The sequence below is a fragment of the Pinus tabuliformis genome, chromosome X (assembly GCF_031772625.1).
Source record: "Pinus tabuliformis cultivar Carrire ecotype Pingquan chromosome X, CPIR1, whole genome shotgun sequence".
NCBI classification, from domain to species: domain Eukaryota; kingdom Viridiplantae; phylum Streptophyta; class Pinopsida; order Pinales; family Pinaceae; genus Pinus; species Pinus tabuliformis.
Window position 1 is genome coordinate 126199741 of NC_142308.1, and position 72089 is coordinate 126271829.

The following is a 72089-nucleotide window of genomic DNA, read 5'->3' on the forward strand; positions in this document are numbered from 1 at the left end:
TTTATTAATAGGTTTCTTTTATGTTATGTGCAGATTCCATTGTCAAAGCACTTTATTATGCATCAAAATCAACAAACAAGTGAAAGGAAAAAGTTGTGTAAGCATCAAAAAAAGTGGTATGACAATCCAAATAAATATTTGGGTTTGATTATTGATGGTATGGACAGAATAAAACACTTCTACCACATTTTGTCCACACAACAAAAAGTTTACAGGAGGAAAATTTTATTCAGTTTCACTTGGTCGGTTATATGGTCTTAAATGGGAAAATGTGGCCATGGGTTTAATTCACAACTCCAAATATTAATAATGATGCATGTTGTCCTTTGTAGATAGTCTAGGCTAAGGGACTATGCCAAAGCATCTAAAGTAATGTTTTTTAATTTTGAATGGATGACCAATTCTTAAACTTTTAAATAAATGTAAATCCTAAGTATTTCTAAGAGAACAGAAGGGTTGATTGTTCATTCTTAACAGAATTTAGGCTTTAAATTGTTTTAGAAAGCAAAATGTAAGATGATATATAATTCCTTAAATATTCAGGCTAAACATCTAATTGTTATATATAGAAAATGTGTAGAGAAGTTTTCTATAGTCAACTATACATGTCCAAGAGATGACAGAAGGCAACAACTTAAAATTTTAGAGGAATAAACTATGAAAGACAGTTTTAGTTAATTAATCTCTTTAAAAAATAATAACTTTCCAGGGGATTTCAGAGAGATTTACACTCAATCTATTCTTACCCAGATTTCTATGTTACCTTGAACATGTACAAAGAAAATAAAAATGACAACATAATTGAATAACCATAAGAACTCAAAGAGATACACAAACTGCTTAGAATGAATCCAAAATCCTTATATTAACTTCAGAAATAAATTAAAAAGTCACAATCATGTCCATTGGATCATCGCAAGGGTTCAACCCTTTCTTCTTTGAATTAAAAAATATTTATAGAGTTCGACTTTCAAACAACTCTTAACTGGAATTAAAATTTATTACAAAATATAATATTATCCAAAATATTTGGGATATTGCAAAAATAGAACAAAAATAATGTCTCTGAACTGACCTTGAAATTTTGTTGTCTGCTGCTAAAATTTTGATGTCTACTCCTACAATTTTATTGTTTGCTCTTGAAATTCTGCATTATGTTCCTATTCGATGAGCTCACACAGTTTATCCCATCTCTTTTCATCAGGGATAGAAAACTTTAACAATTTTCTATATGACTCATCGACTTCAGTATATTTTTCAAAAGTGGGCCTAGTTAGAAACAAATGCCTAATTTCATTCTGAATTAACAAATCATAACTTAAACTTCAATGAAGGCTTTCACAGTAATAATTCCTTTGATTTTGGTGAATTTGGTCTTGTCCACTGTTATATCATGTAACATTTGTTGATACTCTTCAAGTGGGATTAATTTACCACTTCTATCCTGTAAAGGTGGAAGTCCTTTCTTATGTAAAGCATTAAATTTCTTGTGCAATTTCTTGATTTGAACCTCCAAATCATGGAACTTGTTCTCAAGTTGTAGCATTAAATTTCCTGTGACATTTCTTAATCTGAACCTCCAAATTCTGGAACTTGTTCTCAAGTTTGATTATGGTACCTTTAGCTAGGGATGACATTTTCTACATATTAAATTGTGTGTGAATATTGTTCATGGAATCTTGCAGTTTAGAGGTTTCCATAGCTGAACTTGTCAATGTGGAATATATCATTTCACCAACCTGCTTATGCAGGTCAATTTGATCAATGTCATGAATTTTCTTGGTGTCAAAATAAAAATGGATGTTTTGTAGTCTTCTGCAATTTTAGGGGCTGGAGCTTTAGGTTCCAAGAAAGCTAATTGAAACTATCCCTTTCCAGTATCAAGTGCAGACATAAGTTTGTGTTGTGTAGTGGAAGATTACTTCCAAAATTTTGAATAAGTTGGTGGCCTTTAATGCTTCATTCTTCCTTTTAATTTTTATGTATCTAGCAAAAATATTTTGTTGTGTTGTATCATGAGAAACAGAAGACATAGGAGATTCTGTAATTTATTCAATCTCTGGAAAATAAGTGGTGGGAAAACCTTAAAGAACCATTGTGGCTTGCTCCTGTGAACTTTTGTCCTTTGAGGACTCCTGATTAGTATTTGTCTTCTTTCTCCTTTTAAAAATTGTGAAACATGTATCTTGAGTTTCTGAGTTTGTAGGAGACAGACTTTCTCTTGGTATTTTGGTTTTTTTTTCTTGAGGAACTGGAGTTTGTGAAGATATCTGACTAACAATTTGTTCCTCATTTTCCTGTATTGTATTCTCCTGCCATTCTTTTTTATTTGCATATTGTTCTATCTTTGGCTTGGTTGTATGTACATATGGAGTTGTTTTCTACTCAATTCTCAATTTTTAAATAATCCCTAAAGGATCATAGGACCAGGTAAAACTCAACTTGAATTTCATGTGCTTTAATAAATTATCTTCCCCCTTCATTGTTTCTCTGGTATTAACAATGAAAGGGCCAATCTGTGCCTTCAATTTGAATTGAACTTTATGTTTCCTGGATACAAAATGCAAATCATCCATGTTCATAATTTTCTTGATGTATTCCAAGGCAAAGATCATGATTGGCACAAATATTGGTAACATGTAGGGAGGAAGTTCACATCCATATATTTTTATCTCCGTATAATTCTGGTAGAGATACCAGTCTCCAATTTTGGCTTGCTCAATAAGGTACAGAATTATTCTGATTTCAGATGAAATCCTTGGTATAACATCATTACTGAGAAGACATAAAGACACATGCAAAAATGGGTTTACATAATCACTGAATGAATACCCTTCTATGTTCTTCTTATCAAGGAAGTCCAGTGAATGACTCACTGAGGCTTTCCTTATGTATCTAACTTCTGCAATGGGAACTTAAATCTATCTACTTGATTAAATAGAAGCAAATAATCAATAATTGATTGGTTTTTAAAATCACTTTCAACAGAAAAATTTAGAAACGAATCATGAATATTGTCTGCTTAGAACTGACTGTAGTTGAAAATCAATGAGGGCTTATTACCCATAGAGAACACTGATAAAAATCCTAATATTACTTCATCTTCCCACTAATCGGTAGGATAAACTAACAGACATGAAACCATGGATATGACTTGCCTTTACATTTATGGAAAAATTGAGGTGGAATAAGGCAGATTAGTCTTAGGGAACTCAAAATTCTCAGATAGGAATGACTCAAAGATACGGGCTTGTTGAGGAAATGTGAGTTTTTTATAGATCTCCATGAAGGAATCAGTAGAAAAAGGGTGCAGAGGAGCTGAGAGATTAATTTGTAGTTCTTGGAAGATAGATTCAAGAGTAATGGCATATAGAACTTCATTGTTTTGGGAAATTACTGGTCTCTGACTAGAAAGATACCTAAGATGACACCAGGTGACAAATTCTGGGAAGGTATGAGTTTGGGGAAAGACAAATTGGGGTAAAAAAGACTCCCAAATTCTCAATTCATCACTGTCATCTAAGAATTTATGGTTTTCCTAGTTGAGGATTTCATAAAGATAGAACTAACACTGGGTTTCTGAGATTTTATATTGCTTGTCGACCAGAGGGAGCTCATCTAAGTTAATTAGAGAGGGCAATGTAGGGCTTTCTACAACTAATTTTGACTTGCCTTTAGATGAAGACATCACGAACAAGAAATAACTAGCTAAGGTGGCAAATTACTAGGAAAATGATGACCATTGTTGTATGAATGATGGTTGCGCGATTGTGGAATTCATAATTGCACTCATGCTGCTGGGAGCTGAAATGGCGGAAGGGAGCATGCAGATTAGTGCTTGGTTTTTTAAAAGAGGGGATTCAAATGCATAATCATTTTTGGGTGCATATTATTAATTAATTTTAGACGTTGGTGCAAAGGATTAATGACAAAATGGTTATATGAACGTTTGGCGAGAGAATTTCAATGTTTAAACGACTACATAGTGGGAGCGAATAAGAAGGGGGACAATTGGCGCAGTGTGAACGTGCATGGGAATAGAGCGGGAAGGATAAAGCGATTTTCGAAGGGGTAGTAGGTGGTTTATGTTTTAAGAGAGGGGGGTCTCGAAGTTATTGTGAAGGTGCCACGTATTAATGGGTGGTTTATTGAAAATAGTGTTTTGGACCCCCCCGTTAAACTCCGAAAGTGCGGGGGGGGGTCTCGAACTCATCCTTCGTCCTTCATACGGGTGGGGATGATCTCCTCCATGGATTGCTAATCGCGCTTTATTACAAAGTGACAAAATGTCATATCATACTTTTATTTATAATAATAATATTAAAATAACCCTCCGACAAAATATACAAAGGATTAAAATTATAATAAGCATATAAAATAATGTGGCATTTTAATTTGCTCACGACTTTGGGATTTTATTGTATTTATTTTTTCATATATATATATATACATATATATATATATTTTCTCATTTTTTCCCTTTTTCAATTTTTGTTTATTTTTCTTATTTTTTCACTTCTTTCCTTCTTTTATTTTTTTGTATTTTTATTTTTTCAACATAAAATAAAAAATAAGGTAAAAATAAGTTACAACATTGGTTCAATCTAGGGACTGATTGCCCCTACAGGATTTAGAGAACTTGCAGATCCATGTGCTTTCTCCTCAAGCTATGGAGTCTTCACTGTGCAAATCACACTTTGACACTAGAATTTTAAAGAAAACTGGAAATTTACAATGAAGATGGTTGCAAGCATCTAATATTGAATATAGTGTTTGAGATATTTCCCATTGACTAGCAATGAATAATATTGTCCTTCCAGATTGCGCAGAATGAAAGTGTTGTTACCCTTTACTTTTGCAATGTTGAATGGTCCCATCCACAAATTATCAAAATTTTCATGCTTGCCTCTTTCCTCTTTTCTAGCATCCCATCTTAGAACTATATCACCTTGCCTAAAATATCTTTCTCTAGCTTTCTTGTCAAATAAACTTTTCATTGTGTTTTGATATTGACGAAGTTTGTGCTGAACTTCATCTGTGTCGTAGTTTAGCTCAATGATCTAATTGATTCTCCTTGAAAAATCATTAGCTTCCTCATATGATTCCTACAAAAATTTCATGACTGGAAATGCTTACTGTGTAGGAAAAATTGCTTCAGTTCCATATACAAGTTGGAAAGGGGACTTGCCAGTAAGTATTTTAGGTGATACTCAATTTGCCCAAACTACATATTTGAGATGATTATCCCAACTTCTTTTGTGATCTGCCAATACTTTCTTAACAACCTTAACCAGACTCTTATTTGATGATTCTGCTAACCCATTACCTTGTGGGTAATATGGTGTAGAATGATGCAATGAAACCTAATATTTTTGACAAAAATCAATAATTTAATGTTGTTGAAAGCTTGTGCATTGTTTGTAACTATTTGTTGTGGCCAAAATCTAGACAATATATTATCTTCAATGAATTTTATGACCATTGTATCTGTTGCATTTTTAACAGGGATTGCTTCTACCCTCTTCGTGAAGTAATCAGTGGCAGTTAATATCCATCTATATTGGTTGCTGGAAGTTGGAACTATTTCACCTATAAAATCTAATCCCTATTGTAAAAATGGAGCTTCAATTAAAATAGGAACCCGGGGAAGTGTTTCTAGTCTCTGTTTTCTAGCAAATATTTGACATGGGATACAACTTCTTACCTTTGCTTCAACCTGTGCAAACAATTTGGGCCAATAAAAACCTACTATGAGAATTCTGTATGCAGTTTCCTTCCAAGCATAATGTCCTCTACAAATGCCTTCATGAAATTGTTCAATGACTCATTCAGTTTTGTTGGAAATACTGAGAGGGGGGTGAATTAGTATTTTCTTTCAATTGTTATTATTACCAATTATATTCTTCACAATTTAATCAGAGAAACATATAAGAATAATTTTATTGAGTATAAAAGAATAAAACAATGTATGATAATTATTCTAAAGCACCGACTTGGTTTTGATGAGGCTCCGACCTCTAGGGCTTCGACCTTATCTTCACCAAGGCTCCAACCTTGAGTTTAGGGGCACCTACCCCAAGGACACCAATCATGTTTGTTTTTTCTTCTTTTAATTGAAAATTCAAAATGTACTTACTTGACTGACATAAATGAGATCACCTTACTCTGGTTGTTGATTTCAATGTTGAAGATCAGCTTCACTTGTCCTCTTACTTTACTTCACTTATTCCATCATTGCTTATGCCATTGTTGGCTGCTTACTGAGGTGGAGGAATATTCATTTCACTTACTCCATTAATGTGCTATCCAACAATGGCATTATTCCATTGTCTATGTCCATTGTTCATTGTTTATGTCCATTGTCCAGCTAAGGCACTATTCCACTGTCCACTATCTAGAAAGGAACCCGAGATATAGAAATCCGAGTTAGAAACCAAATCCTTTTATCAAAGAAGTAAGCTGATGGTCCACAATCTGAAGTTCTATCTCTTAATCTGACCCACAAATTTTTTACCACAATCAAGAATCCACAATTACGTTTGAAGGTTCATCATCAAACTACTGCATAGAAGTGTTCAGGTTAAGCCACAGTCACCGAGCCAGAGATCAGAGGTAAACAGGAGCCACAATCACCGTAATCTTCAGGTATCTGAGTCTGAGCACTATTTAGTGAATTAAAAGCCACACAGTAAGGGATTTGCACCACTGTTTAGTAAATTAAAAAACTACATTTCGATGCCTCCTCAATCTGAGCTTTTGTTCAGGTGTAGGACCTTGTTTATTTCAGTTCTTTTGAGGTCTGAGGTGCAGAAGAATAGCCCAGTCTGAAATTTATATTTCTATGCTCTTTTTAACCCTTAATAATTAGTGTTCACGAGATGTGAACCTCCTTCACTTGTTTTGTGATTGTATGTCCAAGTTTTGTATAAAAAATGAGGTCAAGCATCCTATATTTATAGTGATTTTTGTTTTCCAAATGAAGGGACATGCCCCCTACAGGCAGGCCGACATGAAGGACAAGGTAAGGTCGGATCTAGGACAGATTTATAACTTTAACTTTTAAAATTCATATATCCCAAACTGTTTGGAGTTTAGGGTTGAGTAATATCTCGTTGGAAAGGAAAAATTATGCACTTTAAGATGGTGAAGGTCTCATATTGAGAGGCTGCCTCTAAGATCGTGAAAAACATTTTTAATGTGACTGGTCATAAATTAATGCAGAATTGGAGGTAGGACGGAATGGTTTCATGGAGAATAAGGACATTTGAAAATTTAAAGCTTCATGGTGACATTTACTGGGAGAGCTCAACAATATATATATTTCATCAATGACAATTATTGACCAACAATCTCCCCCTTTGTTATTGATGGAAATATTTCTCCATTCTCTTCCCCTTTGTTATTGATGGAAATATTTCTCCATTCTCTCCCCTTTTGACATCAACGGAAAATTGGGTGCCCAAGTACTCCCCCTATCAAATTGTTTCCTTTGTCATGCTGCTACCCCTGACATGTCAATCCTACTCTTGTGAAGATGATTATGTAATGTGATGTAAGAGAAATAACCCCCATCTTTTGCCAAATATGTTCAAATGCTTCTCGTGGAAGAGGCTTTGTGAAGATATCTGTAATTTGTTCCTTTGTATTGATATACTCTAACTTGATGTTTTGTTCAGCCACCTGTTCACAGAGAAAATGATACTTGATTGGTATATGTTTGGTCTTTGAGTGCATCACTAGATTTTTGCTCAGACTGATAGCATTTATGTTATCACAATAGATGGTGATTGGTTGATTGGTATCTAAGTTGACATCCTTCAGAGCTTCATTCATCCATAATATTTGAGTACAACAATCTGCAGCAGCTATATACTCGGCTTCAGCTGTAGATAGTGATATGGATGTTTTTTTTTGCTGATCCAAGATACTAGATAATCTCCCAGGAAGAATGCATTTCCACTAGTACTTTTTTGATCATCGACACTTACGGCCCAATCAGCATCGGTGTATGAAATCACAGTAAGAGTTGAGCTCTTAGGGTACCAAAGTCCAAAATCAAGAGTTCCTTTCAAGTATCTAAGGATTCTTTTTATAGCCAACAAATGGGATTGTTTAGGAGCTAATTGAAATCTTCCCACCATTCCTATTGCTTTCATAATGTCAGGTCTCGTAGTAGTTAAGAATAGGAGGGCTCCAATTATTGACCTGTAATGAGTTGCATCTACTGGTAGAGAGTCATCATCTTTGCTTAATTTTCAATTTGTGGTCATAAGTGTGCTCATGGGTGCACAGTCTTCCATTCCATATTTTTTAAGCATGTCTTTAAGATATTTTGCTTGAGATATGAACATCCCTGTTGTGGTTTGAGATACTTGTAGTCCAAGGAAGTAAGATAATTCTCCTATCATTGACATTTCGAACTCTTTTGACATATTTTGAGCAAACTTATGGCTCGTCTCATCATTATTGCTAGCAAAAATTAGATCATAAACATAGACAAGAGTGACTAGTAACTTATCTTTATCCATCTTCATGTAGAGATTACTTCGTGCCACTCCCTTCTTGAATCCTTTTTGTTGTAGATAGTGATTCAATCTTGCGTACCAGGCTCTGGGAGCTTGTTTCAACCCATATAGTGCCTTTTTCAACTTACAAACAAAGTCTTTTCCTTCTGCTAGATTAAACCCTTCTGGCTGCTCCATGTAGACTTTTTCCTTGAGTTCCCCATTCAAAAATGTTGATTTTACGTCCATTTGATAGATTTTGAATCCTTTTGAGCAAGAAAATTCTAAAAACATCCTTATAGTTTCCATGCGAGCTACTGGTGCAAAGGTTTCCTCAAAGTCGATTCCTTCAATTTGTGAATAACCTTTACAGACAAGCCTTTCCTTATTTCTGATGATTTGTCCACCTTCATTCATTTTATTTTTGAACACCCACTTGGTTCCAATTATGTTTTTATCCTTTGGTCGAGGTACCAATGCCCATGTCTCATTCTTCACGATTTGAGACATTTCTTCTTCCATGGCTTTTCCCCAATGAGGATCCTTACTTGCTTGAGTAAATGTTTCTGGTTCTATCAGAGATAAGAGAGCAACATCATTTTTCCTTGGTGCACCTGTCATCCTTCTTCAGGTTTGCATCCCCTCATCTACATTGCCAATAATCTGCTCTTCCGGGTGACATTTTTTGAGGAACTTTACCTTTGAAGGGGTTTGAGATGGTTCTTTTCCCTTTTGTTTTTCTTGAACTTTTTCCTCTTTTTCAGGTTCTTCTTCATTTTCTTTAATGAGAGGGTCAACTTCATGATCTTCAATTTATTTTTCTGGAAGGTCTCCATCAATCTTCACATTAATGCTTTCCACTATTTTCCATAGTCGATTATTGTAACACTTGTAGGCTATTCTCCTTGTAGAATATCCAAGGAATATTCCTTCGTCAACCCGAGAATCAAATTTTCCTTGTGAGTCATCATTGACTTTTATGAAGCACTTGCTTCCAAAAATCTTGAAGTATTTTACTGAAGTAGGTCTTCATTTCCATAATTCATAGGGAGTCTTTTCATTATTTGGTCTTAGTTGAGTTTGATTCAAGGTATAAACAGTTGTCCCGACTGCTTCTCTCCAAAATTTTGGCTGCAAGACAGCCGCTAATAACATTGTTCTTGCCATTTATTGAACAGTTCAGTTTCTTCTTTCAACTACCTCATTCTGCTTGGGTGTTCTAGCAGCAGAGAGTTCTCTTTCGATTCCATGTACTTTACAGAATTCATAAAATTCTTTTGATGTGAATTCTCCCCCTCTATCCGTTCTAATACATTTAATCTTAGAATCATTTTCATTTTCTACAAGAGCTTTAAGATTCTTAAAACATTCAAATGCTTCAGATTTATATTTTATGAAATATACCCACATCATTCTAGTATAGTCATCAACAAATAAAGAAAAGTACCTTTCTCCTTGGAGCGTCGGAGTTCTAGTTGGTCCACATAAATCAGCATGAATGATCTCCACAGGTTTTGATGTAAAGAACTCCTTGGTCTTGTGGTTGATTCTAGTTTGCTTTCCATGTTGACATGGACCACATACACCTTGATTTGGCTTGAATAACTTTGGGATGTCTAGCACTACATTGATCTTGCTGATATTGATCAAGTTATCGAAACTTTTATGTCCCAGTCGTTTGTGCCACAGCCAAATTTCATTTGTTTGACTTAGATAACATTTATCTTCTTGAATTTTGTTCAAAATGTATACGTTATTTGATGTTCTAACTCCTTTTGCCACAAGTTCTCATGAGGAAGAGTTCCTTATTTCACAATCCTTAGTGCTAAAGACAACATTATGTTCTTGATCACGATTTGGCTAACACTCAAGAGATTGTGTTTGAGCCCATCTACCAGCAAATAATTTTGAGCCTTTCCTTTTCCATTAATAAGGGTAACAGTTCATTTTCCAACGATTTTAGCAGATCCACTTCCAAAGGATATATTTCATTCTTTTTTGTTCAATGAGACAAACTTCCTTTTGTCACCTGTCATATGTCTGGAGCACCCACTATCCACAAACCAATGATTTTCATCACTATGAGCACATAGGTCTAGGCCACATTTATCCGTGTTGGGATTCTCATTTTTTGCTTCTCTTCTTTTGAAGGGGAAATTTTGTTCATTATGTCCATTATCATTACATAATGGGCAAATTGGATCAAATTTGCCAAGGGATCAAAAGAGTTGTAGGTCTTGATTTGTCCTTGTCCTTTGAGACCATATGGTTTGTCTATTTGATTCTTCAATTTTGGTGTTTCATTCTTGTTTGGTCTAAAATGCGGATGCAAATTAGAGTTCCATTTACTATCAACCCAAGTAAGTAAACTTCAAGGATCATCAATATATATGGACTTAGAAACAACTAAACTAAACTAGGTGAAGAAATTCCAAAGCTCCCTTACAGGAGGTCTTTCATTGGAATCTCCAACACCTATTCAGTCATTTAACAAAATGAAATCTAAAGACATTGTGACAAGTGTAAGAAATATTAAAGCTCCCTTACAGGAGACTGTCCATTAATATTTCTAACATCTTAATCAATTAACTAAGAAATGAAGGCATTTAAACACAATTCAAATTGATTACAGGAAATATTAAAGCTCTCTTACAAGAGACTATTCATTTATATTTCTAGCATCAATATATTTAAACTAATGAAATTAAAAACATAAATGAAAGAAATCTTACTATACCAAAACAAGTATGCAAGTGAGGCAATGGGGGCCCTCCATAGCTCCGCAAGAACGCTTAGAAAGAAGTCAAATGTAGAAGAAAATCCAATCCACTTTATTTATCCTCAATTGCAAATTGCAATTACAAACTCCAAGTTCTACATTCCAAGAGTTCCTAAGCTCTACATTACAATGATTCTAAAATCTAAAATTACAAATGAAGGACTAAGTTTCTAAATTCTAAGAGTTAAGATTACAAATGAAGGAGATAACGCTCCTATTTATACAAAAGCTATGATAACAAACTTATAAATGTAGACCCACTATTCCCTCCTTTGACCCACATATTTCTCAACCAATGATGACACATAACCCTATCCTCCATGATCTCCTCCATGAGGTCCATGATCTTCTCAAATTCGAATTTGAACATAGAGCGCCACATAAAGATGCCTTGGAAGCTTCCTTTGTACCTACACATTCAACAAACTCATTCTAATTGTTAGGTATAAGTATATGGAGATTATTTTCTAAAGTTTAACCATGAATTCTCTTAAAAATACTAAGAATTAATAATGTTTTGGAAAACACAAAGGTAACCCATATAATGATGAAAGTGAAGTTGATGTGGTGACATGATGGTGGAATAGAGGTGAGAAAATGTGTGAATGGAGTGAAAGTGGATGTATTTTAAGGATAATTCTTAGGCCCAACATACCCCCAAACTGAAGGTATTGCATGTCCTCATGCAATCTATTACATTACTTTTGATACTTGAGTTTTGGCTTAAACTTTGCATGATATCATTTGCTTAAATTTTGCAAAATGTGTTTGTTGAATTGCAACTTGGTTGGTTCTTGTGTTTCAACCGTATTTTGTTTGTTGCATTCAAATTAAATGTATGATCTTTGCATAATGATCATGTGATTTTTATTGCAAAATATTTCGTTGGAATGCATCATGGTTGGTTCTTGTGTAACAACCATGATTGTGTTGGCATTCAATTATCTTTTAAATACTTTTTACAAAGCCATTTTCATGCTCATGATGATGTAATAGTAAATATATTTTGAAAGTATGTGGGTTTTAGAATGAGATATATGAATATGGAAAAATATGAAGGCAACAAAGCATGAATGTAAATGTATCCCTCCCCAAAACTGATGGTTTTGGTAATTTTATGAAATGAGGAAAGGAAGTTTTTTTCAAAAATTATCATTCTAGCTTTCAAGGAATTAAATGGTTAAAAGTTATAAAATATCATACCTCAACTTACCCTTTCAAAAATGGATGAGAACTGTGCATGCGTGGCTACAAAATTATGAACATAGTCTTCTTTACTTGGCTGTGAAAATAGGGGATGAAGTCAAAAAAGTGAATCTTTAATTGTTGTTGTATCTGCTGCTAAATATGTTGTTGGATCTTCTGCTGAATGTTCGGAATCTGCTGCTGAATGCACTGAAAATGTTATACAAAATTTAGAATTTACAACATTTAGAATTTACACTCCCCCTCCAACCTTATTTATTGATTTGTCCTCAAGTCATTTACATCAAAAACTAAAAAATAATGAAAGTAAATATGCTTCCTCTACTACAAAATGATTGGTCTTCAAGTCTTCACTACTCTTTGGCACAATTCTTGTCATGTGAATAAATGTTTCGGTGTCGAACATAACAAGAATTTGTTAACTTATTGGCCATTAATGCATGCCACTAGTCAACACGAGATCTCCCATCTTTGATTTGGATGAGAGTCAAGGTGGCCCTAACACATCTTTCTAAGTATGAATGAATTTGTTGTTGTCAAATACTTAGAAGATCCGATGAACAAGGGACATTGATGTATTCCCTTTGTTTATCAGCATGATAGCTTGCCCTTAAGGCATGCAAGCTTCAAAGTGTTTTTAGAAAAATATTTAGACGCAAGGACTATGGTCTCAATGGCGTATGGAAGGAAGGTTTTATTTGCAAGGGTAGGAAAAAGGAAATTGACGATGAATATGTAAAGTGGAATGAAAAGCTTGTAAATGAGCTTCGTTGGTTTTATTGGTTGGTTAAAATTGATGAAAATGTAATGAAGTGTATGTGAATTGTGAGAAATGGATAATGACTCTTTTTGTAATAAAGCTGGGAAAAAGTGAATTATGGCATGCAAAATCTCAAAAATAGCAAATCTTCTCATTACTTCTGGAATTTCTGCTGAAATAGCTGAGTTTAATCAGCATTGACTAGCCACCTGTAGATGTCGCATTCAAGTGTGGATAGGTATTTCACCATCCTTGTACATTTAGGAACAACCCCCATTTCTTCGAATTTTATAATTTGTCAAGCAACATATCAAACCATTAAACCCTTACAGGAAGTTAAAAGAACTTGTAATTTTCTGGAAATGTTGTTTTTAGGATCATGGTCTTGTTCTTTTTAATTTCTCATGAAAATAGTCTTTTGAAGACTACTTGTCGTCACAATTTAATCTCCTTAATGATCAGTTGATCAATCGAAACCTGTTAAAAAACTTGGCATAAATAACATAAGTTTGTTCAAGAAGAGATGGTCATTCCCTTCCTGATTCTTACGCAAAAATTGTATGCCAAAATGAAACAGATTATGGAATATCAAAAGCATAATTTTAGTCTAATTCATGATGTTAATATGATCTATTTTTAATAAAAACAATAACCATAATAAATAAATCAACTTCCTGTTTGTGTCTAATGACTCATGGAATGTGCATGTAAAAGCTTGGCATTGTTGATTTGTGGTGTCAAGAATCTCAGCATGCCTAATTCACCAATAGATGGTGGAATAAGTCCTTTCACTGATTTGCTTGAAAGATCTCTACAGAAACAACACAAATAACTCGTTCAAATAGAGTTCCAGTGAACATAGTCAGTCCAAGTTGGAATGTTTTGTGCAGGAGGAAAAGGTCTTCCAAAGAGGAATTCCCAACTCATAAGATAACAAGACTTTCCATACTTTGCATAAGTTTTTAATGTCACAACCTTTAGACCTTAATGACACAAATTTCTAATTTAATCTGCACTGAATATACAGAATCCAAGCAGTGGTGGTAAAAGGTGTAGGTACAACCCTTATTCAGAGGTATGAGAACACGAAATCCTTCTTTGCACTAAAAATAGAACCTTAAAGTTTTTGTCCTATTCATATGTCTGTGAGGAGAATTTTACAAGCCTCGAAGAGAGTTTTGTACTTGTTCATCATAACAGTTTTTCATCATAGCAGTTTTCCAAAAACACATAGCAATCTTGACACATCATTTTAAAACTCAATTTCTAGCCAAATAAAAACGAATTTCTAAAAAATAAAATGTGGGTTTTTCTCAGAAGAGGGGTAGTTATAAAACCAAAAAATGTTTTGCGCCAATTTGTAATCGATCGGGAGATATGTGAGGTTCTAAAGAGCCTCATTTGGCAAACTGCGTGTGAAGAAACGGTTTTTAATTCATGCAAGGACTCTCATCAGACTTAGCAACGTAATCAAATCCTACTATTTAGAATTGAGTCATGAGTAGGGTTGTTGTTCACATTCAGGTCTGCCAGACAGGTAGATTTTAGGTCGCAGAATACTTCACCCACTGAACACCACTGTGATTACATAATCACTGCAAATATTAGGCTCATAAACTGTTTCTAATGCTCCTACAGGGCTGAGATTGTTGCACCCTTAAATGAGTCGTGATTTTGATGAATTAGTTCTTAATTGTTTCAACAGATTTTAGTTCTGCTTCTCATGCTACAAGCATCATCTTCCAGACTTTAGATAGTATACCTTAAGAAGAGAGAAATGACACAAAAATTAGAGTTATAAAACCTTGACTTTGTTCTGCACAAGTCATTCTTCAAATAACAAGAATTCACACAAAAGTCTTTTAGTCAAAACTGTAGAAATTTTGAATAATATGACACATATTCACATAGATTATCCTGATCATACAATTATAAGTGGAACATGTATAATACATAATCTCCTCTACGTTTATCATCAATTTACAGAAGCAGAAACATTCACAGGCGCACATAGAATCATCAATCAAACTCATTAACACAGTATGTATCCCGGGGAAAGCATCTCGCTAAAAACCCCACACTATCTCTATATTATATTGCTTGAATCATGTAACATTACAAAGTACAATGCTTATCACAAGCAATCCAGTACCAGCTCCACCTGTTACACACAATACAACTTAGATCTGATCTCCAAATCTATTCCACTGCTTGTCTGCCTCTCCAGCTCAATACCTGCTCAAGAACTAATGAGAATGGCTTACCAAACTTGTATTTGACCTGCAAATAATCACTCACACTCTGTTGGACGTGAGCATAGGCTACAATTCTTGATATTGGCCAATTCATTGGCATACTCAATCCCTCTGATTGTGCAAATCATCATGCAAAACTATAGTCACAACTGATAGCAATCTGATCCTCTAACACCTGTCCCTGCTGAACTGAACATGCACTGACATGCAACTGAGTTAACTGATGTATTCTATAGTTGCATTATGAGTTAATAACTTGTGAATTAATTAATAACTAATTCACCCAACTCATCTCTAGTCTATTGATCAGTTAGATTAAATACAACTAGTTTAACAAAGTTAAACTGAACACAACTCCATCAACTGCACCTCCAGTCCACTAAACTCAACTCACTTGAGTTCTAACTGAAGTCTTGCATGCAAATATTAGTCATCCCATAAGTAACCACGTATTTCCCTCTGGGATCTACATGTACCACATCCGTAGCTCATCCTGAAGTGCTCAAAGAGAATAAGATCAAGTTTATAGTCCAAATATTATTATGAGACAATAATATTTGACTTTTCTATTTTTGACAGCCAGTCTAAAAATATACTTTGATCACTCACACTGTGATCACTCACACTGTGGTCACCCACACTGTGATCATCCCTGCTGGGATAAAAAATAGAACTTGCGCCATAATTTGCCTGCGGGCCCACTTAGTGAAGGTGACTCTTTTCACTAAGCTCCATCATCTTGTTGCATTCTCAACAAGCATTTCCTGTTGTACACTTTTCAACACTCCCTCTCACCAAGAAAGACTTCCTCTCAAACCCGATCCTGAAACTCTAGAATGTTCTCCATGCAACACATCTGGCTGGTCCACTTGCTCTGTCATCAAAGACTTTGACTGCTATTGCCTCTGTCTACTGAAAACTCTGCATCTCTGTGCTCTTCAGTATCTGACTGCTCTAGCCTATGTCACTTTGATCTCTGACTGCATCCGTGCTGCTGCTGGTTCTATCTCTCAGCATTGCATCCGCACTGCACCTCCCAACTGACCTCCCTGTTGGGCTAGAAACATCCTCTGATGCTGAAGCTCTACCTGCTGCTGACAAGTGCTCCCTCTCTGACATCTGCGCTACTGCAACATCTCCATGCATCTCGCACCATTGCACACCTCTCTATGCCACTTAGCACTGTGCAAAACACTTGTGCCTCTCGCATTGCTGCAGCCTGCTAGCTATGCGCTGTCCTGGGATTCCCTGCACTATCGCTCTCTCTGCCGCTCCATTCGCATCTGTCTCTACCCAATCAGTCAGTTCCTACAACTACACATCTGGGGCTCCCATAGCAAGGTCTCATCCAAGAGGTTGGGTACCTCAAGGATCTCGCCCCTCCTCCTTGGGACAATCAATCCACATCACCCCACCTCCTACCTATAGGTATGGCTGCATGCGATCCCTCAGCCCACCTGGCTCGAAGTTTCCCCCTACTGGAGGTCTCTGCATGAGTAGATGTCTCTACTCGATCTCCTCTCAGCTTCCCTTGTTGTGGCTGCTCCACAACCTCCTGAAGCTGCTGCACCAATCGTGGCTCCTCCACAATCGTCTGAGACTTCTTCTGGCTCTGCATGTTGAAAGGTAATATATGCTCCTTCTCAACCACCAAGTCTCCATCAATTGCCTCACTGCTCAAGGCTTTGCATGCATCTTGAACCTCAAGAGCATACAGGTTCCTGACCCGTGAACCAATCTCATGACAACAAAAGCATCTCACCTTCGACTCGTCAACCTTCTTCCCATCACTGGAAGAACAAGATTCGGAAAGAGAACCCTTATCCTTCCCCTTCTTCACCTTACTCACTAAGGCATAGTTCTCCTCATCCTGCATGGATGAAGAACCGTCTCTGGTGCTCCATCAAATCTCCTCCTGCACAAGATCTGACCAAAGTCTCTCCCATCCTGGCAGCTTCTCCCTTCCATTCACTGAGTCCTGGTAGCTATGCCAACTCTTAGGAAGGTCAAGGAGTCGTAGACTCACCATCCTCATCTGACAGTCACCCCCACACTTCCCAGTTCATCCCAGCATTGGGTGAACTTCGTGAGATACCTCGGCATACTGTCTCCATTCTCACACTGAATGTTTCTGAGTTTATCTCTTGCTTTGGAATTAAATCCGAATTCCACCAGCTCAAAACTCAACCGCTTCCGATCTAGAATTCGTGAGAACAAAGTATTTCTCGTACAGAGATCGACTGTATGGGCATTCACCGGATATCTCACCTTCCAAAAGAAGGATGAATCCAGAGGCTACCTGGCCCGATCATAGACTCTGCCTGAAGAAATAAAATGTAAACACTTTCTGAATAATAGATCTGATGATCAATACAGCACTGATATCATGTAGAACTTCTACAAATCAGCTCACTCCGATACCATGTAGAAATTTTGAGTAATATGACACATATTCACAGAGATTATCCTGATCATACAATTATAGGCGGAACATGTATAATACATAATCTCCTCTACGTTGATCATCAATTTATAGAAGCATAAACATTCACAGGCGCACATAGAATCATCAATCAAACTCATTAACACAGTATGTATCCCGGGGAAAGCATCTTGCTAAAAACCCCACACTATCTGTATATTATATTGATTGAATCATGTAACATTACAAAGTACAATGCTTATCACAAGCAATCCAGTACCAGCTCCACCTGTTACACACAATACAGCTCAGATCTGATCTCCAAATCTATTCCACTGCTTGCCTGCCTCTCTAGCTCAATACCTGCTCAAGAACTAATGAGAATGGCTTACCAAACTCGTATTTGACCTGCAAATAATCACTCACACTCTGTTGGACGTGAGCACAGGCTACAATTCTTGATATTGGCCAATTCATTGGCATACTCAATTCCTCTGATTGTGCAAATCATCATGCACAACTATAGTCACAACTGATAGCAATCTGATCCTCTAACACCTGTCCCTGCTGAACTGAACATGCACTGACATGCAACTGAGTTAACTGATGTATTCTATAGTTGCATTATGAGTTAATAACTTGTGAATTAATTAATAACTAATTCACCCAACTCATCTCTAGTCTATTGATCAGTTAGACTAAATACAACTAGTTTAACAAAGTTAAACTGAACACAACTCCATCAACTGCACCTCCAGTCCACTAAACTCAACTCACTTGAGTTCTAACTGAAGTCTTGCATGCAAATATTAGTCATCCCATAGGTAACCACGTATTTCCCTCTGGGATCTGCATGTACCACATCCGTAGCTCATCCTGAAGTGCTCCAAGAGAATAAGATCAAGTTTATAGTCCAAATATTATTATGAGACAATAATATTTGACTTTTCTATTTTTGACAGCCAGTCTAAAAATAGACTTTGATCACTCACACTGTGGTCACCCACACTGTGATCATCCCTGCTAGGATAAAAAATAGAACTTGTGCCATAATTTGCCTGCGGGCCCACTTAGTGAAGGTGACTCTTTTCACTAAGCTCCATCATCTTGTTGCATTCTCAACAAGCATTTCTTGTTGCACACTTTTCAACAAAAACTGCAGGACTGGCAGTTAATAATCTTCACTGAATTGAGCAGAGCTGAAAATCTGCTTCAAGCCAAATGTATCCCATAAGAACCCTCGCTGCTTCTGAACAAACCTGTAACAGAACTACCATACCCAAAATCCAAGAGCCAAAACAAGTATAATGACTTCCTTCAATCCTCATTGTTGCAAGGATGTGGTTAAGAAATAGGTGTTGAATTTTTGTCTTAAAGGCCTGCCACATGTCCGCACTTCACATTAAATTCAACAACTGCTCAACGAATTACAAAGGATTTGCGTCATAGGTTTGTTGCTCATATATTATTCTCTATACTTTGATTTTCCAGTCATAAGCAAATCTGCATAGTTAATCAAGCACTCAGATTTTGTCTAGCACTAGCAATCTCTGGAGACACTAGTCAATGTATATGTGTTCAACTTCTATTTTCTTGTTATTGCTCCTCTACACTTCAGGTCAATATTCTGCCATACATTAACCCTCTACAATCAGATGTTATAGATTCAATTGCTTTTCAACTCATGCACATCTAAGTAATATGCACTGGACTGCTCTTATTGTTCTGTCCCATGTGCATAGATAAAAACTGAGTTCGCCAATGAAGCACGTTGACCCATACTGAATGTTAATTGCATTGTATAACTATTAGAGCTTTTGGAGATTTGGTTCAAAAATTCAAAAAACATAATTGAAGGTTGGCATATAGTGCACATGCCACATCACATTTGCTTGCCATGAGGCCAAATCAATAGTGGTGGCATTGTAATGTGACAGGAAGATAGTTACAAACACGTAAATGGTGGCATGTGGCCATGTTTTTATCAAGAACAAAACCCATGCCACAGTCCATGTTATCATCAAGAACGAAACCCATGGCGCTTTCAACGATTACTTAATGCAATCGTTGAGAATCAGCAAATTACTCAAATTGTGCCTGAAAATCTGCATTCTCAAATCGCTCAAATTGGAATATTGTTGTTGTAGGTTAGATAGATTCGTGCCATTACTTTTGGAAGTTTCCTGCTTACAAAAATTTGAAAACCTAATTCTCGGCTCTTGATCGAATATGCAATAACAATATGCAGATGGGTCCAAAATATGGTATGTGACTCACTGCATTGCGAGCCTGATTGATTTACAGATTTTAAATTTCCTGAGATTTTTCATCTTTTGAAGTTTTAAAGAATCTTGATTCACCGTTTTTGCATGATGGGGACCGTCCATTAGGTGTGCGGGTTTCAGCTTAATGACTTGTATACTAGTGAGGATAATTAAAGTTTCCTGAGCAGCAGGCCATGGCTTTACCTATAACCATTTCAGGAGTTTTATGGAAGGTTTCCAGGGGATTGAAAGCATGCGTGGCCCGATGCAAAAGCTTTATTATTCAGCCATTTTTCGTATACACCATTATCTGGACAACATTTCTGGCAGCAGTAGTGACAGTTGCATCGGTGAGCCTTGAATTGGCATTCACTTCTCGTTTGTCACCGTTTACAGAATTCTCTCTAGCATGCGATGACCTTCAAGGGAACTCTTTTAGGTTTCCAAACATAAATATATTAATATTTGGTCACCAAAATGCTAAATTTATATCTTCTAAAAAAAATAAGAATTGTTTTTAGTGTGATTTTTTTTTTAAATGGATTTTTATCATAAATTTCTTTCTTACAAAAAAAAAACCACTGGAGAATTTTTTTATTTTATTTTTTTTAAATGTTTTCGATTTCTTGTAATGCTTGTAATTTTAATATTTTGTGCAAATTCCTAGCAAGAGATTTTTATTTAATTTTGAAAATAAATCAAGAGATTTTATGATCTTCCTGATTACTCGAAGCGTAGGAAGAGAGCATACTAACCTATTGATTTGTTTGTTTTTTTATTTTTGCAGGTTAGCATGGATGAAGTGACTCTTACCTAAATTTATTTATGAGAAATGTGGATGCTTTTTTTATTATTATTTTTATCTTTTGAAAACAAAACTAAAGGAAAACTCTATGAGATCTCATTTTATTTATTTTATTTTTTAAACTATTCTACCTTTAACTTGAAAGATTTTTTATTTCCTAGGTAAAAGAATGCTTCCAGTGAAGCCACCTACGGACTAAAAATTTGAAAATGCTCACATCAAGATTTAAAATGTTTACCTTATGATTTGCAAACATGTGAGTAACCTGTCTTATTCTTGGAGTTGGCGCAAGGTTCTTTTGAAACCAGTCCTCCTCAATATTGTCATTGCTCTCCAAGAAGTACATGTTCAACATCTTCAATTTTCTCATCCATAGATGGATTAGTAAGAAATGGGGGGTTTCAAAAGACTAAATTTGAATCTAAGTACCAAAAAATAAAAAATAAAAATGCTCAAACTTGAACTCCGTTATGAAGATCTTGTTGTCACCAGGTTTCACAAGTTAGTCCATAAAAAGAAATTGCAATAAAAATAACTTCCTAAGTCTATCTCTAAATCATCCTCCCTCGCAATGGTGCCAAAATGTTTGGTCTAAAATGCAGATGCAAATTATAGTTCCATTTATTATCCACCCGAGTAAGTAAACTTCAAGGATCATCCAATATATATGGACTTAGAGACAACTAAACTGAACTAGGTGAAGAAATGCCAAAGCTCCCTTACAGGAGGTCTTTCATTGGAATCTCCAACATCTATTCAGTCATTTAACAAAATTAAATCTAAAGACATTGTGACAAGTGTAAGAAATATTAAAGCTCCCTTACAGGAGACTGTCCATTAATATTTCTAACATCTTAATCAATTAACTAAGAAATGAAGGCATTTAAACATAATTCAAATTGATTACAGGAAATATTAAAGCTCTCTTACAAGAGACTATTCATTTATATTTCCAGCATCAAGATATTTAAACTAATGAAATTAAAAACATAAATGAAAGAAATCTTACTATACCAAAACAAGTATGCAAGTGAGGCAATGGGGGCCCTCCATAGCTCCACAAGCACGCTTAGAAAGAAGTCAAATGTAGAAGAAAATCCAATCCACTTTATTTATCCTCAATTGCAAATTGCAATTACAAGCTCCAAGTTCTACATTCCAAGAGGTCCTAAGCTCTACATTACAATGATTCTAAAATCTAAAATTACAAATGAAGGACTAAGTTTCTAAATTCTAAAAGTTAAGATTACAAATGAAGGAGATAACACTCCTATTTATACAAAAGCTATGATAACAAACTCATAAATGTAGACCCACTATTTCCTCCTTTGACCCACATATTTCTCAACCAATGGTGACGCATAACCCTATCCTCCATGATCTCCTCCATGAGGTCCATGATCTTCTCAAATTCGAATTTGAACATAGAGTGCCAAATAAAGATGCCTTGGAAGCCTCCATGTTGGAAATAATACTGAGGGGGGGGGGGGGGGGGGGGGGGGGGGGTGAATCAGTATTATCAAATCAATAAAACCTTTTCATTTCATACTTAGATACATATACGCTATTTCAGTTAAAGGAACCCGCGTGTATATGCAACTAGCGTATATGAAGAATACTTATGATTCAGTTAATCCATTAAATGTTGATCTTTAGTGAGTGATGTTGATGGGAGCTACAACCCCTTTAGCTCTTGTACTAGCCAATCCATTTACTAGTATGTAGGTGCCTGCCTACTGAATGCTCCAATCTTCACTCGTTCTCCAACTGCTACTGGAAGGGAGCTATCCCCCCTAGCTCTTGTACTAGCTGATGTACTAGTACGTAGGTGCCGGCCTACAATCTCCATTCATCCTCCAGGGACCACATTTCATACATTTTCAGACTGGATACTCCTGAAGCACAACACCATAATCTGAAGGCCATGTTTCATCAAATTTTCATACTGGACCCATAAATATCATTGAAGCACAAAACAATCAATACTAGCATCGTCAATTTCTGAATCTCTGATACATTGAAACCCTGTCAACAACACTGTCACTAGAACACAGAGCAGAACACTGAAATCTGCAACAATATTCAGAACCAATTGTATCATCAAAATCATGCATCAGAGTGCATACGCTACTTGGAAGTGCTGAACCAGCGTGTATACGCAACTTCACCAAGGTGAACCAGCGTATATGTCATCAATTGCTTACTTATAACTTGATACACCTCCTGTCTTCATACATATCCATATTATTACATATACAAGGATAATATGTGTGTTAGCACCCAGATCTAGTCCATCAGATCACATAAATATGAGTCATTATGATCCTGACCCAATATTAGTTCTCATCCATCAACACTGAAGCTAAACATAATCAACCAAACAAGATATGCAGAATACTGACACCTTTAAACTGTCATCAAAACTCATCAACAACCAGAACCACCTGTAACTTCAAACATCATAGCTCAAATGGTATACGCTACTACAATTAACCAAACCCGCGTACATACGCGCTTACACCAAAGCCAACCCACGTACATATCTATAAATATTCAATCATGACTTGCAGCGATTTCAAACTTAAGTTATACCCAGTTCAGATCATTACATGTGTCAGTATACAGATTTAGAATAAACATAATCAACCATATAGAGATAGTTCATTTCAAACCATTTGATCCCGATCTATCCTTAGATCTTGTTCTCCATCAACTGGTGAGATCCTTCCTTATCTCAGATCAAGCAATGCATCATAAACCCATAACCTGCATACTGGATCTCATCCTTCATCAGATATTCAAGACTTTTTCGATACCCTTGCCGAATGATCTTCTTCTCCTTTTATAGTCTTAGGCCTTGCTCAAAACCATGGTCCAAAACCATAACAAACCAATACCATGGACCCAATACTTGGGATCAGCGCATCTGACGAGATACTATGGTCCAAAACCATAGGTTCAAATACCAAGGACTAACTACCATGGACCAAAACTCAATGTACACGCCTTCTCTTGCATGAAAGTGCGTGTATACGCATACGCATATTTTCAACGACTATCCCGCTTGTATACGCGGCTCGGTCACAGTGAACCTGCGTATATATATTTTCTCTTCATTCTTGTAGTCTGATCATCAAATCCTTGCTGCTGACCTGTTGCACTATGATCTGTCATCTGTGTGATTTTCCATCAAGGACAACACTTGTCTCATAATGCCAACAATCTCCCCCTTTGGACTTGATGGCAAAGCTAATTTTTCACACTTAGAACTATCATCAGATTCCTTTGAGTTGTCCTGCATCCCATGCATTCAGTCACATCTTGATATCTCTTATGAAGATCCAACTAGCTATAACTAAGTGAGATGTTCTTTTCTGAGTGGGTTGCCATCAAGTACAACACATGCATCATAATGCCAACAATCTCCCCCTTTGGACTTGATGGCAACAACACCAAATCACTCTCCCCCTTTGACATCAAGGGCAAAGGGCGAACCAAGATATTCTCTTTCCTTGATAAATGTTCCGTTGACCATACTCCCCCTGAGTACCTGCTGAAATCTTTGAATGAGCTCCCCCTTTGTATATGCCAAGGTGTACCAATCTGTCCATGCTCCCTCTGAGTACATGCTGAAAGCTCTGCTCTTGTTGAATTGTGCTATTCATGCTCCCCCTGTTTGTAAGCTAGGTCTGCAAAAATATGTTCTACAAGAAGAACATGACTCTATCATAAATGGCCTTCCTATCACTAAGGACTCATACATTCATCTCCCAACCTAGTGGGGATATACCAATATTGACTATCCACCCAACCAAGTGGGGATACACCAGAAATTTACATATGGCAACCAAGTATGTCATTCATCCCAGGCATAGTGGGGAAACCAACATAGGCCGTTACATGACCTTCGTATGACTGAAATATTTCATCATCCTTCTTATGCATAAAGGGGTTACAAATTACATTATGTGACCAGAAGAGATTTCATCAAATGACTACAATAGATAGAGACACACTATTACATCATGAGTCTTGATATGACCTTTACATGAGACTAAACATCTAAATAAGACCATGATAGTCATCAGCAACTATTATACACAATGTATGATCTGCTCCATAAGCATCTGTCAACAACATTTAAACCAGCAATCATGTTCTCCCTCTGTACCTGTTCCATCTGTGCCAGATGGTTTCTGTCAGGCCCATATCAGAATTTTCTCATTCTCAGTTTGACCCACTAATTTCCTTCAAATTAACATATACGCGACTGTATCCACAGAAACAAGCGTATATACGCAGATACTCCTTATGAAACTTGCGTACAACCATTTCCAAATCAGCAACCTGTAAATGTCCTATGACAGGGTATGTCCGCATATAGATATCAACTCATCATCATAAAATCATTCACATTATATCATATGTGTAAAACACCATAGCCATCTTATCAACAAGATCATTCATGTATCATCACTTGGGAATATCTGCATCAATCAACATATGTAAGTATCAACCTATCAACATATAGGTAAGAACTCATCATCATCATGTCTCCAACAATGCAACTTTGAGTAATCATTCATGTATCCAGTGCTATGTATCTTGAGCCCAAGATCTTTTGTCAAGGCTTCTTTATATCATCAACTTCAACAATCCTCATCCATATGAGCACCAAGAACTATAGGAATCCTGCATCATAACTGTATTATATGATCTTTATGCATATGACGACAGCAGCATATGAGTGACTCATCATTAAGTAATGAAGTTGTGTATTCAAGCTTTGTACTTCTCCTTATCCTTATGAAGATCACCATGTAAGCATCATATATGCACCATCTAAGAATCAATCCACAAATATGATCTGAACATCAACTATGTAACCCCAAGAATCATATGAGATTTTATCATGGACAACTCATAACAACATCATAGAAAGATATATCATTTAGCCATATAAGCATCATCACTGAGGACTATTAACCATAATGCCAACAATGCATTATTAAAGGCATATGCTCCCCCTCAATCTGTGCCATCTGTTTACTGTTAGATCTGATCATGCATATATCAGCAATAAGCATCAAGTTAGGATCAAAACACTTCTAAACATCTTACAAGTATCAAGACATTTCCACACATCCTTAGCAAACTATAACTATTAACCAATAGAGAAAATAATGGACTGAATCATATCAGACCCTTTTTCTGAGCCTGTCCCCATTGCTTTTCCTCAGACTGACATATACGTGACTTTGCAGTGTCTAACTCGCGTATATAAGCGACTTCCCTTTATGAAACTTGCGTATGAGATTTAGGACACTGAAGTTTTACACTTTCAGCTCCCCCTGAGTCTGTGATGTCTGTGTTGTGCTGTGTTTGTGCCGTGCCACATCTTTGTGACGGAACTTTCTTCTTTTTCCAAACATTCAAGCGTGATGATGTTTTCTCCTTTTGGTATGGTTCCCGTACTTTGTTCCTGCATTCCTTTGCTATATGTCCAAGCTTGTTACATGCATAACATCTTACATGTTTCATATTCCTCCTGTAGCAATCAACAGCTTTGTGACCAAACATATTGTAAGAAAAACAATATCCATTAAAGTACCTGGAACGTGATGATCTTTCTGTGCGGTGGTCTTGACCCATTCTACTTCTGCATCTCACTGCAACATGTCCAAGATTATGACATACATAGCATTCAACATTATTCATCGGAGGAGTAAAAGATTTTCTTTGAAGAATTTCTTTCCTTGGTTGTTGATGGGGTTGACCTCTCATCTCTTTGTTGAGCATTTCAGATTTATCATTAGATTCCCTTGTCTTACTTTGTGAACTAGATTCTTCTTCAATAGATTCATGAAAACCAAGACCAGCTTTGATAGCAGGAGACCTTTGACTACTAAGAATATCATCCAAGATCTTAGTACTATCTTGAAATCGTAAGAGCTTATCCTTTTCTTCTAATTTTTCTTTTAGAATATTTACCTCAACCTGAAGATGCTCTTCCTTTTCATGATATTGCTTCTTCATGTTTTCTTCAGCTTTTCTTCCTTCCTCTAACTGATGTCTTAGTTCAAGAACAACATTTTCTTGTTTTTCATGAGCTTGGAGTAGTTCTTTATTCTGCTTCTTTGATTCTTCAAGATCTTCCTTTAGCGAGAGGATCATAGCTTCAAGCCTTTCATAGTAACTGGATCTATCTCTGAGTTTCTTGATTGTTGTGCGTCTTTCATTTACTTCATTTCTTAATGATGTCACTTCATCCTGTAACTTTTGACATTTTTCCTTGAATAGCTTCCTTACCTTGTTACCTTCCTCTAGTTGAGCTTTTAGTTTGGTAGATTCATATTTTAAGGCACATTCCATTTTGTTCAATAGATCTTGTTGATCTCTAATTTTGTCTGTAAGCCTTCTAAATACTTCCTCTATTTGATATTTTTCTTTCTCACCCATAAGAGAAAATTCAGTTGCTTCGCTATCACTTTCATCATCTTCACATGGATGGATACCAGAGGATAACAAATTCATACCTGATAGATCTTGTTCATCTTCATTCTGAAGTGATTTTTAACCTGAAGTGCTTCTTCCACATAATCCCCAGTCGATGCTCCCACTATCATAGACTTTCTGAGATGTCTTCTTCTTCTTAGGTGCTTTCTTCTTAAGCTTCTTTCCCATTGTTCCACGGATCTCCTTCAAGCGATCAAGCTTCTACCAAAGGACCTGCTCTGATACCAATTGTTGGAAATAATAATTAGAGGGTGGGGAGGGGGTGAATCAGTATTATCAAATCAATAAAACCTTTTCATTTCATACTTAGATACATATACGCTATTTCAGTTAATGGAACCCGCATGTATACGCAACTGTGTCTAATTCAACTAGCATATATGAAGAATACTTATGATTCAGTTAATCCATTAAATGTTGATCTTTAGTGAGTGCATCAGAACTTCATTAAACATATGAACAGTAAGCAGGTGCAGTAAAACAGAACAGATCATCACGAACAAGAAGCACACATGAACACCATTATATAAGGTGGAAACCCAATGTGGGTGAAAACCACCTGTTGCAAGTCATCTCTGTCTTCCTTTAATAAGAAACTTCATTTTACAATCTTTTGTACTGGTGCAGTCTTATACCAGTACGTAGGCTACAACCTGCAGAGAGCTACAGCCATCTCTCATTTTCCAGACTCTCCTGGATGGGAGCTACAACCCCTTTAGATCTTGTACTAGCCAATCCATTTACTAGTTCGTAGGTGCCTGCCTACTAAATGCTCCAATCTTCACTCGTTCTCCAACTGCTACTGGAAGGGAGCTATCACCCCCTTAGCTCTTGTACTAGATGATGTACTAGTACGTAGGTGCCGGCCTACAATCTCCATTCATCTTCCAGGGACCACATTTCATACATTTTCAGACTGGATACTCCTGAAGCACAACACTATAATCTGAAGGCCACGTTTCATCAAATTTTCATACTGGACCCATAAATATCATTGAAGCACAAAACAATCAATACTAGCATCATCAATTTCTGAATCACTGATACATTGAAACCCTGTCAACAACACTATCACCAGAACATAGAGCAGAACACTGAACTCTGCAACAATATTCAGAACCAACTGTATCATCAAAATCATGCATCAAAGTGCATACGCTACTTGGAAGTGTTGAACCAACGTGTATACGCAACTTCACCAAAGTGAACCAGTGTATATGTCATCAATTGCTTACTTATAACTTGATGCACCTCTTATCTTCAGACATATCCAGATTATTACATATACAAGGATAATATGTGTGTTAGCACCCAGATCTAGTCCATCAGATCACATAAATATGAGTCATTATGATCTTGATCCAATATTAGTTCTCATCCATCAACACTGAAGCTAAACATAATCAACCAAACAAGATATGCAGAATAATGACACCTTTAAACTGTCATCAAAACTCATCAACAACCAGAACCACCTGTAACTTCAAACATCATAGCTCAAATGGTATACGCTACTACAATGAACCTAACCCGCGTACATACGCGCTTACACCAAAGCCAACCCGTGTACATATCTATAAATATTCAATCATGACGCGATTTCAAACTTAAGTTATACCCGGTTCAGATCATTACATGCGTCAGTATACAGATCTAGAATAAACATAATCAACCATATAGACATTATTCATTTCAAACCATTTGATCCCGATCTATCCTTAGATCTTGTTCTCCATCAATTGTCGAGATCCCTCCTTAGCTCAGATCAAGAAAATGCATCATAAACCCATAACCTGCATACTGGATCTCATCCTTCATCAGATATTCAAGACTTTTTCGATACCCTTGCCTAATGATCTTCTTCTCCTTTTATAGTCTTAGGCCTTGCTCAAAACCATGGTCCAAAACCATAACAAACCAACACCATGGACCCAATACTTGGGATCAGCGCATCTGACGAGATACTATGGTCCAAAACCATAGGTTCAAATACCAAGGACTAACTACCATGGACCAAAACTCAATGTACACGCCTTCTCTTGCATGAAAGTGCGTGTATACGCATACGCATCTTTTCAACGACTATCCCGCGTGTATACGCGGCTCGGTCACAGTGAACCTGCGTATATATATTTTCTCTTCATTCTTGTAGTCTGATCATCAAATTCTTGCTGCTGACCTGCTGCACTATGATCTGTCATCTGTGTGATTTGCCATCAAGGACAACACTTGTCTCATAATGCCAACAATCTCCCCCTTTGGACTTGATGGCAAGGCTATCTTGTCACACTTAGAACTATCATCTGATTCACATCCCATGCATTCAGTCACATCTTGATATCTCTTCTGAAGATCCATCTAGCTATAACTAAGTGAGATGTTCTTCTATGAGTGGGTTGCCAACAAGTACAACACATGCATCATAATGCCAACAATCTCCCCCTTTGGACTTGATGGCAACAACACCAAATCACTCTCCCCCTTTGACATCAAGGGAAAGGGGCAGACCAAGATATTCTCTTTCTTTGATAAACGTTCCGTTGACCATACTCCCCCTGAGTACCTGCTGAAATCTTTGAATGAACTCCCCCTTTATATATGCCAAGGTGTACCAATCTGTCCATGCTCCCTCTGATTACATGCTGAAAGCTCTGCTCTTGATGAATTGTGCTATTCATGCTCCCCCTGTCTATAAGCTAGGTCTGCAAAAAGATGTTCTACAAGAAGAACATGACTCTATCATAAATGGCCTTCCTATCACTAAGGACTCATACATTCATCTCCCAACCTAGTGGGGATATACCAATATTGACTCATCCACCCAACCAAGTGGGGATACACCAGAAATTTACATATGGCAACCAATTATGTCATTCATCCCAGGCATAGTGGGAAACCAACATAGGTTGTTACATGACCTTGATATGACTGAAATATTTCATCATCCTTCTTATGCATAAAGGGGTTACAAATTACATTATGTGACCAGAAGAGATTTCATCAAATAACTACAATAGATAGAGACACACTATTACATCATGAGTCTTGATATGACCTTTACATGAGACTAAACATCTAAATAAGACCATGATAGTCATCAACAACTATTATACACAATGTATGATCTGCTCCATAAGCATATGTCAACAACATTTAGACCATCAATCATGTTCTCCCTCTGTACCTGTTCCATCTGTGCCAGATGGTTTCTGTGAGGCCCATATCAGACTCTTCTCATTCTCAATTTGGCCCACTGATTTCCTTCAAATTAGCATATACGTGACTGTATCCACAGAAACAAGCGTATATACGTGGATACTCCTTATGAAACTCACGTACAACCATTTCCAAATAAGCAACCGGTAAATGTCCTATGACAGGGTATGTCCACATATAGATATCAACTCATCATCATAAAATCATTCACATTATATCATATGTGTAAAACACCATAGCCATCTTATCAACAAGATCATCCATGTATCATCACTTGGGAATATCTGCATCAATCAACATATGTAAGTATCAACCTATCAACATATAGGTAAGAACTCATCATCATCATGTCTCCAACAATGCAACTTTGAGTAATCATTCATGTATCCAACGTTATGTATCTTTAGTTCAAGATCTTTTGTCAAGGCTTCTTTATATCATCAACTTCAACAATCCTCATCCATATGAGCACCAAGAACTATAGGAATCCTGCATCATAACTGTATTATATGATCTTTATGCATATGACGACAGCAGCATATGAGTGACTCATCATTAAGTAATGAAATTGTGTATTCATGCTTTGTACTTCTCCTTATCCTTATGAAGATCACCATGTAAGCATCATATATGCACCATCTAAGAATCAATCCACAAATATGATCTGAACATCAACTATGTAACCCCAAGAATCATATGAGATTTTATCATGGACAACTCATAAGCACATCATAGCAAGATATATCATTTAGCCATATAAGCATCATCACTGAGGACTATTAACCATAATGCCAACAATGCATTATTAAAGGCATATGCTCCCCCTCAAGCTGTGCCATCTGTTTACTGTTAGATATGATCATGCATATATCAGCAATAAGCATCAAGTTAGGATCAAAACACTTCTAAACATCTTACAAGTATCAAGACATTTCCACACATCCTCAGCAGACTATAACTATTAACCAATAGAGCAAATAATGGACTGAATCATATTAGACCCTTTTTCTGAGCCTGTCCCCACTGCTTTTCCTTAGACTGACATATACGTGACTTTGCAGTGTCTAACTTGCGTATATACGCGACTTCCCTTTATGAAACTTGCGTATGAGATTTAGGACACTGAAGTTTTACACTTTCAGCTCCCCCTGAGTCTGTGATGTCTGTGTTGTGCTGTGTCTGTGCGGTGCCACATCTTTCTGATGGAACTTCCTTCTTTTTCCATATCTTCAAGCGTGATGATGTTTTCTCCTTTTGGTATGGTGCCCGTACTTTGTTCCTGCATTCCTTTGCTATATGTCCAAGCTTGTTACATGCATAACATCTTACATGTTTCATATTCCTCTTGTAGCAATCATCAGCTTTGTGACCAAACATATTGCAAGAAAAACAATATCCATTAAAGTACCTGGAACGTGATGATCTTTCTGTGTGGTTGTCTTGACCCATTCTACTTCTGCATCTGGCTGCAACATGTCCAAGATTATGACATACATAACATTCAACATTGTTCATCGGAGGAGTAAAATATTTTCTTTGAAGAATTTCTTTCCTTGGTTGTTGATGGGGTTGACCTCTCATCTCTTTGTTGAGCATTTCAGATTTATCATTAGATTCCCTTGTCTTACTTTATGAACTAGATTCTTCTTCAATAGATTCATGAAAACCAAGACCAGCTTTGATAGCAGGAGACCTTTGACTACTAAGAATATCATCCAAGATCTTAGTACTATCTTGAAATCGTAAGAGCTTATCCTTTTCTTCTAATTTTTCTTTTAGAATATTTACCTCAACCTGAAGATGCTGTTCTTTTTCATGATATTGCTTCTTCATGTTTTCTTCAGCTTTTCTTCCTTCCTCTAACTGATGTCTTAGTTCAAGAACTTCATTTTCTTGTTTTTTATGAGCTTGGAGTAGTTCTTTATTCTGCTTCTTTGATTCTTCAAGATCTTCCTTTAGCGAGAGGATCGTAGCTTCAAGCCTTTCATAGTAACTGGATCTATCTCTGAGTTTCTTGATTGTTGTGCGTCTTTCATTTACTTCATTTCTTAATGATGTCACTTCATCCTGCAACTTTTGACATTTTTCCTTGAATAACTTCCTTACCTTGTTACCTTCCTCTAGTTGAGCTTTTAGTTTGGTAGATTCATCTTTGAAGGCACATTCCCTTTTGTTCAATAGATCTTGTTGATCTCTAATTTTGTCTGTAAGCCTTCTAAATATTTCCTCTATTTGATATCTTTCTTGCTCACCCATAAGAGCAAATTCAGTTGCTTCGCTATCACTTTCATCATCTTCACATGGATGGATACCAGAGGATAACAAATTCATACCTGATATATCTTATTCATCTTCATTCCGAAGTGATTTTTAACCTGAAGTGCTTCTTCCACATAATCCCCAATCGATGCTCCCACTGTCATAGACTTTCTGAGATGTCTTCTTCTTCTTAGGTGCTTTCTTCTTAAGCTTCTTTCCCATTGTTCTATGAATCTCCTTCAAGCGATCAAGCTTCTACCAAAGGACCTGCTCTGATACCAATTGTTGGAAATAATACTGAGAGTGTGGGAGGGTGGGGTGAATCAGTATTATCAAATCAAAAAAACCTTTTCATTTCATACTTAGATACATATACGCTATTTCAGTTAATGGAACCCGCGTGTATACGCAACTGTGTCTAATGCAACTAGCGTATATGAAGAATACTTATGATTCAGTTAATCCATTAAATGTTGATCTTTAGTGAGTGCATCAGAACTTCATTAACCATATGAACAGTAAGCAGGTGCAGTAAAACAGAACAGATCATCACACACAAGAAGCACACATGAACACCATGATATAAGGTGGAAACCCAATGTGGGTGAAAACCACCTGTTGCAAGTCATCTCTATCTTCCTTTAATAAGAAACTTCATTTTACAATCTTTTGTACTGGTGCAGTCTTATACCAGTACGTAGGCTACAACCTGCAGAGAGCTACAACCATCTCTCGTTTTCCAGACTCTCTTGGATGGGAGCTACAACCCCTTTAGCTCTTGTACTAGCCAATCCATGTACTAGTACGTAGGTGCCTGCCTATTAAATGCTCCAATCTTCACTCGTTCTCCAACTACTACTGGAAGGGAGCTATCACCCCCTTAGCTCTTGTACTAGCTGATGTACTAGTACGTAGGTGCCGGCCTACAATCTCCATTCATCCTCCAGGGACCACATTTCATACATTTTCAGAATGGATACTCCTGAAGCACAACACTATAATCTGAAGGCCACGTTTCATCAAACTTTCATATTGGACCCATAAATATCATTGAAGCACAAAACAATCAATACTAGCATCATCAATTCCTGAATCACTGATACACTGAAACCCTGCCAACAACACTGTCACCAGAACACAGAGCAGAACACTTAACTCTGCAACAATATTCAGAACCAATTGTATCATCAAAATCATGCATCAGAGTGCATACGCTACTTGGAAGTGCTGAACCAGCGTGTATACGCAACTTCACCAAGGTGAACCAGCGTATATGTCATCAATTGCTTACTTATAACTTGATGCACCTCTTGTCTTCAGACATATCCAGATTATTACATATACAAGGATAATATGTGTGTTAGCACCCAGATCTAGTCCATCAGATCACATAAATATGAGTCATTATGATCCTGATCCAATATTAGTTCTCATCCATCAACACTGAAGCTAAACATAATCAACCAAACAAGATATGCAGAATACTGACACCTTTAAACTGTCATCAAAACTCATCAACAACCAAAACCACCTGTAACTTCAAACATCATAGCTCAAATGGTATACGCTACTACAATGAACCAAACCCGCATACATACGCGCTTACACCAAAGCCAACCCGCATACATATCTATAAATATTCAATCATGACTTGTAGCGATTTCAAACTTAAGTTATACCCAGTTCAGATCATTACATGCGTCAGTATACAGATCTAGAATAAACATAATCAACCATATAGAGATAGTTCATTTCAAACCATTTGATCCCGATTTATCCTTAGATCTTGTTCTCCATCAACTGGTGAGATCCCTCCTTAGCTCAGATCAAGCAATGCATCATAAACCCATAACCTGCATACTGGATCTCATCCTTCATCAGATATTCAAGACTTTTTCGATACCCTTGCCTAATGATCTTCTTCTCCTTTTATAGTCTTAGGCCTTGCTCAATACCATGGTCCAAAACCATAACAAACCAATACCATGGACCCAATACTTGGGATCAACGCATCTGACGAGATACTATTGTCCAAAACCATAGGTTCAAATACCAAGGACTAACTACCATGGACCAAAACTCAATGTACACGCCTTCTCTTGCATGAAAGTGCATGTATACGCATACGCATCTTTTCAACGACTATCCCGCGTGTATACGCGGCTCGGTCACAATGAACCTGCGTATATATATTTTCTCTTCATTCTTGTAGTCTGATCATCAAATCCTTGTTGCTGACCTGCTGCACTATGATCTGTCATCTGTGTGATTTGCCATCAAGGACAACACTTGTCTCATAATGCCAACACTCCATTGTACCTACACATGTCAAAAAACTCATTCTAATTGTTAGGTATAAGTATATTGAGATTATTTTCTAAAGTTTAACCATAAATTCTCTTAAAAATACTAAGAATTAATAATGTTTTGGAAAACACAAAGGTAACCCATATAATGATGAAAGTGAAGCTGATTTGGTGACATGGTGGTGGAATAGAGGTGATAAAATGTGTGAATGGAGTGAAAGTGGATGTATTTTAAGGATAATTCTTAGGCCCAACAATTCTTACGAGCCATGCAATGTTTAGCTTGATGACCAAAATTTTTACAATAATAACAATTCGCAAAAAAGATTGTTTTGTACCTGTTGTAATAGCCATGATTTGAATCAACATTCTTCCTTGGAGTTACTCTCTCTTCATTCTTTGGATTTGAGATGGAACTTTGATGAAATGATTTTTCTTCTTTTGGGTTGCTGGAAAGTATGTTGGCATAGCTTTTCGCATTATCCTTAGTACTTGATGATTCTCCTTTAAAGCCTATCCCAAATTTGTCATATTGAGGTTTTTGGGTAGTGAGGATAATGTCAATTGTTTGAGAACTTTCCCAACTCTTTTTGACTTGCTCCAATTCCTTCCTTAGAGATACTATTTCAGCTTCATGATTTTCACATATTTCTTCTTTTTCTTTTAGCTTATTTTTCAAGAGATCTTCCCTTATTTTTGCTTCCTCCTTTTCTACCTTGAGAGAAATGATTTTATTTCGTAATTTCTCATTTTCTTCAATGGCACTTATTAACAATTCATCTACATTTCCTTCTAGTCCTGAATCATCATCATCCGTGAATACCATGAATAATACTTTTTTGGCTTCCAGCATAGTCGCTTTCTTCATCTGATTCATCGTTACCTCCTTTGCGATGAGGGAAATGATTAGTTGATTTTCTTTTAATGACTATAAATTCATCTTCATCAGACTCTTCTTGCTTAGAGAAGAAATTCTTCTTATTGAACTCTTTCTTTTTATATACCATCCTTTTAGAACCTCCTCATCATCACTATCATGCTTAAGAGGATATTTTGCAGCATAATGACCTATTCTTCCACATTTGAAACAAATAAGAGGGTACTTACCATTTAGCTTGGATCCTTTCTTTAGTCTTCGTACAAATTGCGCCAATTCAGATTCAACATCGGAGTCAGCATTGTTGGTATTCCATAATTTCCCCTTTTTTTACTTTGAGGCCTTGAATGCTGCATCTTTGGAGCTTGGGATTCCTTTTCTCATCTCATTGGAAATGAGGATTCCATGAAGTTCATCCATCTTGAGAGTATCTAGGTCCTTCATTTCTTCTATAGCACTTACTTTGGAGTCAAATCTATCAGGGAGAGATCTTTTGAACAATAATGCTTTCTTCAATCTTTTCTCCCAATCCTTTAAGAGAGTTGACCACTTCAGCTACTCAGAGAATGTATGATGCAATATCTTCTTCATCATCCATGTTCAGACTTTCGAATTGCCTTCTATGAGTTTGAAGCTTTGCCTTGTTAACTTTGGAGTCCCCATCGTATAAGTTAACCAGCTTATCCCATACTTCTTTGGTCGAGTCACAATTCATGACTTTTGTAAATTCAGAATCAGTGATTCCACTAGTGATGGAATTTAAGGCTTTTGCATTTGCAATATAAGCTTTCATTTCATCTTAATCAGTTGGAAGAGTGGAAGGAGAATTGTATCCATTCGAAACTGAATGCCAAACTTCAGGTCCAAGGGACATTAAGTAGTAGGACATTATTTTTTTCCAAAAACCAAAATTTGTGCCATCGAACAAAGGAAGCCTTCCCAACACTTCTTGACTTTTAAATGTGACTAAGAATCCTTCTTCTAGCTATTAGGTTGATTATGAAGAAGCTGGCTCTAAAACCAATTGTTGCAAATACTGAGAGGGGGGTGAATTAGTATTTTCTTTCAATTGTTATTATTACCAGTTAGATTCTTCACAATTTAATCAAAGAAACATATAAGAATAATTTTATTGAGTATAAAAGAATAAATACAATGTATGATAATTATTCCCAAGCACCAACTTGGTTCTGATGAGGCTCCAACCTCTAGGGCTTCGACCCTATCTTCACCAAGGCTCCAACCTTGAGTTTAAGGGCACCTACCCCAATGACACCAATCATGTTTGTCTTTTCTTCTTTGAATTGAAAATTCAAAATATTCTTACTTGATTGACATAAATGAGATCACCTTACTCTGTTTGTTGATTTCAATCTTCAAGATCAGCTTCACTTGTCCTCTTACTTTACTTCACTTAATCCATCACTGCTTATGCCACTGTTGGCTACTTACTAAGGTGGAGGAATCTTCATTTCACTTACTGCAATAATGCATTATCCAACAATGGCATTATTCCACTGTCTATGTCCATTGTTCACTGTTTATGTCCATTTTCCAGCTAAGGCACTGTTCCACTGTCCACCATCTAGAAAGGAACCCGAGGTATAGCAATCCAAGTTAGAAACCAAGTATTTTTATCACAGAAGTAAGATGATGGTCAACAGTCTGAAGTTTTGTCTCTTAATCTGAACCATAGAGTTTTTACCACAGTCAAGAATCCACAATTATGTTTGAAGGTTTATCATTATACTACTGCATAGAAGTGTCCAGGTTAAGCCACAGTCACCGAGCTAGAGATCATAGGTAAACAGGAGCCACAATCATCGTAATCTTCAAGTATCCGAGTCTGATTACTATTTAGTGAATTAAAATCCACACAGTAAGGGATCCACACCACTGTTTAGTAAATTAAAAAACCACAGTCTGATGCCTCCTCAATCCAAGCTTCTATTCAAGTGTAGGACCTTGTTCATTTCAGTGCTTTTGAGGCCCGAGGTGCAGAAGAATAGCCCAGTCCGAAATTTATATTTATGTGCTCTTTTTAACCCTTAATAATTAGTGTTCACGAGATGTGAACCTCCTTCACCTGTTCTTTGATTATATGTCCAAGTGGTGCGTCAAAAATGAGGTCAAGCATCCTATATTTAAAGTGATTTTCATTTTCCATATGAAGGGACACGTCCCCTATAGACAGGCCGACATGAAGGACAAGGTAAGATCGGCTCCAGGATAGATTTATAACTTTAACTTGTAAAATTCATATCTCCCAAACCGTTTGGAGTTTCGAGCTGAGTAATAGCTCATTTGAAAGGAACAATTATGCATTTTAAGATGGTGAAGGTCTCATATTGAGAGGCTACCTCTAAGATAGTGAAAAGAATTTTTAATGTGATTGGTCATCAATTAATGCAGAATTGGAGGTAGAATAGAATGGCTTCATGGAGAATAAGGCCATTTGAAAATGTAAAGCTTCATGGTGGCATTTACTAGGAGAGCTCAACAATATATATATTTCATCAATGACAATTATTGACCAACAAGTTTCACTTTCATTCAGACATAATAAAAGGATATTCAAAGGATCCTTCCAATACAAATTGGCATTTATGATACAATATTTCATAGCCTTGAGCCTAAGATATCTGGATTGATTCCTGGTAAATTCTAGTGGGTACTTTAAATCTAGAAAAAAATAACTACATCACTATACCAATTGGAAAGTAAAAATTTTCCATCGATATGTAGAGGAAGAGGAAGATGATTTGAACTGAAAGAAGGTTCTTGTGGATTCTTCTCCATTGACATTTGAAAAGGTTCTTGTGGATTCTTCTCATTCGAGATTTGAGAAGGTTCTTGTGGATTCTTCTCGATTGAGATCTACAAAACGACATTGATACCAAGAATCTTAAAATTTGATTTAGCCAAAAGTTTATCTTAACCTTGTCCTTTCACCAGTTTGGTAGATCTGATATCTAGATAAAATTCAAGTATCTTGGCAATCAATCTTACCCTCTTTCCATCTGTATCAGGTTGTGTTCGAATTGTTTTCACTGCATTACTAGAGACATGAGCAATAACAGGAGAATGTAAAACATAGGTCCTAAATGCTTTTAAAGCTTTTACAAGGGCATAGGCTTGCTTCTCTATGATGCCATATCTCAGTTCAGTATCTCTCATCACTTTACTGAAAAAGGCAATTGGCTGCTCATACCCATCATCATTATTTTGTAGTAAAACAACAATTATGGTAGTGTCAGAGGCAAAGGAGAAGATACTAAAAAAAAATTTGAGTAGTCTGTGTTAGAGCCTAGATTTGTCTCAGGCTGAAAAGACAAGGTTCTAGGTCCACATCAAACCACGCTCAGCCTCATAGTTAGCCCTACGAGGACAGGAGAGGGCTCTCTCCGGGTCAATCTCGGCAAAAGGTAAACGATGAGGCTCGAGATGACTAAATTTGCAGTTGATCTTAGGCTAGGTATGAAATACAAGGAGTTTGAGGGATGAGACACAACTTTTGCAGAGGTCTACTTGGGGCAAGGTAGGCGATTGTCTTGATGCTTTAAAGATAATGAATGGCTAGATCTGACTGATGAGAAGCTAAGGAGAGCAAGAAGATTTAAAGGATTCTCCTTAAACAGATGAAAACATGGAAAATCAAACAAACTTAAAGGTAGAGCATAACAATCTATGGATTCTACCTTAACACTTCATTTGTTCAATTCCAGAAGATGAAAGAAGGAAAATGATACACATTAACAACTTACAATTACTGTAAGAAGCACACCATCAACACACAAAGCCACAAGGATCCCAAACAGTGTTGCAAAACCCTGGTCTTTCCTTTGCCAAAAATGCAGAAGTGAATGTACAATAGGGTGTCAAGCTTTTCCCAAGAGTCCAACCATGAAAATGACTTAGAAATTACATAATATAGGAAATCCAACCTCTTCCCTTGCCTCTAGGGGTCGATCTCATCATTCTAGGAGCTGTTTCAACCAATTCTAAACAAAGCACTAAAATCTAGGTAGTCAAAACAACTTGCCTCTATAAGGTAGGAAACTGATTCATTCATTAAATTTTCACTCCTCGGTGAATGAATCTTCTAGATCAAGTAAATAAGTGTCAAATTACATCATGTTTCAATCAATTACGTCAAGAAAATTCACAAATTACATCAAAAATCAAAACTGGTCAAACTAGCCGAGTTTTTGAGCTGAAAGATGAAAAATAGGGCAAAAAATCTATATGCGCCGCGCTACTTTTCTGCTGTTTTTGAGGTACCTGCAGGAGTCCAAATTGAGCTCAGGTTGGCTTGTTGGAAATCCTTGCCTATCTACTATCTAACCCAAGTGGAATTTTCAAAATTGGTGTCCATTTGCCCCTCCAAAAGTGCATTCTCCCAAGACTGCTTCCTGTGTGTCAAAATAGGGGCAGTGAGGTCATTTTTTGCATGTTTTTTGACCTTTTGGGGACCCAAAACTTTCCCAAACTTCTTGTCCAAGTACCAAAATTCATGATTCTCCATGAAAAATCCAAAACTGCAAGCCATTTGTGATTTGGAGCTCCCAATCCTATGGGTCGCACAAGGTGCGCGGCGCATATAGGGAAAAAACCTGTTTTTTAAATGCAAAAATTTCAAAATGACCAAAAATGCCCCAAATCTCTTGAAATTTGGGCTGGAGTTCCTCCATCAAGTGTGATGATGAGTTAAAGAGGCCTCGGCCAAAATCTGAAGACAATCGAGCTCCCTTTTTTTCTTTTGCTTGCGGATTGCCTTCTTCAATTTTGCCTTTAGATTTCTTATCCGAGCCTTGCAAACTTGGTTCTGTGCCCTGTAGTGAACAACCATATGTCTCAACAATGCATTATCTCTATTGGCCTTGCTCAACCGCTTCTCCAAGTAAATGTTGACCCTTTCAAGATTAGACTCTCGATCCTCATTGACCTGTCGCTCTAGAGAAGTGAACTGAATCCTCCTATGTCGGGCAGCTTGGCGATTCTCACGGATGTTCTGTAGCTCCATGATCGCATGTTGATCTTCAAGCTGCTTATTTCTCTATTCTAGATACTTGATGTTCCATTTGGACATCTCCAACTAGATTTCCAAGGCTTGAATGTCTGTTTCTTGCTCCTTAATCATCATTCTATATCTAGACTTTTCTAAATCCGTAGCTGTCTCAACATTAGGAATGACAACGAAACTTGATGGCTCACCTAAAAGCCCTTTCTCAAGCATGGGTTTCTTTCCCTTGTCCTGTACCTGTGCCTGTGGTGCTAATGTCGGAAGTGAGGCCCCTTCCATGCTAGGTGGAGATAACACTCGCTTTGTTGCTGCAAACAAAGGTCTGGTACCTTTCGGATAGCCTATCTGATATGTAATGAGAATAGGCCTGGTCTCATGATGCTCATACTGCTGAGAAGGTTCACCCTCATGTTTCACCTCTGATACTTCTCGTGAAGCTCTGAAGAAATCACATGAGATAAATTCATCCCAAGTGATGCCCTGTGAACCAAGCTGCGCAAAATGATATACACTGTTGAGTTGCTGCTGAGGGGTTCTATGATGTATAAAGGTTGTCATCCTCTCTATATTCCGGCAAACGAAATACAGAATGTTCATCATCCGCACCCTGGTGAAATGCATAAGTAACCTGATGTGATAAGCATAAAGACGAGAGAATCGTCCCTCACAGTTGAAATATTTCATGATCAATCTCATGAGAGGAGCATACTCATCTTTCAGGTACCTGAACGGGAACACTCTTTTGAGTTGCCTCAAGCAATTGGGTTTGATATATGGCTCATAATGCTGCTTATCAATCTGTTGTTTTTTATGCCATAGTTCACCAATATTTGGTATACCTGTTGCTAGCGAAACAGTTTCTCGTGTAAGTGTAAAGGTGACCCCAGCCAAGGTAGCTTGGTCTCCGTGCAAATGCAAGACAAAAAGACGAGCCAACTCATAATGAAACTAGACCTCAGCTACCCTTTGTCAAAACTCATAGCATGACTGATGCTCAAAGCACTGCATAGCAAGAGGACAGGCATGCAGTTCTATAAGGGTGATTGGTTCTTCCCTGACATGTTTGCCACTTTTACGAGGCCTCTAGGGTTCTTGTTCACCTAAGGGAGAATCACTTTGGGTTTTTGCCTCATATTCCGATGAGTGACCAGATGACATCACTACTGATATACAAACTGCCTCAAATGAATGCTGATAAGTGAAACTTTTGTGTGCAACTGAATATGGACTGTTCCTTTGATTTAAACAATGTTGTGACCAAGGGGAAACAATGCACAATGGATATTAGGAAAGGGAAAACATCAGGGAATTAGGGAATTTTGAAATGAAATGTATTTAGGGATAGGAGGGGAAATGTAAATATGAGATTAGGGTTTTAGGGTTTGGGATATTAAATAGGATTAAGGAGTTTTTTTATAGAGGTGGGGGATTAGGATTTCAGGGATTGTAGTGTAGGATTAATGAGGTAATTAATGGAGGGAATTAATGAGGAAGTATGATGAGTGGATTTGGGAATGAGGAACAAAGGGAAATGGGGAAAAAACATAACCTTGGTAACAAAACTGTTTTCAAACCCTACAACACTTTTATATTGACAAAGGGAGGCTTTCAAAATCTGGTCTCCACGGCAATCATCCATGAACCCATCAAATTCACCATTAAAAACAAAGCCAAGGCAATGGAGGCGAGCCTACTTGACAAATTGATCTGAAGAGGAGGCGATTTGATGAGGTTTCGAACAAGTTACGGGCTCTAAACTGTAAGCGTCGTGCTCCTTACCCAGTGCGTCGCACAAGTTATATGCGTCGCGCTGGCTATAATTTGCACTGGCCTGAATGTCTGTGTGCGCCGCGCAAGTTATGTGCGTCGCGCAAGTTATGTGCGCCGCGCACGTTATGTGTGTCGCGCAAGTTATGTGCGCCGCGCAAGTTATGTGCACCGCGCAGACTGTTATATGCGTCGCGCAGGTGAAATGAGGACCAATCTGCTCCAAAATGCTCAAACACGACTTGCAATGGTTTTCTCCTCCTTTGGCATGCACAATGACTTGAAACTTCATTGAAAAGCCCTTATATAGACACCAATTTGATTTGTGCCTCTTTCATAACCCACTTTGTTATGTTTTGCAATTGAAACTTTTCAAGATTAATAGAATTTTGACCTTTTTGTTTCCTCCTTAAATTTAGTTGAAATAATGATTTTCTTTGACAAATTTTTGTAGGGATAGCTATGATATGATCTGGAAAAGGAGACCAGGGCTGCGCCGGGACATTTCAAGAACTAAAATTTTTGAAAATTTATTACAAAAATGAAATATTGACTTATCTTCAAAACAGAGTTTTGAAGAGAAGTCATAATCTATCCGTATAATGATAAAAATCTCTGAGATAACAATCTAACAAGGAGCTCCCTCTGGCCTGTTGGCTTTATTTAAACTTTGTCAAAGACCTATCGACTTAACCCTAGACCTAATGACCGAAAAAACTATTATGACCCAGAGACTGAAACAGGACTGCAAATGACTGTTCAAGACTTGATTTTTAAGAATAGACCTGAGCCAGCAGTGCCAAGCACGAGGGGAATGAGTGACACAAACCTCTCCGTCAGATTTATGGCATGCTTCTAACGAAATGCAACTGATCGAAACTGATGAGACACCTAAACATGAAATGCAAAAAAGAGTTTTGATCTCTGACAGAGGGATAACCAGACCGACTCTAACATTGGCTCCAATGGGGATGGTAGCTCCTCGGAGGTGCCAAGAACAGCAGATCTCTGTAAGAGCCAGACAGTGCCTTCATCCAGTGGGCTATGGAGTCATGAATTCGACAAACAATTCAATATGTTGACCCAATTTATTTGACTGAAAATTAACTTGCAAATGACTCATGACTGACTTAACTAAAACAAGAACTTACAAAGCTTATTGAAGGGCAGCAGTCCATCAAGATTTCAAATCATGATGAAAACCACCTGCATACTAATGAAATATGTACAATCATGTGTAATGAGCTTTCCAATGTAACCAATCCAGCAGATGGCTACATACCAAATTTCTGCTCTCACTTTTCTCGAGCAGGCGGAACGATGAACCTGTAGGCAACTCAAAATAACCACTGAAACCAAAGCTTATGATAATGAACCAGGCAAAATTTATCTTTTCTAATGCTTGCAGAAGAACGCCGAAGGGATCTTGAAAATCCTGAAGCACTGGCTTATCTGGAGATCTAGCTGCAAAAATACAAGTACTCCCTCCATTTTGATCTGAAAGAACTATTGATTTCCGAGGGATAGGAATGCACAGAGAGGTATGTGCTTCTGCCATCTGAGTTTTAGCTGTAGGTTCCTTGATCATGAGAAATCCTGGCATATTGTCTCTCTCAAACTCATATTCCTCAACTTCATAGTTTAGGTTATTCGTAAACAAAAAACAATCTTCGAGATTATCAAACATGACAGCCTTATCATCTTTGTGAAAGAAAATATTATCTGTTTGTTGATCTATAAAACTAATTACAAGACTGTCATCATTTTCAAAAGAGGAAGAAGTTTCATCAACACTTTCTTGACCATATGTGCACTGCAAATCTGCTTTAGCTTGGGCTGTAACATGACCTTTCCAGAGTCGATCTATCTCATCTTCAGACAAAGGAGATAATGCCTTTTGTTTTCTTTTGCTCAAACAGTAATTGTCTTCATATGACATGGCAATCAAATTATCATTTATCACTGAATTATTGAAAGAAGACTTATCACTTACTCGAACAAAGATCTCATTCTGTTTTTCATGAACTGACTGGATTACCTCCTCATGAAGGCTGTGTTCTAATGAACTGAGAACGATCTCAACGGCAGAGCTCTCCTTCATGGGATTCAGCACAAGGTATTCTTGATCGTCACTTTCTGAATCTAGATCTGAAATAGCTGCCTTGATTTTATCACCTTCTGAAATCGAAACTTGACTTTCCTGCATATCGTCTTCTTTTATGGACAGATCTGAAACAAAACCTTCACTTTCATTATTTTCCATTGTACCAAGATCTTGCTCCTGCTGCAAAGTTTCCTGAGCATCTTGATGGGAATCCTCTAGGTTCTCTTTATGTTGCTGAAATGGATTCTCGTACAGAGCCTCCATGATTTCTCCGTCCATCAATTCATTATCCCCATAAAAATTCTCAAGATTTTCAATAAAACTATGAACATGGCTACAACAGTTCTGAACTAAAATCAAGGATGGATAAGATTCTTTGTACTTTTCAAAGAACATGGTGTGAAAATCCTTTAAACAGTAAATAGAAGTAGATGGCAAACTTTCATACCAAGATCGGGCTTCATTTTCCAAAGTAGCCATAAACGTCTTCATCAAACAGTCTTCAGGAAAGTCGATATTTAATTTATGCACATGAATGTGAAATTTCACCAGATGAAGAGCAGCGTCATTACCATCCACATTTCTGAACATAGGCATATTCTTTGACCAATCTACCTTGGGCATTTGGAAAACCTCGAATGTGATCTCGGCTCATGGGAGCATATCTTCTTGCAACCCGATCCATCTTGAAAAGCTCAAAGCTACTAATCTTCCTGCAATGGAGTCACCATGAAGCATTGATCTCTGGATTTTTCAGTGAATGAAGTCGCCAAGTGAATGATTTCAGCCTTGCGGTGTCTGATCGTTTTCCACCATCAACAATCAGATCGGAACTTGATACAGGTACTGGGGCAATTAACAAGTTAGATGTCACATTACAAGCTAGACCAGAGATTGACTGAAGCAGCGTTTATCTACTTCCGCTAATGCAAATAAAAAGCGTTTCGAAGGCTACCTGGCATAACTTCAAGCTCCGTCTGTAGCTTATAAAAGAAATGACATCAACAAGAAAACCATTTTCTTCCCCAGTATGGTCGCCACTATGTTAGAGCCTAGATTTGTCTCAGGCTGAAAAGAAAAGGTTCTAGGTCCACATCAAACCACGCTTAGCCTCATAGCTAGCCCTACGAGGACAGGGGAGGGCTCTCTCCGGGTCAATCTTAGCAAAAGGTAAACGATGAGGCTTGAGATGACTAAATTTGCAGTTGATCTTAGGCTAGGTATGAAATACAAGGAGTTTGAGGTTGATTTTTGGGGTTTTTGTTGAATCAAAGGAAAAGGCAATTTTGGGTGCGGGGATGAGACACAGTTTTTGCAGAGGTCTACTTGGGGCAAGGTAGGTGATTGTCTTGATGCTTTAAAGATAATGAATGGCTAGATCTGACTGATGAGAAGCTAAGGAGAGCAAGAAGCTTTCAAGGATTCTCCTTAAACAGACGAAAACATGGAAAATCAAACAAACTTAAAGGTAGAGCATAACAATCTATGGATTCTATCTTAACACTTTATTTGTTCAATTGCAGAAGATGAAAGAAGAAAAATGATACACATTAAAAACTTACAATTACTGTAAGAAGCACACCATCAACACACAAAGCCACAAGGATCCCAAACAGTGCTGCAAAACACTGGTCTTTCCTTTGCCAAAAATGCAAAAGTGAATGTACAATAGGGTGTCAAGCTTTTCCCAAGAGTCCAACCATGAAAATGACTTAGAAACTACATAATATAGGAAATCCAACCTCTTCCCTTGCCTCTAGGGGTCGGGCTCATCATTCTAGGATCTATTTCAACCAATTCTAAACAAAGCACTAAAATCTAAGTAGTCAAAACAACTTGCCTCTATAAGGTATGAAACTGATTCATTCACTAAATTTTCACTCTTTGGTGAATGAATCTTATAGATCAAGTAAATAAGTGTCAAATTACATAATGTTTCAATCAATTACATCAAGAAAAGTCACAAATTACATCACAAATCAAAACTGGTCAAACTAGCTGAGTTTTTGAGCTGAAAGATGAAAAATAGGGCAAAACATCTATATGCGCTGCGCTACTTTGTTGTTGTTTTTGAGATACCTGCAGGAGTCCAAATTGAGCTCAGGTTGGCTTCTTGGAAATCCCTGCCTATACACTATCCAACCCAAGTGGAATTTTCAAAATTGGTGTCCATTTGCCCCTCCAAAAGTGCATTCTCCCAAGACTGCTTCCTGTGTGTCAAAATAGGGGCAGTGAGGTCATTTTTTGCATGTTTTTTGACCTTTTGGGGACCCAAAACTTTCCCAAACTTCTTGTCCAAGTACCAAAATTCATGATTCTCCATGAAAAATCCAAAATTGCAAGCCATTTGTGATTTGGAGCTCCCAATCCTATGGGTCGCGCAAGGTGCGCGGCGCATATAGGGAAAAAACCTGTTTTTTAAATGCAAAAATTTCAAAATGACCAAAAATGCCCCAAATCTCTTGAAATTTGGGTTGGAGTTCCTTCATCAAGTGTGATGATGAGCTAAAGAGGCCTCGGCCAAAATCTGAAGACGATCAAGCTCCCTTTGTTTCTTTTGCTTGCGGATTGCCTTCTTCAATTTTGCCTTTAGATTTCTTATCCGAGCCTTGCAAACTTGGTTCTGTGCCCTGTAGTGAAAAACCATATGTCTCAACAATGCATTATCTCTATTGGCCTTGCTCAGCCACTTCTCCAAGTAAATGTTGACCCTTTCGAGATTAGACTCTCGATCCTCATTGACCTGTCGCTCTAGAGAAGTGAACTGAATCCTCCTATGTCGGGCAGCTTGGCGATTCTCACGGATGTTTTGTAGCTCCATGATCACATGCTGATCTTCAAGATGCTTATTTATCTGTTCTAGATACCTGATGTTCCATTTGGCCATCTGCAACTGGATTTCCAAGGCTTGAATGTCTGTTTCTTGCTCCTTAATCATCATTCTATATCTAGACTTTTCTAAATCCGTAGCTGTCTCAACATCAGGAATGACAACGAAACCTGATGGCTCACCTGAAAGCCCTTTCTCAAGCATGGGCTTCTTGCCCTTGTCCTGTACCTGTGCCTGTGGTGCTGATGTCGGAAGTGAGGCCCCTTCCACGCCAGGTGGAGATAACACTCGCTTTGCTGCCGCAAACAAAGGTCTGGTACCTTTCGGATAGCCTCTCTGATATGTAATGAAAATAGGCTTGGTCTCATGAGGCTCATATTGCTGAGAAGGTTCACCCTCCTGTTTCACCTCTGATACTTCTCGTGAAGCTCTGAAGAAATCACGTGAGATAAAGTCATCCCAAGTGATGCCCTGCGAACCAAGCTGATGAACCACCAAAATCTTTATAAGCGCAAAATGATATACACTGTTGAGTTGCTACTGAGGGGTTCTATGTTGTATAAAGGTTGTCATCCTCTCTATATTCTGGCAAACGAAATACGAAATGTTCATCATCTGCACCCTGGTGAAATGCATAAGTAACCTGATGTGATAAGCATAAAGACGAGAGAATCGTCCCTCACAGCTGAAATATTTCATGATCAATCTCATGAGAGGAGCATACTCATCTTTCAGGTACCTGAACGGGAACACTCTTTTGAGCTGCCTCAAGCAATTGGGTTTGATATATGGCTCATAATGCTGCTTATCAATCTGTTGTTTTTTATGCCATAGTTCACCAATATTTGGTATACCTGTTGCTAGCGAAACAGTTTCTGGTGTAAGTGTAAAGGTGACCCCAGCCAAGGTAGCTTGGTCTCCGTGCAAATGCAAGACAAAAAGATGAGCCAACTCATAATGAAACTGGACCTCAGCTACCTTTTGACAAAACTCATAGCATGACTGATGCTCAAAGCACTGCATAGCAAGAGGACAGGCATGCAGTTCTATAAGGGTGATTGGTTCTTCCCTGACATGTTTGCCACTTTTACGAGGCCTCCAGGGTTCTTGTTCACCTACGGGAGAATCACTTTGGGTTTCTGCCTCATATTCCGATGAGTGACCAGATGACATCACTACTGATATACAAACTGCCTCAAATGAATGTTGATAAGTGAAACTGTTGTGTGCAACTGAATATGGATTGTTCCTTTGATTTAAACAATGTTGTGACCAAGGGGAAACAATGTACAAGGGATATTAGGAAAGGGAAAACATCAGGGAATTAGGGAATTTTGAAATGAAATGTATTTAGGGATAGGAGGGGAAATGTAAATATGAGATTAGGGTTTTAGGGTTTGGGATATTAAATAGGATTAAGGAGTTTTTTATAGAGGTGGGGGATTAGGATTTCAGGGATTGTAGTGTAGGATTAATGAGGGAATTAATGGAGGGAATTAATGAGGAAGTATGATGAGTGGATTTGGGAATGAGGAACAAAGGGAAATGGGGAAAAAACACAACCTTGGTAACAAAATTGTTTTCAAACCCTACAACACTTTTATATTGACAAAGGGAGGCTTTCAAAATCTGGTCTCCACGGCAATCATCCATGAACCCATCACATTCACCATTAAAAACAAAGCCAAGGCAATGGAGGCGAGCCTACCTGACAAATTGATCTGAAGAGGAGGCGATTTGATGAGGTTTCGAACAAGTTACGGGCTCCAAACTGTAAGCGCCGCGCTCCTTACCCAGTGCGCCGCGCAAGTTATATGCACCGCGCTGGTTATAATTTGCACTGGCCTGAATGTCTGTGTGCGCCGCGCAAGTTATGTGCGCCGCGCAGACTGTTATATGCGTCGCACAGGTGAAATGAGGACCAATCCACTCCAAAATGCTCAAACACGACTTGCAATGGTTTTCTCCTCCTTTGGCATGCACAATGACTTGAAACTTCATTGAAAACCCTTATATAGACACCAATTTGATTTTTGCCTCTTTCATAACCCACTTTGTTATGTTTTGCAATTGACACTTTTTCAGGATTAATAGAATTTTGACCTTTTTGTTTCCTCCTTAAATTTGGTTGAAATAATGATTTTCTTTGACAAATTTTTGCAGGGATAGCTATGATATGATCTGGCAAAGGAGACCAGGGCTGCGCCGGGACATTTCAAGAATTGAAATTTTTGAAAATGTATTACAAAAATGAAATATTGACTTATCTTCAAAACAGAGTTTTGAAGAGAAGTCATAATCTATCCGTATAATGATAAAAATCTCTGAGATAACAATCTAACAAGGAGCTCCCTCTGGCCTGCTGGCTTTGTTTAAACTTTGTCAAAGACCTAACAACTTAACCCTAGACCTAATGACCGAAAAAACTATTATGACCCAGAGACTGAAACAAGACTGCAAATGATTGTTCAAGACTTGATTTTTAAGAATAGAACTGAGCCAGCAGTGCCAAGCACGAGGGGAATGAGTGACACAAACCTCTCCGTCAGATTTATGGCATGCTTCTAACGAAATGCAACTGATCGAAACTGATGAGACACCTAAACATGAAATGCAAAAAAGAGTTTTGATCTCTAACAGAGGGATAACCAGGCCGACTCTAACAGTCAGGACTGGCTAGTACTGTGGCTTTTGAAATGGCTTTCTTGATCTGTGAAAAATAATATATATCATGTACTGTCCATTTGACTTCATGATCCTTTTTAAGCATATCAGTAATATCTTTCACAATCTCAGCATAGTTAGGTATAAATCTTCTTAAGAAAATTATTTTTCCTAAGAATGATTGAATTTCCTTTTTGTTTCTAGGTACATTGGTTACTTGAATTGTTGAGGCTCTTTTTGAATCGATTACAACTCCTTCCTTTGAAATTATATGTCCCAACAGTTTTCCTTCTTTCATGGCAAAAAGTGACTTTTTGGGATTACGAGAAATTTCATATTTCCAACATATGCGAGATCCATTACTCTTTGAAACGTTGCTCTAGTGTTAATTAAACCAAATGGCATCCTAGCATAAATAAATGTACTCCAAGGAGTTGTAAATGTTGTCTTTTCTCTATCTTATGGACTAATCAGGATCTGGTTATATCCAGAAAATCCATCTAACATTGAAATCTTATTTGAACCTGAAACTCTCTGAAGTAATTGATCCATTTTTGGTAATGGATAATTATACTTTAAAGACAATTTGTTCATATTCCTATAGTCAACACACAGTCTTATTTCACAATTTTTCTTCCTAACATGTACTAGGTTTTCTATCCATTCATAATACCTTAAGGGAACAATTATTTTTGTATCCAACAGTTTTTTAATTTTTTTTCTCAATGATTGGAAGCAAAACTGGATTTATCTTCTTCGTTTCTGCTGAAATGGCTTAGCTTCAAATATGAGAGCAAATTTATGTTCAATAATGGTTGTGTCATAGGTTTTCAATTCTTCATATGACCATGCAAATACATCTTTATAACGTTTGAATAGATTGATATATTTGTCTTTGATTTCTTGAAGTAATGATACTAAAATTTTAACATTTCTGATTTCTCCAGAAGTACCAATATTACAGACCTGAACATCTTCTTACTATGAATTTAATAATGAATTTTTTGACACATCATTATGATCAAATTGTTTTTCAGGGGCGACTAATCCTTTTGGAATGTAATTATTTGATAACTGAATGATATCATGAACATAATTTTTCTGTTGTAAATGTGAATTTTTATCATCTTCATTTGATTTTATTTCATTAATGTGTTCTTCCACATGTAAAGCAGAGAACTCGACTATTGTTTGTAAAAAGTTTTTTTATTTTTCATCATCTTCAAAAACCTGCTAGTGTTTGAGATTGTCAAGAACGAAAGGTATGTATTTTACTTCAATCTGATAATGCAATTATAAAGGATCAGATATTTTAAAAGAACTAGCAGAAATGATCAAAGTGTCAGCGTGAATATTTTCTTCTCTTGGGATTGATGTGATATTAAATGCTTGAAAATAATTGTCTACACAGTCCCAAAATTCATTCCTATAAGCTATAATCCTAGGATGCTTAATTTGACAAAGGTTTCTAATTTGTTTTACAATCAACTCAGAATCACCATAGACAGTGAAATTTTCAACTTTCAGACTCGTAGCTAACTCCAATCCTAAAATTAGGGCTTCATATTCTACCACATTGTGTGTGACCTCAAAATTTCAGTGTTTGAAATTTGAGGAGTATTAACAATTTCTTGAATGTTGATTTGAGGATTTGGAAGATCATTAGCAGCTAAAGTAAAGCATCCAAAATCTTGATCAATTGCATAAATAGGATGATTAATTGTTTGATTTTCTTAACAAACTGTATTAATGAATCTTACTTCCCTATATAATCTTAAATGTTCACCTCCATAAACTGGAATTGCCGCATAAGACATATCCATTTGTAGACTTCTCCCTAACTTGGCTCAGCAAGATCTAGATAATAACATTCCAAATTTTGGAGGAATATATGTAACAAAAATGTCCAAGACTACACTCTTGATAGGGATCTTTCTTTGAGTCAAAAGTATATAGGTCATGATGTGGTCTAGTGAATTGTAGTTGAATTTGATCCATGATTACTTTCGGCATTAGATTATGGGAAGCACCATAATCTAACATGCAATAAAAGATAATCATGAATTTTCAAGGTGACATAGAAGGGAGTTAGAGTTTCATCAATCATATCTGAACTAGGACCTAAAACAATTTGAGGTTTTTCATCCTATAAACTATTGACATCCCCCTTTGCATCAATACTTGATGATTGAATCCATTTAGAGACCTGATGTTTATAACCTTGATTTTCGTAGAGTTGAGATAATGGGATTGGAATTTTAACTCTCTCTAACTCTTTTTCAACATTAAAGAAAGTTGGAATAGATTTTTCAGCAATATTATATTCTTCTAACTGATTGTGTGGTTGAATTAATGGTGTTTGTGTTTCAGTTGATTTAATTGAGGCTAATCAAAGGTAAATTTTTTTTACTAGTCTACCAAGTCCTAGTCTTGATCTAAGGTAATACCTTCTATTTAATTCAACAATTAAGAATTCAAAAAAAGTTTGATACTTGGAAATTTTGGGACAATTGCATTCTATGATGATGGATCTTCAAAATAATTGATATCATTTGTATTGGCAAAGAATAGTTTCTTCAAGATCTTTATCATCAATCATTAAGGGAGGTTGAATTTGTTAATCATTATTTGGTCTTTGCAAAATTTGAGGTTGAAAAGGTCTTTTGTATTGAACTTGTGGTTTGTTTGCAACTTGTTGGGTTGATCTAGGTTGAGTTTCTATTCCTGAGATTCTATTAGAAAGATTTCTAAGTAGAGGTAATTTCATCAATTTTATGATCTTCATCTTTAGTTTTTTATGAGGCACCTTCTTCTCTAGCTTTCATCCTTTTTTCAGTTTTTCTACTTTAGCTTTCATTTTAGAAAATTTTGATCTATTAGCTTCAACTTCGATTATGTTAGTGTGCATGTCTGTTAAATTTTCTAAATTTCACTCCCTAAGCATGACAATAAAACCATCTTCGAATGCTTTAGAAAACCTAACCTTAGCAGCAGTTATTGGAGGTTTTCAATATGGAGGCATTTTGTTACAAAGTTTATTGAATCTGTTAATAAAATCAGCTATAGGTTCACCAGGGTTTCTTTTCAAGTCTTCAAATTTAGTTAAGTAATAAACAACATCCTTTTTGACCCCCCATTGATTTTTGAAAATGTGAACTAGTACATCCCATGAATTAACTAAATTAGCTTGAAGTTGTCTGAACCATATCCTAACATTTCCTTCAAGTGATTGAACAAAGAGTCTTGTGTAGACATCTTCATGTGCAATACTCATATTATTAGTAAAGTCTAGGAAAGAAGTTAAGTGATCTTCAGCAGATGGCTCTATCTCTCTATTAAATCTAGGTAAATGTTTTAGGTACTGTTGTGGCCACCAACAACCCCCTCCTTCTTTAGTATTAGCAATAACACTAAACAAGTGGGGACCCTTAGTAAAAAATTCAAAAAAAAAAAAATTATAAAAAAAAATTGTATTATACTCCTTAAAAATACATTGCACGGAGAAGAGTAAAACATTTCTTTATGAGCACAATAAAAAACTGCGAAGAAGCGACGCGAAATTCATCGCATCGCATACATTAAGAAGCGCCCATAAATGAAGATCTTAAGAAATCTTCGATGGCCGATATGCGACATCGCATATCGCAACATCGCATAAACAGCACACAATAACTTAACAAATTGCAACGATCTGCGATCTGCGATCTTGCGATAAACGCGATGCTGCGATCTTGTGACAACGTGATTCTGTGATAAACTGATCAGGAAACTCTGCGATGACACATCTTGATAATGCGATCCGCGATGCTGCGATGCGAGTCGCAGAAATCACCCATCGCAAATTTTCCTCGGCTCAGCATTCAAGAAAAGCTGTCCCTAAACCAAAAATTGGGCGCGCGCCTTAAAGGAAATTAATGAATGTACGCCAAAGTATTCATGAAGGACAGTTTTGTGTTTTTTGAAGAGTCAGTTCACTATGGGTGTCATGATTTTATACATTCGTAGAGCTTAGAGCTTTCGTGTCAAAATTTATTATCATTACTCTTTTCCTTTGCGTGAACTACAAGAACGAAAAACAGGAAACAACATGAAGCAATCTGCAGGAAACATCTAAGGAAAAAGGGAAAGTGTCAATGCTCGGAGAATAGAGAAGAGATGTCCTCATAAATGGATACCGCATGCAACAGAAACGAAGATTTCAGAGTATTACTGAACAGATGCTGATATCAATAGGCGATTCGACACTCAAGGTCAAAATCTCACAAAAGCAACATGTTTACAAAATTCTGAAGCTTATGCCCGGTAAAGGAAAAAGCACTAAAGGCAGAAAACGCACTAGAAAGGCCCGGATCAAAGAACGGAGGCAGTTTTCGATGCGCGATTAGTGCCTAGCGCTAATCACGCATAGCTAAGAAAATTGTTCAGAAAGCAAAGTCCCTAACTTGCTTAGTCATCCACGAGTCCGGAAACCGCAATAGCAAAAGCAGAAGCAATTTGAGATAAATTTGGGTTGTTACCAAGTATATACGCAGTAAATTCACCCAGCCAGAGGATGATTCCCAAAAATATCTTCTATTTTACTAAAAAAGTGGTGCCAGCGCTTGCCATTTCTATTTGCGTAGCTCAAGCAAAAGCAGAAAACAACCAGCCAACTCTTCCCAGGCAAATGTTGAATGCTCGCAACATTAAGGAGCAAATGCAGAAATAGTTAGGAATTAGATTCAACTTTTAGAAATAAGTTTACTTAGATAAAGGGCGGTCATTTAAACCATATTCTAAATTTATGTAATTAAGTTATTTAGTTATCGGTATTTAAACCCTTCTCATGCATTTAGAGAAGGGTCCAGAAATTTGTCAAAAACTTGTCCTCAGAACATGCACTTTTGCACCCTCAGAGGAGGTTTTGGTGAATGAATGGATCAAGGTTTATTGATGTTTGCATTTGATATATGCTACTGATGTTGCACTTCTGTACTCTTGGTAGATAGTAGAACAAGGAGAGATAAATCATTGTTACTTGAAGCTTATGAGTAGGACCAGTCATAAATGGTACTTTTATCTCTTGACCATTTCTGCTTATATTCTTTAAAGTGATATACAGTTTTTAGTTGTTTATATGTTATTGCATGAATGTTTGAGTTACCATTTGGCACTTTTGTATGGTGGAGCCATTTATTTATGTTTGATATATGAATAACTTATTATGTGATATGTTGTTCACAATTGTTTTGCCTAACTTGTTGTGGGGAAAAATGCCTATGCAGGTAGATCCTATCCACCTAAGGTGTGACAGTGCCTTAGCAACAAACAGAGACAGCTATTCTAGTATTCTTCCTTTATGAATTAAGAATGAAGAGAGATGGATGGACTAACCGGTGTCTTCCGTTTGTCCCTCAATCCGGCTTCTCTTCTCTTGGAGAGTTCCCAGCTACTTGCCTTCTCGCTCGCCCAACTTCAAGAGGTTTCTGCAAGATCACAAGAAGAGAACACTACACAAGACATGGATTCATATTCATAACTAGTTCAGGATTAGAAATAAACTAAACATACTAATGCAATCATACATCAATATATAGGAGAAACCAAGATAGCTTTATTGATGAATAACAAGGTTCAGGAAGAGATACAACATAGAGGGCTCCAATCCAGCATCTCCTTCCCAGTAAATGGAATTCCTATCTTCACCCCCTTCAAAGCATTAAGCACCCAATAGTTCCAGTCTCAAACCAACAGCAATTCTTTGCAATAATAAAATTCCAGCCTCCAGATCTCATGGAGGAGAGATCCATATATAGATGTTTGGAGAGAGGATGAGTCAGCTTGAGATCTGACTAGTGTCCTCTCCCTCTGTCAGTTCTTGATTCCACTTGGAGGTTCTTGCTTCCACTTGGAGATTTGGAACCTCTTACTCATCACCAGTCGAATTCCCTAAGGCAAGTGTCATTTTGGAAGCTTCCTGGGTTCTGACACCTTGAGAAATGAACTTGCCACATGTCCACTCTCGCTCAACGTAGGTAGCCAGTGTTGCCTTTGACATTCAGTGCAGGTAGCCAGTGTTGGATTTGACATTCAGCGCAAACAGCTAGTGGAGCCACTGAAATGATCCTGAATTGACTTGTTTTTGAGCAGTTTCTGGTGGAGAACTTCTGTGAATTGCTGTGGTTTGTTAGCCTTGTTCCTCTAGGGGTAGGAACAACATGTTTAGGGACTTTGGATCCCTTAGATTATGGACATTTCATGCTCAATGTTGTAAGGCACAAAAATGTCTATAACAGTTGCCCCCTAAAGTATGAGGCTGTTTATCGGGTGAAATGCTTTATCAGGGGGATCCGAAGTTCATCCAATGCTGGGAGGAGACCTGTAATAAGATACAATACAATACATTATTTTTCATACTGCTTTCATGATCTAGCTGAGGCGGGCATTCCCATGCTCAGCCTTATAAATTCATTTTTCTTTACATAGAACAGACAATCGTCTGATGGTAGACTGATAATTTTGATGAAATTATCATCCTTTGAGTAGGATGATTATCTGCTGCAATGATGTACATGTCAATGTCTTTATCTTTCCTGAATATATATCGTAGCCCGGATGGATGAAACTAGATCCGGGGTCTTCAAACTCGTTCGATCTTCACTCTAAGTACAAGTCGATCCATGTGAGGAATGTTTTGAAGTCGAACATGGAAAGACATCGCTTGATTACCGGTCAATGATGTAAACCGTTAACAAGTGCCAGAGGAATCACCGATAATGATAATGACCCTCAAGGTACTGCAGCACAATTCACGTGGTGTGAATAAAGGACTTAGCGTCGAACACCACGCAAAATCTTTCGGTCGAAGGTCATTGATGTATACCTGTCGCCGGAAGTGAGAAACTTGCCATTGAGGCATGCAAGCTTCAAAGTACTGAAGGGGTTGTTCCTAGATCAACTTCTTGGATAATGAGCTGATGTCGACAAGAAGCGATCCGTCAAAGAAGGGCCTTAATGAATCCCACATCAGTGACACGGAACGGAGCTAATGATTTTAATGGAGGTGAAAACGATCTGTGACATATGATTCAGGGTGGCGGTCATGAAAGGATGAAGGATAATGTATGGCAGTGGATGGGACACGGTTGACTCTTCTGAACGACTTCTCTTGAACATATGGCGACACTGATGTGACGGATCAGTAGCATTACCCCAAATATGGATGGTATGGCGAGACCATGGATGTGACCGGTGAATGAAACAACCCAACCCGATTGTGGTACGGAGGAAAAGTGTCATGTTCAAGAGCGACTTGCTACCATCAAAGTTTTCTTTAGTTTCTCCCAATTTTTCCCCAGTCATTGCTGACCAGTACCTCTTTATTTTTGTCAAGCTTGAGGAGGATAACATATGCTTGTTCTATAACCTGCCCTTCGGGCAAGCCCATCGATATGTTTTAACAAGCCTAGTGATAGTGAAACTCGTTCTCGTCTAAAGACAAGTTTGTCGCTATTTAATGATTTTAACGAGTCTAACGACAAGGATAACTCGGTCCTTTTCATTTTTAGAGAGTCTGAAAAGGTACATAAAGTTAACTCCAAAAGTCCTTTTTCGTCATCTAATCCCTTAAGTCCGAAAAAGTATAAAACAATACAGAAGGGATGAGTTTTCGATAGTTTTAACGAGCCGAATAAAACAAGCGCTCGATCTTTTTGTGCAATAATCCCTCAGGTCCAAAAAGATTAAAATCTAGAGGAGGGATAGCACTTCCTGTCCCTTTAACGAGCTGGAAGGCCAAGGACTCGGCGATCTTTTCATATTTTACGAGTCAGTTGAAAAGAGCTTAAAGAAGACTCGTCTTTTGAGGAACGAGTGATAAACAGGGTTAGCAGCTGATTCCAGGTACAGGTTGGAATTTTCCAATCATGACAGTGTCACAAGGATGGCTAGGTGAAATCACTCTTCGCAGCTGTTCCTCAAAATGGGTAAACAAACATATGGAGGTGAACGATCGGCCAATGGAAAAGTGGAGGTGATGGTGCAAACACGACCAAGGCTTTAATGGCTGATAAGGTTACATTCACAGTGGTTATTTACCGGGTAGGTTCATTTTTTATTTTAAAATGAGCTTAAACGCTGGTGGAAACACTTGCTCATTGCTTATGTTTATTTTTTAACAAGCATGAAGTCTGCGTTAAAACTGCTCGGAATCCACCGTATTTATAGTATTTGATAGGAATTCAAAAACTAAAGGGTGATAAAGGTCATGCTGAGTATCTTCTTCATATTCTGGAAGAAGGGAAGGATGGTGGCAATCATTCCATGGTGCCCCCTCAATCAACATTGATTGTAGGATTCCTTCGTCAGTCCCATGTACTCTCGACCAAGGATCTAATGGGGTACCATATTCTCTAGACCTATCTACCCAAACGCTTGATGAGCGTTGATTTGGGTTCGCCTCCCATGCCTGAAACATTGATTGCTACAATATTTCAATTGGGCTTGGGGGCAAAACCATTGCATGATCCATGTTGGTATCGTCTTCTGAAATCTTCTGCACGGAAGATATCATGTTGCAGGCTCCTACCAACGCTACTTCTCCAATATAGATTGGAGGTGGAAGCGCGAAAGTTCCCATTAATGTGGGGTCTTTCAGTAGGCCTACTCCGATGTCTTGAAGCGAATGGTTGCTTCCATGGATCATGGGAATGCTTCCTGTAACTTGTGAACCATTAGGGAGGAAGTCTTGTTGGTCGACGATCGTAATCCCTCCTTGAAAAGGGAATGCGATCTTCCTAAAATAAGTCGACACTACAGCTGCCATGGCATATATCCACAGTCTTCCCAGCAGGATGTTGTAGTCAAGATTCCCATCGATGACTTCAACATCTATTTCTACTGTTTTTCCTCCTAGTTCAACTTTCAAGTTATTAAGGATACCGCACGGGGTATAGGTCCTTCCGTCGAATGCTTTCAATGTCGTCAAAGATCGCGACAAGGTCGGAGATCCTAAAGTTTTCCAGCAACTCATCGACATAATACATGTAGATTCCCCCTCATCAATAATTGTTCGGTGAACAGTTTTGTTGAGGGCTTTCACTTGAATAAGGAAAGCTAGTTGAGCTGGTAACTGAGGATCGTATCCTTTGTGGTCGAAGGATACAAGATTTGAATCCTTAGGATCAACCCCACCAATAGCCGATAACAAAGCCTGCCTTTGGGATGGGCAATTTTGTAGTACTTCAAGAGTCAACATAGCGGATAATGCTGCGCCGCTCTGGCGCGAGGATTAAATGTCGACTTGTGCACTACTCCCTTTGGCGGTTTTATTGTTAATTCAGGAATGATGGGTGGTACAACTTCTGTCGAAGTTGTTGTCGAACTACTTGGTTGATCTTTACCTTTGTCGTTCGACAGCTGCGGATTCCCGTAATCTTTGTTCCTTGTCGAAATCAAAGCATCATTCTGCTGTTTTGAAACCGAAAACATGAGCACTTATGACGGGGAAGCATTTCCACTATCAACCAGATTTTGACCTGGATTGGGAAACGGATCAGTTAACACAACTGAGGTTTGCGAACTTTTGAAGAACCTTCTAAGCTCAGCTTTGTATGGAAAATCGGTTGTCCAATGATCCTCGTCACATATCATGCATGGACTTTTTGGTTTCCCTTTCCCAGGAGGGTTTGAAGAAGTTTTTTCAGGAGATGACTCACCCTGTTTCTTCTTCTTCCCTTTGTTTTTCTTCTTCTTGCTTCCTGGTTGATTGGTTTCTTTGCCTTTATCTGCTGATACGGCATTTACTTCCGAAGCAAGAATCTCTTCTTTTGCATTTTGATCTGAAGTCTTACGGGCCTTCTTGGAGTTGGCCTTTGTCGACTTCGCGTTTGTCGTGCCAATCACGCCATCGCCGGCATGAGAGTCATTGTTTGATTTAGGAGAAGGAATTGAAAATTCCGGTCTAGGGGCGTCAGGTATTTTGTCATAGAGCGTGCCAGACTGAGTGTAGACTAAGTCTAGATATTGTGCACGAGCAATAACTTGCTCCTCCGTTACGACTCCCCCCTTGGCCACATCTTCCGTTATGGCAGGAAGTAACGACTTGATAAACCATTCAGCTAACAACTGATCGGGAACATACGTTTTTACCATCCTACGACGACGTCGCCACTCATGTATATGATCAGATATATGAGTGGTCGTTGTCTATTTGAAGTTGGTTAAGATTTCTGTTCCCGTTTCATACCTTATCGGTAATTGAAAATGGGTTAAGAAAGTCGTGGCTAGGGAGCTGAAATTGTCGAACGAGGCTCTAGGTAATTCAATATACCATTTTGCCGCTGGACCTGTTAACGTCCTTTGGAAAAGGCGAAGACTTATCGAATCATCGTTTAGGGTGTTTGACGAACACCATAGATGAAAGGTTATCACGTGATTCGATGGATCTTCACCCAGATTTCCATTAAACTTAGGAATGTCCGAAGGAAGTTTGTGAGGAATCGCTGGCCACCAAGGGGCGTAAGCAATTGGATCGTTTGTTAACCGGTGCAAATCGGGTAACTCTAAAGTTGCCACGAATGGTAACTGTTGATTCAGGTTAGGTGAAGCATACCCAGGATACGATGGGATCGCCTGAGCAGTTGGCCTTTGCATACTAGTGTAATGCAACTGATGTTGGTATGACTGATACGGTTGGTGGACTTGACCACTGTAAAGCGGTTGGTTTTGACCGTTTTGAATATACGGTTGTCCACTGTTCGCAAAGATCTGATGCTCAGAACCTTGGTACACTTGCTGGAATTGTGGTTGTTGGTATTGCACCAGCCATGGTTGTGAAGCCATGTTCTGATGTGCTATACTAACCGTTGGACCAAGGTGTGGGGTAATTGTACCCGTTTGGACCTGTGTCGCCCCACCAGTAGGCGATTGTGGTTGAGTCACAGGGTCAAGGGGCTATTGCATTACAACCTGAGAAATCTGAGGTTGACATACAACAGGCAACGTTTGAACTTGCGACACTGTTACAATAGCCGGTGTGGTCGGGATGTTCGACATAGGTACACACTGTTGCATGGAATATACAACCCTCGGTTGTTGAGGTAACATAGGTACCCAACCACTTGTTGTAACTCCAGTATAACCTGAATACTGTTGTGAACTCCCGTATGGATACCCTCCCGGAGGGGGTAATGATAGGGCATAGTGCCCCCCATACGGTAGCAATCCGGAACTCAAGGGGATTGTTTGTCCTTGGGGACTGGATTGCCCAAATTGACCTCCAAATGGATCAATCTGGCGAGTTTCAACATAAGATTTGTCGGATATTATTCCGGATGAACAAACTGGAACAGACCACACTGTCGAAATAGTCCCTGGGTGGACTCCTTCTAGCGGTTGTGAGCTAGTTGGGACAGATGGTACGCCGGCGAACATTGTCGGAGTGACGGCAGGGGGTTCTGCTGTCATTGTGTCATTCGACACAGTCCTAGATGTTGACGGTTGTTCAGACATTTTGAGTCTATCCAAGAGATTACCTAGCGATTCTACAGGAACTTCCACTTGTGGTAGACTAACTTCTGATGAAGGAAATAGAGTGACCCTGACTCCAAAATGTGTTGGAGTACTTGCTTGCGGATCCTCTGCAATTTCCTCTATCGCAATCAAACCAGGAGGAAGAGGAAGACCATCAGGTCTGTAAAATATTTCTGGTGCCGAAGAAGGGGTTGAATCGACAGCAACAGTTGTTTGAGGAGCAAGACTTTCTGAACCGGTTACAGATGGAACTGGTTCAGTAACGCAAGTATTTGCTCTCAGACTAGGATCAGTGTTACTGTCCCTCTGTGGCTGTTGAACTTCTTCTGTAGAGGCAAGATTTCCAGAAATGTTTGGAGTAACCGGAATCTCAGATGTTGTTGGAACACTTGTTCTAACTTTGATAGGAGATTTCGAACCGGTTAAACGAGTTCTCTTTGTCCGTACTATTTTCGATTCCGGAGACAAAGACGGTTGACTCGTAAGCCTCCACAAACGACGGGGTTTCAATTGACTTTCTTCCACGATTGCGGATTACTCGATCAACCAAAATACAACAGGGGAAAATGTGTTTCCGAATTAAATGAATTTTTTAGACGCTTTTAGACACAACTTGCTTTTTCACTTTTAAAGAGTCGAGAAAAAGCTAAAGATGACTCTAGTCTCCTTCGATGTTTTAACGAGCCCGAAGTGACAAATGCTCGGATGGACTTTTTCCGTTATAGAGTCTGAAAAAGGCCAAAAGGAACTGCTCTGGAGTTCTAGGCAGAGAGTGTGCCAAACTTTTCGCAAAACCGCAGAATACTTTTTAGGGTACGGGCGGTCGATCTTCCTGAATGCTGTGTTCAGTGCATTGCGATCAGTAGGGCGGCCGACACGGCTTCCTAAGGATAAAGGTTTTATGCCTATAGGGGTCTCCCAATATATACGCGACGGTACGTGGGAGCACAATCCGTACTGGTGCTATCGTCCCTCAGGAGGAATCACCCACCATCAACGAGATCGACAGTCACCAGGCTTTACGACGCCGGAACACGTCTCTAGCCTAGACCTCTATGTTGTGTGTTATGTTGCAAAGCGTTGTTAAGTTCATTCAATTTATTTTAGGTTGATCTTTTTAAAGTTTGCCTTTCAAGGTTCACCACGAGATGTATGATACAAATTCCTAAATGCAGTCTAAAGATGATAAGCAAGCTTTTTATCTTTTCAACTTTGAAAATCCTAGCTACTAAGGGAAAAGAAAGACACCATCTTTTCTCAAAGAGAAATCAGCACACTCTAATGCACTTTTCCTAAATCAAACATGCAAACTATCAAGATGCAAATGCACAATGCAGGTGTTTGTTTTCCGCTTTCTTAGTATTGATGCCTACAAAGAAAGCTTTTTGCACAACTTTGAATTTGCTTTTAAATGACAAATACAAACAAGTTTACTTTTTCGAAATCAGAAAGGGTAGAAGAGATCACAACACTTAACGATTTTCTAAATAAACTCTTGTTTCGACACTTTAAAAGAGACAAACTCAAACCAAAAGCAAGAATGAATGTATAACCAACTGTAAACAGCCAATGAACTCTCTCCTAAGATCACAATCAACAGATCTGAATCAAGGGCTACAGGATGATTATTTCACTCATGCAAAGGAAAACTGTAAATGACGCCACAAACACATAAAAACACTCACAGTCTTTTTGTACAAAAGGAGGCAAAATTTAAGCAGAGAAAAGGAGTTATCAGACTGGTACCTATGTTGGTTACAGGCTGCAAAAATCAGAGATCAAAACAAGGAAAAACAGAGCAGAGAACCCCAGCTGCACAAGGCAAAATTGGTTCAGCGCAACCTCAACACAGGGGTTTTGACATTCAGCGCAGGTAGCCTTCACGGGACCTGCGTTGAAATGCAGAACCTCTTCAAAGCTGTCGCGCTGAAGGAGAAACTCTTGTTTCTCACTAGGTTCTGGGTCACAGATTGCTATTTAATCCACTGTTTCAGGCCAAATAAAAGCACCAAGCAAGGTACAATCTGATGAGCCCCAAAAATGTACAATTATTTGGGCTCATTCAACCTCCTAATTTGGCTTAGTCCACCATTCTCATTTGTTTATCGCATGTTTTTTATTATTTTTATGTTAATAGAGTGAATTTGGTTAGTCATTATGCCAACAAGTCTAATGGGTGCTTTGTGTAGCCTTTTTGGTCAACTTGGAGACAAAATGGAAGGTCTTAATGAGCACTTGGCAGCCAAACTCGTGGGAGAACAAGCTAGAGGATTTGTAGGAAGGTATCCCCCTCATTTATGGGCCCTTACCTCGAATTCTCCACCAGCAGCTCGGAGTTCAAGGGCCACCAAATCAATCAGCACAAGGGCAGCCAAGCAAGTCAAGTAGGACTGCTGTTAACTACAAGTCTTGGGCAGCCAAGTCCCTAACTTTTAGGAGGACTGTTGGGTCCTCAAATTGTATAAATAAGAAGGCTTGGGGCCTCATTTTGGGTTAGCTAGTTGGTAGTCATTTTTGTAGCTAGTGGTTAGTCAATTTGGTTAGCCAGTTAGTCATTTTGTTTTAGCCATTAGTTAGCTAGTTTGTAGTTCGATTTTTTTATGCAATAGATTAGCTTTGCTTTCAGCTCATTCTCAAGCTCTCCTTGTGGACAGTTTTGATGTAACTCTTCATTCTTGTTTAATAAAGATGAATCCAGCTTTGCACCAGCTCTAAATCTCTCTTGGGAGGCTGTAGCTCTTGGGGTTGGGCCCATCTCAAGCGCCCAGTACCTCCCTTGTTTATCTTTATGTGTTTTGCTGCGTTCTTGAAATAAAATCTGCTATCTAGATTTAGATCTTTCTTTGTTATTTAGATTTCTTTTGATGGTTAAAGTAGCTTTTTATGGTTGGAATAGAGTGGTAGGATTTAGTCATGCATTTAGATCTTTTGGACTGTTCTTGCTCACGTGTTGTACATGGTTTCCTTGCAAATAAAGCTGTTGTCCATTCTTGCTACTGTTAGCTAGATCATATTAGGGCAGCATAACTAGATCTTTGTTTTCTTGCATGTCTTTTTTGGTTCAGTTGGAAACACTATGTAGGGCACCTTCATCACCTCCTCATTCATCTGAGCCTCATCCAAATCAGCTCCTCCATTACCAAGTCTGTTTCCTCATCTTCCATCTGCTCTTTTGCCACGTAACCCTACATTCTTGCTTTTCCATTGCCTAAACCTTCTTTGATGCAAGCTAGACCTCCACACCCTCTCATCAACTCTATCCATCGGTACTTGGGTCACTTCAGACCCCCATCCTACCTCCATAACCATCCATGCATCTTCCATCAACCATCCATCCTCAAACATCCCATTTTGAAACATCCTGTAGAAGAATTACAGAACTTCCTGTAGAAACCTCTGCAGACTTCCTGTAGAAGTTCATAAACACGGTTGCATGGCCTACAGACTTTGTGAAACTCTTAGAAAGAATGCTAGGGATCCCTTAGACCCTCTCCGAGTCTTCCCAACCTTTCCCAAGCATTTCTCCTCCTTGATCCACCTCTGCACAGTGGAAAACTAGTTAGAAGCACATGCATGATAATTCTAATAACTTAATCAAAAATACAAAAAGATGTTTTCTTCAGATAGTGATAACTTAGACACATGCATTTTACCTTCCTAGAAGTAATGGCATCTCTTCTCATAGTTTGCATTCTCATTTTTGCATCAGTAGGACTAGTTGGTAGAATTAGGGTTTGCTAGGGTTTGTATTTCTTTTTGGCTTTCGGTTTCTTTCCGCAAGTAGATTAGCTTCCTTTGAGTTAGCTTTCGTCCATCAGTTAAAAAGCTTCTTCTAAGAGATCATAGAAGTTGGCTTGAGCCCCTAGCGGACTTGTGCCAGCTGACCAAGTGACAGCTGCGGCAAGAGCTAGTACTTGTGCATACAGCACCGTCGCTTCCAAGTTTGTTACGAACTACCGGGTTGATAAAATTAAAGAAGGGAGTTCCAGGAGTTGTAGCATTATTGCTACAATACTGGGGCCCACCATCTTTTTGGCGCCGTTGCCGGGGAAGCGTTAGAGTATTAGTAATTGTTGCTTTTCTTCTATTTTCTTACTCTTGCCTTCTGCTAAGTAGTTTATTTCATTTCCATTCTGCAAAAGTAGCATAGACATTTCCTGCTTTCATAGATTAGCATTTCCTGCTTTCATAGATTAGCATTTCCTGCTTTCATATATTAGCATTTCAATTTCGCAAGCGTAGCCTAGCATTTCATTCCTGCAATTTCATTTGAGCAAAATAGATTAGTCCTTTCCTGCTTTCATTTCAATTCCGCATTTTCATTTCAGCAAGATAGTTAGTTGCAGTTCAATCTATTTTAGTTTTGCAGGTAGAAGTAGAAAAAACAAAAAAATCAACCAAAAAGATTTCATTTCATGCTTTGTAGGAGTAGAGATAAGTTAGAAAAATGATTGCACAACACCCCCACTGCTTCACACAGCCAACGTTCTTCTTCGATGGCTGTGATGAAAGAACCCCTGGGTGGACATCAAGACATATCTGAAGAACCTCTAGGGGAGAAGAAGAAGAAACATTCCTCTGAAGCAAATGGCTACAAGCAGAAATGTTGGGAGCAGTCCCTTGTCCAAAGATGAATTTGCAAATCAGATCGAAGATTTCAAGAGTGATATGAGGCAGTTTCTTGCCATGCAACTGGATACCTTGCGGATCCAAAAGAAGCAAGAAGAAGCCAAGAGGGCTTTGGCCATTTTTTGTCCTAGGTGCACTAGAAAGCATCCTAGGAACGAATGTCCAATGCACCCTCTAGAAGTGTGTTTCATCTGTGAAGAATACCATCCTACAGATCAGTGCCCTTCCTTGCCCAGAATCAAAGCTACATATCAAAGAGCCAAGGGAGCCACTGAATCACTCTGTTATATGAACCAAAGGAGGCCACATGGACCCATACCCTACCAGCAGGAACTACAAGGGACACCCGAGACCTATTATGACCCTTACCAAGCCACCTTCATGCCTTCTTGGGGTCCCCCTGCTCATCCTTCCTGGTTCACACCTCCTCCTTATTCCTTCACAGATCCATATTATGCCCAACCAACTGCTCATTCGTTTCACTCTTATGCTCAGCCACAGCCTCAGTGGAATGCACCTTATCAGGAGTGGAGGCCCCAGTACAACTCTCATCCCGCTCATTTTCCTCCACCACCTGCTCATCCACAACCATCGCCTCCTCCTCCACCAAGGCAACCCCAAATGCCTACCCAACCACAATGCCATCCATCTCCATCTCAATTTCACACCCCCACTCAGCTACCCGTACCTCCATTTCCAAAACCCTGCAATGGAGCAGCTCAACCCAATTGCAAAGCTGAGGCACAACATGTGCAAATGACTCCTTTTGAGCTCAATGATGTTCACCAAAGCTCAGGAAGAGTGTTGCAAAAGAGAGAATCTATTAACAACATTGAAGGACCAAAAGCAAAAGAAGATTCCAAAGAGGAGATCAAAGAACCATGGGCTGCACTTAATGAAGAGAAGAGATCAGAATCAGAGATCGAGAGAGTTCCTTCATGGTTACCATCAAATCTTCCATGTATTCAAGAGAAAGATCAACAAAAAGAGGAAGATCAGAAGGTCATGATAGAAGGTGACATGAAGAATGATCCAGATCAGCAAAAGAACCAAGGATATCAAAGCTATATTGAGATATGGTTTCAGAAGGTCACTAAGTTGCAGCAGTACTTTCTTCCTCAACTTCGTTTGATCCCTTCAAAGCCATATCATTTGGTCTCTGAGATCTGGATACTTGTCCAAGCATGCATTTCGAGCCTTCACATCATTTTTTCTCTAATCTCGATGTGCACATGGCTCCATTGGAAGTATTCTTATACTTGAAAATGATTTTGTTTTTCAAGTAGGGTAGGGTAGAAGAAAAAAAAATGAAAATAAGAAAAAAATAAAAATCTAAGGTGAAAACCTCCTCGGAGGCGCCTTAGATTGGCTCATTGATTGAAAACCTCCATGAGGCGGTCAATGGGTTGAAAAAAAAAAATAGAAAAGAGAATAAGATCTCTGGGTGAAAACCTCCCTTGGAGGCGCCCAAGGCAGGCAATTAGGGTGAAAACCTCCATGAGGCGCCCTAGTTGTTTTTCAAAAAAAAAAAAGAGAAAAAAGAAAAAGAAAAATAAAGCTAATCTCCATTGAATAATTTCATGTTGCAGTAATGACATTGCTGGTTGCAAGAAGGACGTTTCATGACAGGAGGAGCACTCAAATCAAGGTCAAAGTAATTGTTCTTGTGCCTTCTACAGGAAGCTATGTATTTCTACAGGAAACATCCTGTAGAACCTTTGGACGAGCCAAATCCAATTTCAAAAGTGAATCTGATGGTGGGAATCTGTTGATTAGGCCTACAAGCACTTGTGTGTCCATCCCTTGCCTTTCTCCATCATTTTTTCACCTCCTTGTGCTTCTCGTTGTGCTTCTACAGGAACTTCCTGTAGAAATTGTGGGAAACTAGGCATGCATTTCAAAAAGTGGTTTGGCAAGCATGGTAGCTTCCTCAAAGGTTCAGAAGTCCTCCTGCAATCTTCCAACTCCTCCTCCATCATCTCCATACCTGCATCACAGCCAAAATTCATTTTGTCATACCATGCAACCAAAATGCAAAGTGCCTTGAAGCAAAAACACATAGAGCAGAATTTGTTTATGCCATAACTTGAAAACCATGCATCCATTTGACAAACCGTTTTATGGGGAATTGTACAAGGTTGATGACAACATGCCTGAGCAGTTTCATGCAATTCCGGTGCACGGTTTCCAAGAAATCAGCCTCCATCACCATCAGCCATTTTTGCATTTTCTCCATATCCGTGCATCCGTTTTAAAACCTGTTTCATGGGGAGATGCACATGGGTGATAGTAACCTACCCAAGCAGTTTTAGCCGATTCTGATGCACGGTTTCCGAGAAATTGACCTCTGAAATCTTCAGCCATTTTCCATTTTTCTTGAAATCCGTGCATCCATTGATCACAAATTTGCTATGGGAGATGCATAATGATGGTAGGAACATGCTCACCGAGTTTCAGATCAATCCGATTTACCGTTTGGGATAAATGGCAAAAAGAAGTTCTGGTTTTGTGACCATGCAGCAGCAGCAGCTTGAACGGGCAGAGTTGAACGTGGAAACGATTGCATGCAGCTCAGATCTAGCCAGAGGACACCTGCACAAGGAAAAGCAATCAAAAATCATTATCCAAGCCTCATGCAATCAAAGGATCAGAGCATGCAGCAGCAAGAAGCTTCACAAGCAGCCGTTTGGCTTCAGGTACGTGACAAAACCTATTCCTCTATTGCATGAATCTAATTCAAGAACTGCATGAACGAATGGAGTGATGGAATTAAGCCACGAATTTAGGAAGGTTCACTTGATGTCCAGTTCTCTAGCAAGTCACGCAGCATGCATGGGTCAGCCATGCACGTGAAAGTCAAAAAACGGACAGTATGGGCGGTCTAACTCCAATGCAACTGAATCGATGAGATTTCAAGCAGAGAACAAATAGTGACCACTGCAGTTCATGATTGCAAAACAGTCGCATAAGCCAGCACACGTATGTGCCACCTCACTCCAAAAATCACGCAGAAATCTGAGCGCTCAGCTGTTAGTCAACTTGCACTTGCATCATGCTCACTCAAAGTATACATCCTCTGCTTCCACAATCGGCTTAATCTATCGACCTCTGCTGAGTTTCCTACCTATTTTCGAATTTCTCTAGTGCATCAGGCTCACTCAAAGGCTGAATCACGTTCTACAGGAAACGGGTAAAGTCTTCTACAGGAAATACAGCATAGCCTTCCGGAGCAGTCTGACAGAGATGGAGGATACACGACAAGGTGGGATGAATGAAAATCCAAGGGACATGGTGTTGTCAGACAATGATGTTGGACACAACACAACTGTTATTGCATCTTTTCAAGAAAAACATGTTGATTCTGGACAGTCAAAACAGCCTATTTCAATTCCAATATGGGGAGAAATAAATGAAGATCATGCAGGGAGATGTGTAACAGAGGCTACTCAGCAGGATGTTTTTTTGCCAGAAATGCAAGGACCATCAACATCCTCATTGGATGAGAATGGCAATGAAGACACAGGAAAATATGCTGCTGGGAAGGATGTCGTGATAACTAACTTGCAAGGATGTCCAGGACCATTGGTGGATGAACGTATTGAGATTATGTCATGTGGTGAACTGAACTGTTGGACAAAAATGAAGAGTTTTGGCCAAAGATATCAGTCCTTCTAACAGTGAGGAAGAAGAGCAGAAAGGGGGAGAAGATGAAGGCTGCCACAGCCCAGCTGAAAAGAAAATCACCCACAGCCAAGCAGGACACAGTGAAGCTTGAAGAAAGGTAGGCTCAAAAATACCATTTCCATGCATGAGATTTTAAAGGGTGGTGAACTAGCTTGGTTGAAGTGGGGACAATTAAAACCAGTCTGCCTGTGGGTCAAGAATGGTGGTTTGCTTGTGGGATACACGGAATTTCTTTCAAATAGCGCTGCATCACATTCTCTTCCAAGGTTCCTGTTAACAAATGCTCCACATGATAATGATAAACCACTGTAACGCTCACCTGTGCACATATAAACTACTTTTTTTTCTTTTTGTGGCTGTTATATGGTTAGTGTGAAAAGTAGCTCTAAATCTATCACTGAAGCAATTACAAGCTCGGCATACCTGAAACGCAGTATCCTGGATGGACAGAGAAGACTGTGTATATAGTGCAGAAATAACAAGGGTTACATCTCGGCTCTATATTCAGATCTGTCTAGACAGATCAAGATCTCAATGAAGCAGTGATGAATGATGATGAAAAATGTGACACTGTCACACGGGTATTCTCACCATGCCTAGCAGCACAGTTCAAGAAGAAGGCACCCTCAGCCACGCAGACCAAAACAGTTGACACAGGACCTTCTACAGGAAGTCTGGAAACGGAGCAGCAAAGGGAGAAATCGCCTGAGATTTTGGCCAGGGAGGCGGTAGCAGTGCTAGATGCCCTAAGCACATCTCCAAGGCAAAAAGGGAAGCAAAAAAAGGGAGCCTTCCATGTACTTTAAGGCAAGAAGGAGCATGTGGATAAAAGCTGGCAGACCCTAGCCACAGTCAAAGGAGCCAATTACAATTGAGGACACCACAGCTAAACAAAAGGAAGAGTCTCCTTCAAAGGGGTCCATCATCTATGAATGAGGAAACTAAAAACCTTCACCTAGAGAGAAGCAAATCAAGGTGATGGACTCAAAGACTGCTTCTACAGGAAGACAAAGAACAGTTAGCAGACTGTTCTACAGGAAGACAAAGGACTGTTTCTACAGGAAAACAGAGGACTGTTTCTACAGGAAACCAGCGAACAGTTTCTACAGGAAAGTTTGAAAAGAGGGAAGCCAAAGGAGAAATCGGCCGAGATGCTAGCCAAGGAAGCCACCAGGGCCATCAAAGACGAGGAGAGAGATTGGTTGCTCAGAGGATGAGCAACACTTTCAGTAGGGGGGTGATGATGAGCCCCAAAAATGTACAATTATTTGGGCTCATTCAACCTCCTAATTTGGCTTAGTCCACCATTCTCATTTGTTTATCGCATGTTTTTTATTATTTTTATGTTAATAGAGTGAATTTGGTTAGTCATTATGCCAACAAGTCTAATGGGTGCTTTGCGTAGCCTTTTTGGTCAACTTGGAGACAAAATGGAAGGTCTTAATGAGCACTTGGCAGCCAAACTCGTGGGAGAACAAGCTAGAGGATTTGTAGGAAGGTGTCCCCCTCATTTATGGGCCCTTACCTCGAATTCTCCACCAGCAGCTCGGAGTTCAAGGGCCACCGAATCAATCAGCACAAGGGTAGCCAAGCAAGTCAAGTAGGACTGCTGTTAACTACAAGTCTTGGGCAGCCAAGTCCCTAACTTTTAGGAGGACTGTTGGGTCCTCAAATTGTATAAATAAGAAGGCTTGGGGCCTCATTTTGG